The 59,920-nt window shown below is 32.0% G+C and overlaps 5 protein-coding genes and 1 non-coding gene across 13 annotated transcripts; 4 read left to right on the forward strand and 2 right to left on the reverse strand.

Moving 5' to 3' along the window:
- The first annotated feature begins 8,006 nt into the window (after window positions 1–8,006).
- On the forward strand, window positions 8,007–10,964 carry LOC130967517 (putative hydrolase C777.06c). 7 transcript variants are annotated; one of them, XR_009081363.1, is made up of 10 exons: window positions 8,007–8,302; window positions 8,389–8,524; window positions 8,626–8,753; window positions 8,938–9,085; window positions 9,176–9,281; window positions 9,497–9,555; window positions 9,894–9,929; window positions 10,009–10,144; window positions 10,310–10,366; window positions 10,508–10,964. XR_009081363.1 is itself a non-coding variant. In XM_057892410.1 (10 exons), the coding sequence occupies exons 1-9, from the start codon at window positions 8,124–8,126 to the stop codon at window positions 10,365–10,367; spliced, it is 960 nt and encodes a 319-aa protein (XP_057748393.1). In that variant the 5' UTR covers window positions 8,008–8,123; the 3' UTR covers window positions 10,368–10,371; window positions 10,508–10,953. The 7 variants fall into 7 exon arrangements, 2 of the variants coding, with proteins under 2 accessions (XP_057748393.1, XP_057748394.1); XR_009081361.1 differs by having other exon boundaries at window positions 9,830–9,929; window positions 10,035–10,144; window positions 10,508–10,963; XM_057892410.1 differs by having other exon boundaries at window positions 8,008–8,302; window positions 10,035–10,144; window positions 10,310–10,371; window positions 10,508–10,953.
- A 570-nt stretch (window positions 10,965–11,534) lies between these two features.
- LOC130966459 (uncharacterized) lies at window positions 11,535–13,674 on the forward strand. Of its 2 annotated transcripts, XM_057891270.1 has the most exons (4): window positions 11,535–11,642; window positions 12,122–12,340; window positions 12,714–12,779; window positions 13,075–13,674. In XM_057891270.1, exons 2-4 carry the CDS (start codon window positions 12,164–12,166, stop codon window positions 13,570–13,572), a joined length of 741 nt encoding a protein of 246 aa, XP_057747253.1. In that variant the 5' UTR covers window positions 11,535–11,642; window positions 12,122–12,163; the 3' UTR covers window positions 13,573–13,674. The 2 variants fall into 2 exon arrangements, with proteins under 2 accessions (XP_057747253.1, XP_057747252.1); XM_057891269.1 differs by lacking the exon at window positions 11,535–11,642 and having other exon boundaries at window positions 11,836–12,340.
- Window positions 13,675–14,662: 988 nt separating this feature from the next.
- On the forward strand, window positions 14,663–15,908 carry LOC130966460 (protein TRANSPARENT TESTA 1-like). Its single transcript, XM_057891273.1, has 2 exons — window positions 14,663–15,325; window positions 15,396–15,908. The coding sequence occupies exons 1-2, from the start codon at window positions 15,050–15,052 to the stop codon at window positions 15,789–15,791; spliced, it is 672 nt and encodes a 223-aa protein (XP_057747256.1). The 5' UTR covers window positions 14,663–15,049; the 3' UTR covers window positions 15,792–15,908.
- A 6,479-nt stretch (window positions 15,909–22,387) lies between these two features.
- On the forward strand, window positions 22,388–25,415 carry LOC130968729 (uncharacterized). The gene is made up of 6 exons (XM_057894157.1): window positions 22,388–22,866; window positions 22,950–23,112; window positions 23,197–23,733; window positions 23,912–24,359; window positions 24,441–24,522; window positions 24,936–25,415. The coding sequence occupies exons 1-6, from the start codon at window positions 22,837–22,839 to the stop codon at window positions 25,137–25,139; spliced, it is 1,464 nt and encodes a 487-aa protein (XP_057750140.1). The 5' UTR covers window positions 22,388–22,836; the 3' UTR covers window positions 25,140–25,415.
- Window positions 25,416–29,100: 3,685 nt separating this feature from the next.
- Window positions 29,101–34,964, reverse strand: LOC130968394 (auxin response factor 6-like). The gene is made up of 14 exons (XM_057893636.1): window positions 33,850–34,964; window positions 33,399–33,511; window positions 33,107–33,205; window positions 32,923–32,979; window positions 32,682–32,837; window positions 32,516–32,600; window positions 32,324–32,414; window positions 31,971–32,135; window positions 31,758–31,880; window positions 31,492–31,567; window positions 31,188–31,335; window positions 29,849–31,011; window positions 29,575–29,765; window positions 29,101–29,493 (listed from the first exon to the last, which is right to left on the reverse strand). The coding sequence occupies exons 1-14, from the start codon at window positions 33,890–33,892 to the stop codon at window positions 29,370–29,372; spliced, it is 2,634 nt and encodes an 877-aa protein (XP_057749619.1). The 5' UTR covers window positions 33,893–34,964; the 3' UTR covers window positions 29,101–29,369.
- A 9,795-nt stretch (window positions 34,965–44,759) lies between these two features.
- Window positions 44,760–44,841, reverse strand: TRNAS-AGA (transfer RNA serine (anticodon AGA)). Its single transcript has one exon. It is a non-coding gene; the product is annotated as a tRNA-Ser (tRNA).
- Window positions 44,842–59,920: the final 15,079 nt, after the last annotated feature.

A 59,920-nucleotide genomic window follows, 5' to 3' on the forward strand; every position in this document is an offset into this window, starting at 1 on the left:
ATAGACTGTTTGTTATGGCGCTTGCATGTGAAAAGTACATGTATACTTGCTAATGTAATTACTTTATAAAACGACTAATTACCAACCAAATGACCGTGTAAACAAATATTTTAAAATTGTGATAGTCAAATAAATCATAACCAGCAATCATCGTCTATAACTAAGCATCTAAGAATAACTATCCACGTTCACATAGAAAGTGAACATCTGGCGACGGAAAGAAGGGACAAATTGGCTGCGACGGAGACGCTAGACGTCCAGGTTGCTGCGGTGCCGCGAACTCGACTCACACAATATGCGCGTCCTCCATACGTACGGTGGCCTGTGCAGATGACGGCGCCAGCTGAAAGAGTGTCGCCGCGATGTTCGATGGCAGCTGGTAACTATGACGGCATTGTACCGGCTTTTGCTTCGAAAAAAGAGTGAAAGAAGTTCACACCGTATTGAAAGAGGGAGGAGGTAATCCTAATTTGATTCCATAACTGACGAAAATCATAATTTAATTCAAATTTTAAATTGAAAATTACTCAAAATTAATTAATTGTCTCTAATTTAATTCTAATTTCAATTTAACCACATTATATATATTGTATAAAATATACATTAGTTTCTCATACTTTTTCATATAAAATATATATTGAAATATATATACAGATTAAAAATAAATTAAACAACATATATTTATACAAAAATATATTAATGATTAATTTTAATGATTAATTTTTGGTGTACCAATGACATTTTTTAAAAAGTGAAAAACCCTTTCTGATTCATGTCCTCCCTCGTTCGGTTCAAGTCAAACTAAGATTTCGATTCTTTGACTTGCGTGTATGTCTTTTCTTTTCTCTTAAATGATGGTTAAACTTTCAGCATGGTGCGTGGTTGCAACAAATTAAAAAAGCAATAAAAGTAGCAGCTAAACAAAACATTTTCTGATGAATATATAAATATATATCTACATTCAAATTGATCCCTACCACCACCTCCATATGTAGCTCATGATGATAATGCATCAAGGGCCAAAAGCTAGCTTTTTTCTCATCATATGTCATACTTTAAAGAGAATGCCATGCCATGCCAGCATATTTGTCCCACTATGCTTCCACCATATATAAATCATTATATGATAGTGGTGTACACCATATCATGATTGATCAGGCATGCATTGATTTACCCCTTTCATCCTCACCTTACTTTTATTTCCTTTTTGACTCACCTTATTATTGGTTTATTTAATTCCTATGCTCGGAAAAAAACACAATGCTTTCCTTCACCTTTGTTCCCCAAAAACTGGAAAATATATATAAGGAGTTATTTAATTATTAAAATATTATTTGTATACAAAAATCAACTTCTAATATATTTGTGTATAAATATATATTATTTAATTTATTTTTAATATATATTTATATTCTAAATTTTTAATATATATTTTATATCAATAATTAGTGGCTGATTTTAATATATATGATATATCTAGTATAATTATTTAATTATATGCTTAAAAGTATAGTATTTATTGACGCTTAATCTTCAATTTAAAAAATAAAAAAGAAAAGTTTAAATGTTAGAGCATTACAATAATAACCGATCACAACAAAACTAAAAAATTAATGAGATATATATGAATATGCAGAAGATATAAGATTGTTTTGAGTGTTTAGAGTAATATTTTCATGTTTTATCTAGTCTCTGCAAGTTATGATAATTAATCTCACACATAAAATAAATATGTAAAAAGTAATTAGTGACTTAAGGAAGAACTAATAATTGAACGGTGATTATTCTCACATTTGAAGTCACATTATAGAAAAATATATAGAGAGGCTAGTAGTTAGGTCAGTTACCTTATTTTTAGTTTTTTACAATTATAACCCCAATGGCCAAAACATATATATATAGGAGGCTACAACCTACAAGAGTGAGAGTCATGATCAAGTTAAAGTATACATTAATGACATCACTCAGATAATTAGCTTTAATACATAGGCTGTCTAAGTCTATTTACAGATATGGGACACTAATAATAAGATATAAATATTTAAATAAAAAAATTGTATTTAAAATATTAAATTAATATATTTTATATTTATTTTAACAAAAAAAATATAAAAATATTATTAAAAGATATAATTTATTGTTTATTTTTTTATTATTTTTATAACTTTTTATAATTATATTTTTATTATTTTTTTAAAAAATTTTTGAATGAAAAAAAATTAAATTTGTATAATTTATTTTAATTTATTATTAAATAAAATATAAAAATATTAATTTTTAAATTTCTGTTTTTTATGTCTTATTCTTAGTATATTGTTTTGTCCTATTTTTAAACTAAATAGAACCATATAGAACTAATCATAGAGATAAACTCATGATAGAAAAAAGACTGCGTCTAGAGGCATTGGCCATAGATCCATTATCCATATATCTTAAACTATATTCATCATATTCACCTGTCTTATTTCTTTCGACATATTCACCACTTGAAACTCCAAATTATGAATCCATCTTCAAATTCACTTATCATTTAGCAAGACAAGTCAACACCAAAAAATCTATCTCTCTCCAAAGATAATATTATTCATTCCAAACCCAGCAACAACCAACTCTCCAACCCATGCCTTATCCTCTCTGAAGGCTAAAAAATTTTTTCAGAGAAAATACATCCACTTATCCTCCTTCAAAAGACAAAGGCGTTAAAGAAAGATCACTTGTCTCAGATAGGACAATTAATTCTCTCACTCTAAATGTTCAATCAGTTGTTGGAGAAATTACTGATGAATCTACAGAAGAATTTACTGAAGATTCAGTTAAGTCTACTAAATGGTCCGAAGAAGACTATTTGGCAGGCCTTTCAGTAATAGCCATGGTCAATCCAGAAGTAGAAAAAATCTCTAAAAAAGATGAACCAACAACTTCAGTTAATCTTCTATAAATATGATCTTTTGAAGTAAAAAGTTCTAACAAATGGTTCATCTTTGATAATATTCCACCTTCAAGATACAGAGAAAGGCTGAATGAATTTGGTGTTTGGATTGAAACCAACATGACTAATCCAAATCTTTCAAGTAGACAAGTCCTTGTAAAATTCATAAATTGAATGACTGACAATCTTTGTGAATAGGTTAATAACCTTTCTGAGCATGAAAGACTTCAATTCATCAATAGTACTTTTTCTCAGTTTTTGGGAGTACTACACCAAAAGTTCCTAGGAGATATCACAACCATCCAGAAAAGAAACTCCTAAGAGTATTTTGAAATGAAATGCCGTTCACTCAACAGGAAAGACTTAGAAAAACATTACAAGAGGATGGCTACTAAATATTATCCTCTTGAAAGAAATAGTAATCCACCCCTCAAACAAGTCTTCATAGCTTCCTTGCCAGATGAACTCAAGCCAGAACTACAGCGGATAATGATGACTCTTCGTAAAGAAGTAGCTACTACCACCATGGGAGAAATATACCAATTGGCTCTAGCTGCCTTGGATAAGCTATGTGAACAACAATAAATGTTCAAAAGGCTCACTCAAAATTCAAACAAACTCAAAAGAACATACAGTAAATCCTATCTGAAGATCAAATGTAAAGAACACAGCATTTGTGAGTGCAAGCCAAAACAAAAACACATTGGCAGCAGCAATCTAAGATGTTTCAACAAAAGACATTCAGAAAAGTAGAAGAAAGCAAAAACTTTTTTGCTATTTCAAAAGAAAAAACATCCATAGCAAGAAGCCAAACAAATACTTTATTTACGAAAAAACAAGGTCATTTTGCTAAATCATGTCCCAGCAAGACAAAGAAGAAAATAAAAATGCTTCAGTTTTTAATGGATGCAACCTCCATAAAAGATGAAGAAGATCTTGAATCAGTACTTGAAGAGTAGGAGGACAAAGATGGTGATACCCAGTATATTTTTTAAGACTCTGGTCCGAAAAAAAGTAGTTCAGAAGATGATTTTTCACCAGAAAGATCAGTCTTTACAATATCTTCCATTACTACAAGGATTTTTAAAGGACCGAAAATTTTGAAAGAAGAACTTGGATATCTTAGATCCTTAGGAATGAAGCAGGTTAATGGTACCCCTCGATCCCATTTCTATTTAAAGATCAAGACTTCTAAATATGACAAACTATGGAAAGCTGTTACACTTATAGATACTGGATCCTGTGCCACCGTTCTAAAATCACATGTCTTACCCGTAGAGATGTGGACACTTTTTCATAAAAAAGTTTTTAGCAGCTAATAAAGAAGTCATCACCATTGATCTAATTTCTAGAAAATTCATAGGATTTGAAATATTTGCAGGCCAGACTAGCTACTTGGCTCAGGGTATTGGAAAGTTATCTCCCATAGACTATAAATCAAGCCTACTGGATTGAGTTACAAAAGACAGTTCTTAGCTTACACAGTGATACAAAGCATACTTGAGATCCAGAAATCTCCAGAAGAATATAAGGAGATCTAGCAACAACTCCTCAATACTTTTTGCAACAGTCATGATCAATTCAACCACTTTGCACATTTGTGAAAAATTCAAATTTCTACGTTCATCTTCCTTTCAAAAGGAATGAGAACATTAACCCAACTAAGGCCACCCACTTCGGGATTCATCCCGAAGATCTCAAATTAGCAAGAGCTGAATGTGCAGCTCTTCTTATCTAAGGACTTATTGAACCAACCAATTCTAATTGGGCATGTCAAGCTTTTTATGTGGAGAAAAGAGTTGAGCAAAACAGAGAAAAAAAGAGGCTCATTATTGATTACAAGCCGCTTAATGTCTTTTTGCAAGACGATAAATTCTCTCTACTAAGAATTTCAGTTATCACACAAAGGCTAAGTGAGGTAAAAATATTCAGCAAGTTTGATCTAAAAGTTGGATTTTAGAAAATTGGACTCCATCCGAAAGATAGATATAAGACAACTTTCTGTATTCCTGAAGCCCAATATTTGGACTCAAAGTGTCCCCATCTCTCTTCCAAAAAATAATGATCAATATCTTTGAGCTCATTTTATATTTCACACTCATTTACATGATGACATCTTACTGTTCTAAAAAAACAATAAGGCTCATAAGACACTCCTAGCCCAATTCACTCAAATCATAGAAGATCAGGGAATCATGCTATCATAAAAAAAAATTTTATTGCCCAAACAAAAATTGAGTTCTTTGGGATGATTTTTCAAGACGATTTTTTTCAACTAGAGAATCATATTGCTAAAAAATTTGTCCATTTCCCTTATGAAAATATGACCGTCAAACAGGTTTAATAATTCTTAAGAATTGTAAATTATATTAGAGACTTTATTCTAGATGTGACCAGACACACCAGCCAACTGTCAAAATTCGTAAAAAAGAAACTCCCCACTATAGGGACTTGAACAGATTACATTTGTCAAAAATCTGTAGAAAATAACACAAGACCCCCCTCCTTTAAAGATTCCTAGTACAGAAAAAAGGATACTATAAACAGATGCTAGTGACAAATTCTGGGGAGCTATGTTACTTGAAGAAATTGATGGGACATGACATTACTGTGCGCATGCTTGCGGACAGTTTAAAGAATCAAAAAAATACTACCATGCCCCTTATAAAGAAATCCTTGTTGTCAAGCGTGGGATAGAAAAATTCAATTTCCACCTCAGTTCCTATCATTTTACCGTGAAAATGGATAACACCTCTTTTCCATCAATGCTGAAGATCAAGAAAAAGATTATGCCAGACTTTCAGCTCTTGCGATAGAAAGACTGGTTCTCCCATTATAAATTTGAGGTAAAACACATAATGGGACATGAAAACACTTTTGCTAATTTTCTTTCCAGACCTACTAAAGAACTAATCCCAAAACCAGTCCTTTACATTTGCACAATGAATATCCACTTATTAGCCCCTACTCCTTCTATCAAAGACAAAAAAAATCAACCCTCACCACCATCCGCCATCTTATCACCAGAAACCATTTTTCTCCACAAAATAAAACATCTAATATTCTCATTTACAACAGTATGGTTTGAAAGCCACTACTGCTGAACAGTATATAACCCTAAAAATTTCGCAAAAACTCATCCAAAATGATCAAATCCAAGGCTACACCCATTTACATCTAGGAACAGTTAGGCTTATTGTAACTCTTCATGGAAGAAGATCTCTTCCTGTAATAGCCAAGGTTGCTCTTTTGGATAGTACTTTCAAGGATTACCAACATGCCTTGATTGGAGCGTTGAGCACTACACTTTCAAACGGAAGTGTTATCCTTACTATAACTCCTAATTTCACCATGAGGTTATCAGACCCGACGATATCTCATAGATTGAAGATTCAAATACAGCTAGTTGGAGTAATCCAAGACTCTAATGCTGAACAGGCTACTTTGCACCACCAAGTCCTCTACAGAGTCCAAGACCATGCTCTTGATCTAAATCTTCCAAATACCACAGGAGAAGCATTATTCATGTTCACTGATAATACTAGAGGACCAGCAATTATAAATATTTCAAGGATGATCACCACTGAAAAACTTTCTTCTATTATTCTATTGGAATGGATTACTAGTTATGAGAAAGCCTTCCCCAAAGAACAGGTTGATGTTCATACTACAGCTCCACCAACTATTACCCACAATAGTGATGGAACAGTGACTACTATTTTTCAGAATTCAGGAGTAGTCAAACAAGCTCCCCTGCGAGGATCATCTTTCAGAAGGATTAATATGATCTCTCCAGTTCGAGTACAAACTACTCACAATCAATATGATTCGCCGGTACATTTCTATGGAAACGGAAGACCTGTCTATGTTTCTCATATTAATGGTTATTTCATTTGGGATGTTGATCGCTCTATGTGTGACTCTGATTGTGACTGTGCTGAGCAATGGAGTGACACAGATAATGATGAAATGTCCATGTTTAGTGAGTTCTCTCTTACTTGCTTTGGCTAGCACTACCTTCTTCCTCCTATTAAACCTGAGGCTTTGATACCACAGGAATGGATCTCCAGTACTTCAGGAGATTGATGCTACAACACCATCATGCTTATCCTTATCCATCACCATATCAGTTGAGATTTAAAGGGTCCGAGCAAAACTTGATGTTATAAGATAGAGCCCTTTTTTCACTATGAAAAATTTCTGTGGATCCTATCTATGCCATATTTGGATGAGTAGGATCCTCTGAAACAAGAAGCAAGCCCAGAGCCTACTTAATGACACTAAATAAAGAGGAAGAAAGTAATACTAGTTAAGCTTTCAGAGAAAGAACAAATATTTAGAACATTTTGTGAGATAGAAAAAGATGAATATATTACAATGTTCGATACTATATGTTACAACTGAGATGAGCTCCTCTTTTTATAGAGGTCTTTGATAGACAATCATATCTTACAATGCTAGCGGAAAGATAATGATAAGCATTATCTCTTCCTGACTTAGTTAGATAAGTGACAGTAATTCGTGTCCGAGAGTCTTCTGGGATAAAGATGAATACTACTAATTGATCAATTTTATTAGCAATGGTTTTTTTTATATTAAAGGGTAAACGATTTACGCTTAGTGAAGTAGAATAATGTATGAACTCAAATGAGTTTAAAGATGATGAAATGTCCATGTTTAGTGAGTTTTTTCTTATTTATTTTAACTAGTATTACTATCTTCTTTCTCCTATTAAACTTGAGGTTTTGATACCATAAGGGTGAATCTCTTGATTTTTAAAAAGAAGTACAAATATAAATTTTAACCTTTATTTTTTATTGTTTGAGAATATGATTCACCATATTTCAAATAAAAAAAAAACGAAACTAGAATCTTTAGAGTACGTTTGGTTTTTATTTTCTATTTTTATTTTTAATATTTTTTTTAATTTTATAAAAAAATATAAAATAAAAATAAAAATAAAATTTTATTATTTTCACTTTTTTATATAAAATTTAAAAATAAAAAAACACTTAAAAAAAAAAAAGCAAAAGCGCATCCGTAGTTTACTATCAATTGAACTCTACAAATCAAAGTCAATATTTTTCCCATACAATAGCTACTTGGATTGAACACAGAACACCTAATCAAGTGTTTAAAGATCGAACTCGAAAGTCCAATGAAACTCAACTGTTTCATCTTTCTTCATTGAAGCATGGCGACAACTGTGTCCGTGAGTGGTGGCTCCTCCTCGGAATCGGCATTGATATTCATGGGGACAGGCTGCTCCAGCGCCATCCCCTATCCGAGGTGCCTCATCTCTCCCTCCCATCCTCCCTGTCACGTTTGCTTCCAATCGCTCTCTCTCCCTCCCAAGCGAAACCCTAATTACAGGTCACCTCTTTCATTTTCTTCCATCTTACGTCACTCTTCGACGCTTGCAATCTTTATGCTCATTCAGGATGCTATTGACTGATCAGGTGTAATGCGTCCCTCTTAATCGATTATTGCGAAAGCGACGGCAATCACCGCTATATTCTCATTGATGCTGGCAAGACTTTCAGGGAAACGGTGCTTAGGTGGTTTCTTCATCATCACATTCCAAGAATTGATTCTGTCAGTTACTCTAATCACCCTGCTCTCACCATCCTTTCATGCTTGCAATTTATGTTGGTCGTTTTTTGAAAGCAATTCATTCATTGTTGATTGCATTACAGATTGTTTTGACTCATGAGCATGCTGATGCTGTCCTTGGATTGGATGATGTTCGTAGTATTCAACCAGTTAGTCCCACAAATGATATTGATCCTACTCCCGTATACTTGACTCAGCATTCAATGACTAGGTTCTACATCCTGCTTTTGCTCACGTTAAATTTACCCTGCTCTTTTTCACTCTAGGCCTACAGGTTCTATATGTGATTCAGTGATTGTGAATGTTACTATTTCAGTACTATTTACTTTCATTTGATATTATGACTGCCTTTTGCTTTATGGTAGTTGATTCCATGCTTTAAATGTTTGCAACAGCTTGGAAACCAAATTACCTTATTTGGTAAAGAAAAAACTTAAAGAAGGGCAAGAAATACGAAGGGTAGCTCAATTTTCCTGGAACATAATTGCTGAAGACTGCAATCAACCATTTTTTGCATCAGGCTTAAAATTGACTCCTTTACCAGTTAATCATCACAACCTTTGTCATTAATGGTGAGAATGCAATAACCCCTTTTTTATTACAAGGACTCCAGCTCTTCATTTCTGGATGTAGGTAATGCACGGAGAGGATTACATCTGTTTGGGCTTTCTCTTTGGTGACAAAAGTAAGGTAGCTTATTTATCTGATGTCTCACGGATTCCAGCTACCACAGATTATGGTGCGCTCCTAATTACTTTATTCTTGCTTTGATACATGAATTCGTTGCTTCACCAGTGTTTTCTATTTTCACTATAACTGTGCTAGCTAGGGTTTCATTTATCTCTGTTTTAATCAATTGGTTTTACACGTGTTTTTAAACTTTGTTGTTGTATACCTAAGAAGAATCTATGCTGAGGTTGCATTTTTACATCTGAGTTAATATTCATTTTACAGTCATTTCAAAAAGTGGGGCTGGACAGTTGGATCTTCTGATATTGGATTCATTGTATAAGGTCAGTAGTGCTGAAGGAACACAAAGTGATGAATCTGTGTAAACTGTATCTATTCTCCAGTCATGAGTTTTTCTTTTCTTTTTTTTTTTTTCTAATGCAGAGTTCCTTGTTTTTTTTCAATCATAATTTTCACAAAGGAACTTCTTGGCCCTCACATCATTTTGGCATACCTTATGTTCATATTTCAATATAGACAATATTGTAGAGCTCCAACTTATTTTATTGGATATTCCTACTCTTGCCATTTCTGAAACATGTTAATTCCATATTTTAGTTTTCTTTCTTTACATTCCCAGTGATAGCCGTTCTTCTTGATATTCCTCTTTGCATTATGGCAGACTGGATCAAATAAGTTTCACCTTTGTCTTCCACAGGTTAGTTTTGCATTTTACAAATGATGTGTTCTCATTATCTATAATTATACAGTTTAGACTTTATATCTTCCTGAGGCAGAGTTCACATCATTTGTGATTTTACAGACGCTTGAAACTGTGAAGATGTTATGTCCAAAACAAGCCCTACTGATTGGAATGAATCACGAGTTTGATCACCATCAGGACAATGAATTATTAATGGAGTGGTCTAGAAGGTACATTGCTTGTCCATCTTGACATAGTAAAAGCTTAGCTGTTAAAAATAAATCAGTGCACCCATGGTAACAAGATCATGTGACTTTTGTTTAAGTCTCAACTAGTTATCTTTTGTCCTTTTGACGTGTTGGCAAATGATGAGGTTGCTTCTAAATTGTGCTTAGGGAAGGAATCCTAGTGCAGCTGGCTCATGATGGTTTGAGAGTCCCCATAAACTTATAGTAAGGCAATTCACTATGATCAGGCACATCTTTATAGTCATACATAATTATCTTAGGAGCCATATTACATTATATTATATTATATATTTTTTACATGCAATATTTTCTGGTAACAGTAATTACTATTCTTTCACGTTGCAGGGTAATGCATGTGGGGATGTGCTTAGTTCACCGTTTACTCGTGCTTTACAGTGAGTTCGAGTTCAATGATGCATGCTTTCTTTGCTGGATTATATGCAAGCAATTGTTCGGGAACAATCCTAATGCGAATCTTTCTTCTCCCTTAAATTTTTTATTAAAAGAAATTACTTTTCATATCATATAATTATATTGGAGAACACTGAAATACTTTGTGACATTGTCTTCTGTTTAATCTGTATACTGCAGCCAGAGGAATCTAAAATCCTTAGTGTAAAAACTGCTTTGTTAATTCGAATAAAATGGGATCCTACCAAGGGATTCGAGGATAGAAGTTCTTCAAACTAGCTTTTTGTTCCCCTCGAAATATGAGATTATGATTTTTGTATGGATGGTAACAATTTTGCGTTCATTTTGAAAATTGTTTTTAGTATACTTAGGATGTGTTAGTTGAGGGTTAAAAATAGGCTGAAAATTTTTATAGGTGAATTGACACGGAAGTTTACACATGAAATTGATCAATCAAACTTTCTATCCTCTTTAAATGTGTAAGCGGATATATTTTTATCAATCATTAGTAAAAATCAAATCAATTATTCGTGTAAAATACATATTAAAATATAAAATTGTATATTATAAATATGTGAAATAATACATATATATATATATATATATATTAAAATATATAATGACTAATTTTTATACTTTAATAGTTAAAATAGTGAGAATAAAAGATATTTTTATTGGTAATGTAAAGTTTTTTACAGTAGGTGCATAGAGATTAATTTCTAAAATAGTTACTTAAAAGATATTTTTATAAAAATAATCACAAAAATATTTTGCCTAAAAAATTAAAAGTATTTTATAGCAAGTGTTTCTGAAACAATTTCAAGTTGAATTTGTTGACTAGGTAAAACCTTTCAAAGTCAAGATTGCGTAAGTCAAACCATGCGTTGATGATTTCCTAAATCATTGGTAATGCTTTCTCTTTAAATATTGTATAAATATAATAGGCAGCGTTCACCGCAGGGTCATAATTTATTTCAATTATTAGAGCCAATTACATATTTTTGGAGAAATTTTGTGTGTTTATAATTTTCTTTTTGTCTGAATTACTTAAAAGTAGAAACAGAAAAAGGTAGAATTTTTTTTATTTTTAAATTCTATATCTAAAATTTAAGCATCATAAAAATCACTTTTTTAAATCTCTTTGTGAGTACTGAGTAATAAGGTTAGTTTATGTGCATAATATAATTGAAATAAATATACCGGGCTAGCCCACTTGTATGGTGATTTGCATGGGATATGTTTATGCAACTTTATTATATTACAATAAAGAAAAGTATATGTATGTATTAATTCTTAAAAACAAGTAAAGGTTTGTTTGGTTTTTGTGGTACAATGAATGCAAGCATCCTGAATCAGTCAATACACGTGAATGCCTTATTCCATTTTATTAATTCTGGTCGTCAACTAAGAACAATAGAAGGAGAATGAAATGCCAATTCAATTGAATTCAAAGCACCCTTTGCATTGACGATGAAAGTCTGCGTGCCTTGTGGTTCATGACTCTTAAATTTATTTATTTCTAATTAATATTATTATTATTATTTGTAGCGCACAAGAGGAGAGGAACTTGAAGAAGGAAGACAGAAGAGAATGATGACATGCTCTGTGGCTTTCAGCAACAAGGATTTTGACCTAAGCTTCTTTGTTTTCAAGCCTACTGTAGTTATCATCGACCATCTTGTTCATGCGCTCGTGCACTTTTCCTCGTACACTCACAACCTTGGTTCTGTCCAAAGCTCTATTTTTAGGAGCATCCATGGAAATATGGTCATGCTTTTTCTAATTTCTCTTCTTTTTTATATACTTGTCTTTATTCTTATGTGTGTGTTCTTTCACAGTTTCGAAATTTGAGTATTAATTTGTACAACTCATTTTGTACTCTGTGATGCACCCCAGATAGTTATAATTTTCATTTTCTGATATGACTTTGTTCAAAATACAATATAATTGGATGAGAATTTCTATCTATCAAATGTCATAGCTCCATGTTTTTTAGTGTAGCATCTAGTAATGGCTGAATGAACTTTGAATTTGTCAGTGTTAAACTCAATTCCTCTGTTCCACAATTACACATGTTTCTCTGCTCCGTTATTATTCTCAATTTTACACGTTATGCTAAATATTTATGTGCTGTAATCAGATCATATGGTGCAGTGCATGGAAGAAAATGTCCAGTGACGAAAAAGATAGGTTGATGGAAATCCTTGTAAGTTTGACCCTTCACTTCTGCACTAGATGAAAAAAAAGGAAAAGAGGCATGAAATTCTGATGAAACTTTTATCATTTATGTGAACTAAAACCAATGAGGCACGTGAATCACAATAATAGTTGTCTGTTCTGTTACAGAATTAGTAAAAGAGGAAATAGCAAAGATTTACAACAGATAATTAGTACTAATTATTTAATTCCTTAGATTATTATGTGGTTACAAGTGCATATTCAAGAAGGAAAGGATTCCTGAATAAAAATTAGACAAATGATTTTATCCTTATTCCTTGCAGAAATCAATGTTAACAAACGTAACAAGAATGGCTGTGTTAGTTGAACACAGCTTCCTTGATGCATATGCTGGAGAATCAAGGGATGGTTCTTCAACAGCAAAGATTTGTAGCGGCGACATAGTTTCCATCAACACTGGAGTCACAACTGCTAAAGACCTTAATGATCTCTGCTATGCCGTGCTAGCAATTTTCAGGTGTCGCTTCGCGAAAGTAGAAGGCTTAACTGCAGGCCTTTGCTTGAAAGGACAAAGCACTCCCAATGTGGTTTGCATTCATGTCTGGAAATCTCTACAATATTGTTACTCATGGGTCCTCAATAACAGAAAATGGATGATACCATATCTTGAACGCTTCTCTATTTTCGACATGAAATATGATATTTTCCGAGTAGTGTATGTTAGTGATGAAAATGTAGTCATTCCTCCTTATGTTTCTCCTCATAATATGTTAGCAAATGATGAGGAAGATAGTAGACAAGGACATGTTATGCAGCACTGAGAACACAGCATTCAATTCAATCATGCTGCAAAAGTTTCTATATTGTTTAATTTCTTTAAAATATCAACATATGAATGATAGATTTAAATTAGTTCTGTTCTCTTTTCTGCCTTATGTTCTTTTCAATTGTTTAACATGCATCTTGATTTCATTCTTTTCAACCTTGAAATGCTATTGGACACAATCCGAAGGTTGTTGCTGTTAGTTGGAGTAATTTATTCACTTATTTAAGGTACTTGAGAGTTAAAATATCACAACTCAAAACTTGCTGGTAGTAATAATAAGGCTAGTTAACTTAGGTATGACTGAACAATATTTATTAGATTTTTTGAAAACTAAAAGGATGATTTAATTTAGTAAGTGGTTATGCTCAGGGAGGGAATTAAATACAATCTTTAAGAAGAAATTAAAGTGGGGTTGGGAACTTGTACTAGTGTCCCCTGCAATCTTTCAGAATCTTGTAGCAATACTACTATATATCTATATCTATATGTAGTTTTCTCTATTATTGCTCTACTATTTTTGTTAGTTTTGGCCTTTAACAACATTTAATACCCAAGACTTGCAGTTGATAAAACTGTAAAACTTCCGAAAAGAAGAAAAACAATTATACCTTTGCTATATACTTTTAATAGCAGGACACAACATCATTGTAGTTGTTTCAGTCCCATAATATGATTTAACTTTTCGTTATAATATAGATTTTGCTTCTGAGAACCAAAATTCTTATGGCACCACCGTTTGTGAAAATGTAATGGGATCATTTTGCATAGGAAAATTACTGAGTTATGTTTCATCTATTAACATTTATTAGGATAATTTAAAAGTGACATCATTCTATTAATGAATAAAATATAATCTACTTAAGAAAAGAAAAAGAAATCTCCAGTAGTAATAACTTAAATTTTCCTGGTACATGTGAATTACAAGTGCAGTTAACAAGAATTCTACCTAGCTGCTGTATTTAATAGTGGTCCCATCACATATAATTTTGACAGTTTATGCCAAAAGAAAACCAGCTTCATTAAGAGTATCTATAATTAGCATGTTGAGTGTGAAGCAAGAGATAAGGTAGGCTCTGAAGATTTTCTTATGTGAACGTTCTGACAATACAAAATGTTCCTTTTTTTGCCCTCCAATTTAAATTCACTGCTATACAATTCTTGCTATGATTGTTAGGCCATGGTCCACAGAATTTAAGTTACTATGTTATCCAATACTAGAATAGACAAATAGGACACATACCCTCAACATCAACTGTAATATTCTCCGGCCACCTATCACACCATTTCTTTCACTCCTCTTCCTTTCCAAACTTCACTATCTTCCAATTTACATGTCCTTGTTACTGACCCATATAATCTAATAAAATCTAACGTGCATTCCTCTGATAAATTCATTCATTTTTTCTTTAATACAATGACCCCTCGGATATATAATATATGTAGCTGTTACATTATACCCTGCACAGCTAAACATGAATCAAAAGCAGCTTGAGCCACTACCTTTGCTAAGCAGCTTCCTTGGTTCTTCAACATGTTCATCATCAGAACTAAATCAAAATCTGAAAGAAGATGTGACAGTGGCCTTGCACATTGGGCTCCCTGACAATTCCCATGATAATCAAAATGTAGAACCTCTCCAAGCTCCAAATAATTACTGGATACCAACTGAAGAGCAGATTATAATTGGTTTCAGCCACTTCTCTTGTCCTGTTTGCCCAAAAACCTTCAACCGCTACAACAATCTTCAGGTGAAGTTCAAAGCTTGTTTTGTTCCATTCATGTTATAGAATAATAATGCATGGAATGAATGTTGTGCAGATGCATATGTGGGGACATGGGTCAGAATACAGAAGAGGGCCAGAGTCACTGAAAAGAACACATCCAAGGCCATTGTTGGAGATAGCATGCTACTGCTGCAAAGGAGGGTGCAAGAACAACATAGAGCACCCAAGAGCAAAGCCTCTGAAAGATTTCAGAACACTGCAAACACACTATAAGAGGAAGCATGGACCCAAACCCTTCTCATGCCGCAAGTGTGCAAAGAATCTGGCTGTGAAAGGTGACTGGAGAACTCATGAGAAGAACTGTGGCAAACGCTGGCTTTGTCTTTGTGGCTCTGACTTCAAACACAAGAGGTCTCTTAAGGATCATATCAAGGCTTTTGGCTTTGGTCATACTCCCTTCTCTTCTTCTTCTACTTCTTCTTCTCATTAATCTTATTATTTATCTTCAAAATCTTCACTCTTAAACATTACTGCAATTTCTTCTTCCCAATTCATGCATACGCTTTTCTCATTTTATGACCCTTCCCACGTATATAATGGTAATGCATAGAGTTTTTTTTGGTTCGATGGGCTTTCTACTTTTTGGTCAAACTTCTGATGTAGTTATTTTATTGTCTCTAAATCCGTAATAGTTTTTGGTCATAAAACCCATGATATTTAGATGGGCCGTATTATGGGCTAGCTTAAACAGTATAACGTTGCCTTTCAATTGAATATAGAAAAAAAAAACTAGTAGTAAACAGAGAGAGAGAGGCCAATGAGTCGCAACTCACATGGCATATCTTCCCCTTCCACCTCAAAATTTCGGGTTCAAATCCTACCAATTGTAATCGAGGAGAAAAATTTGGTAAGTGTGTAAGGAGCGTGTGAAAATTTCGGGTTCAAATCCTACCAATTATAATCGAGGAAAAAATATTGGTAAGTATGTAAAGAGCGTGTGGATATGTTATGTAGTACTAAAAGAAAAAGAGAAAGAAAACAGAGAAAGAGCATAAAGTAATCTATAAACCATTCTTAACCAAATTTCAGGTTCAATAATAATTTGGAGATAGAAAAATTTTAAAACTTTTAAGTAAAATATTGCTTCTATCAAGATAATTACAAGTCAAACAAAAATTAATTACTGTACTCAATAGAAAACACTTCAGTTTTATATATATGGCAAAAAATGTCATAATTTCTTTTAAATCATTTTCATATACGGTAAATCTATGTTGTTATTATTATGAAGTCTTATCTTATTAGACTGGAAGCGAAAAGAATAAGCTATGATTTTAGACTTTTAGTACACATCATATTTAGATTGAAAGCTAGTTATTGATTTATAGTTGAAGCTTAAAAATTAAACCGCCCTTGGTTAAAGCAATGAATGTTGAATGATGTTCTCATTGTTATTAATTAACACATGGTTGCTTAAGTTGATCACTTGAAGAATTATAATCAAATGCCACACTTTTACGGGCACCTTTGAAAGTTGGTAGCGTTGGTATTCATTGTATATATAAAGTCACATTCATTTAATTAAATAATTGGGTCCAACTTGATCAAGTCATGATGATTCTGATCTTAAGATTTTGGAGGCAATAGAGTTTAGATTTGGCATATTCATTGATCATTTCATATGCTTGCAAAAGTTTATAAGCCATCATTGACTTCAAAGGCAACCCAAATTCCTTATTTAATTTCTTCGCAAAAAGGGAATTATAGCAAGAGCATGATAGGGAAGCTTTTATTTTCCATATATTAGAAAAGAAAAATGAACGACAATGGTCCCCAAAATCTGAAAGCTACTACTCTCTTGTTTTTCACCCAGTCAAAGCTCTCAATTGATTTTTAAGCATAAGGTGTCCCAACAACCTTAGTATTCTGATCTGTAGTGTAAAATGAATTGCCACAAAGGTCCCCACATAATTTTCTTCTGGATATGTACGTACCTTACAAGCAAATGGGATATTTTCTCTTTTATTCCAGAGGGAATAGAGTTTTTTAATTTAGATTTTTTAAATTTAAATTATCTAATTAATAATATTACATAATCAGTAAATATTATTATATTTTTTTGTCAGTATTTAGTCAATAATAATTTATATTTATATTTATATAAATTTTGTATATAAAAAATTATATAATTTATACTTATATTTATTAGAATTTATACACATAAATTAATATAATTTATATTCATATTTTTTAAAATTTATATATATAAATTAATACAATTTATTTGTTAAAAGACAATTCATATTTATGTTGGTCAAATAATAATAAAAATACTAAAAATTATGGATCTAAAAAATTTATCTTATCTAATAATTATAGTTTAACTCATAGTCTTATTAACAAGAGTGTTCTTTCTAAGAGTATTCTTTAAAGATATCAAAAGTATAATGTTTGAATAAAAAATCTTAATTATTGTTTCAGTTTTTATGTATTAAAAAAATAAAAATATTATTTGTATGTTAAAATTGGTCATCAAAATTAATCATTATATATTTGTATATAAATATATATATTATTTAACTCATTTATAATATTTACATTCTAATATATATTTTATACTACTAATTAATTTTAGTATATACTTAATATAATTGTTGTAAAAAATTAAAATTTTTTATTTTATTTTCTTAGCCAATGTTTTTAGAGTATTCTTTAATTAAACATGTATGTCAGATTAGAGTTAATTCCAGCTTTAGATATAATATCACACCCTTAAATAATTACTATTAGCCAGTTACTGTGTATTATCTTAATAAATAAATAAAAATACATACGGTAATATCTATTAATAAACTACTTATCTTAACACTAATAAAGTGAATTATAGAATTATTTCGTTTAATTTTATTTTTAAAGTTAGAAAATAGAGAGAAGGGAGTGAATATGCAAGCGTCAAAAAGTTGAGAAAGGAACAAAGATTCTGTACCAAACATAAAAATGAAAAGGTTATGGAAGCCCCAACATTGCACGGTTCCATTAGATTTTGATTATTTATGCTGCCATTTCAACACATACATACAAGAGTGTAGGGTACTACTGTAGTACAAGCTCTCATCTCACCTCTCTAGATTCTGTACCAAATAAAATCTCGTTGGATCCGACGTATATACCCATCACACTAAACCATTCCATTATTTACATGAACTAATGTGATAATAAATCACATTATTATATTGAATTATTATTTTGTGAAAGACTTTGCAAAATTGTTGTTTACCTTTTGGGGAGAAACGTTAAGAGATATTAGAATTTATTGTTTTTAGTTATTATTTAATTATAAATTTAATTTTTATAATTTATTTTTTTAATTTAATAATTTAATAACATATTTTATTTCATATTTTTAAATATTAATAACTAAAAATAATAATTTTTGATGTTTTTTAGTATATTTTTTGATATATATATATACATTATTTTATTGAATTATGAATTTAATTTTAATGCACTTACAGTGTAAAGCGTTTTATACAATGTATCACATCTGTTTTTTTTTTATAATCATTCATGTAGTTAAATGTAAAAAATAATTATTTTTATTGATATAGTGTTATGTAATTAAATATACATATAAAATTATTTTGTATTGATAGTACATCAAAATTAAATTCTTAAATTATTTTATTAAATTAAAAAAAAATCATTTTATAGGGAATAAATTCCCTAGTGGCTAGGTATAGTAGGTACTGTAAAAGAGACATAATTGCCAAAGAGGTGCATCGATGGAGCTTAAAAATAAAATAATAATATTATTATTATTATGTAGAAGATACAAGATAGCCATTAGCAAGAGTTTTTTTTTTTTTTTTTTTTTTTTCAGAGCAACCACAATCAACGCAATGCCCAGACCATGTGCCTCTCAATGTATTGTGTGAAAACGACTTGCCATGACTTTATTTATTTTTTCTGCTGACATGTTTTGTGCATTCCTTCCTTCACCATAAGATGAATTTTCGGACACTATTTATATATATTCATATGGAGAAATGCAAGAATAATCATAAATTTGTTAATGGGCACTCAATATCCACAAATAATAAGAATTGCCTCGTATAATTAAGGTGAAAACTTAAGTGCAGTCAAACTCTCAAATAATCTCAGATATTAATTTTATGTGAAGTCGATTGCATTTAAATTTTTATCTATAATTAATAACTAATTTATTTATATGTATGCATAATTGCATATTCATGTGGTAGGGTAGTGCGCAGTGCCACCCTAGTTTGTTATTTTGTTTTGGGAAATAGCTACAATGCCTACAACTAACAACGCATGCTTCATACACCTTTCTTACAATCTGCCACACGCCAACTCCAAATAATTCACCTCACTTGTTTATAAATTATGAACACTTCACTTGACTTATAAAAAAAAAACAATATAGTGGTAAAATTTTATTTTGGGAATGAAGAATTTATTTATTTATTTTTCCTTTCTCTTGGTACGTCAACTTTGATCACAATTTTATTTTTGAAAAGGTGAAAGAGATGGTTTGCCTGCGTATATGATATAAGAATTCAAACTAAATACCTAATCTGTTTGAACCAAAAAGAAAGGGCATAAAAAAGCACGACCTTAATATGGTGGCGTCTTGTATGAGAAATGGGTCAACTAATTAGGCGAAGTAAATCAATACGTTCACATACAGTGTTTGAATAATCGGTCAAAGGTCCAAACCCTAATCAAAGGGCAAACATTATACACGTCATGATCAGTGGGCCCCACTTACTGCAAACATCCCATGTGAACCACACTAGGGGCCCCCTTTATGGTTATCTAATCTAATCTAACATCAACTTTAGGTTAATAAAATTGATGTAATTAACAATACTCGAGAATGTTTCTTGGGCTACTAAAACTAGCAAATAACACAAAAATTTAAACAGTACTAAAGATAAATTGAATAGTGAATCACCTTATTAAAAGCAAACAAAAAGTATGTGACCTCCCTACTCTTACTAATTACTATGGGGCTTTGTGCTTTAAAAGTTTGATTAGATGATGGATAATGATAATTAAGTTTTCTTGAGGCAAGGGGCGGATTTAACTATACTATGCTGTGGTAAATTATTTGAAGATTCTAAAAAGCATGCATTGGCTATATCTTAATTTTACTGTTACTCATAATATTAATTTGTATAAAAGTTCTCTTTATTAACAATGTATCATATATATAATTTTTTTTACCTAAACTTTTTATATCTACCACTAAGATTGTTTGAACTTTGAAAATAATAGATCAAGATGAGCTGAAAACTCCAATTAATTATTTGTCATTATCTCGGTCCACTGTGTTCTGATGTTGCAACTCAATTTATTGAATGACAATTAATTTTTTCTGATCTCTCCCTTCAAATCATAAAGCTGTACTCAGTTGCACTTTTGAAAATTATGAAAGAAAATTACAGATTAGAGGCAAAATAACAAGAAGATAATAATAATAATAATAATAATAATAATAATAATAATAATAATAATAATAATGGATAATGAAAGGACATGTTTATATCATATATAGAGAGAGCAATTTTTTTTGAGTGAATATCGATCCGATCCTGACAATTATTTCAAAAGGATAACGAGGTTCCAAAAAAAACATCTAATCCGGTATCTTATATTTTTTTTAGGATTGATTAATTCCTGTGTAAAAAAAATAACATTAACTTTTTTTGGCACAGAAACTAATCCGTTCTATACAAGTAAAGTTTAGGAGCCGAATTGGTATTTTTTTGTCAAAGACCTCGTTGTCTTTTGAGGTAATTATTAGGAGCTATTTTGGGTTTTTCTCTTTTTTTTTATTGAAAAGATTCGAATGCGTAACTTTTTAAGTAAGTATAAGAAGATTATGTTATTTGAGTTATTATTTGTCGGGCGAGAGGAAATTTATTTTTTAAATGCATAATTTAACATAATTGTATAAAAAAAATTAAAAGTAAAAAGTAAAAACGATGGATGGATGATTGAGAATTTCAGAGGGAATAGGCAAAGGGTAAATTGGTCCCTAAAAACGTAAGTGGATTAGGTGATGACCCTGGTCAAGGAAGGAAGGATTAGTCAGTCACATTATAGAATTCCTAAACTTTCAGATTCAGAGCAGAGTCCCAACCCATTTGGCTTCTGAATTCTGACACCCTCTGCTAATTTAATTCTCAAATTTGGTCCTTATATTTATTATCAATTATATTATGTTACATGTACATATATAAAAAATTATTTGCTAAATTAATTATTTATCTAAAATATATATTAAAATAAATTAAATAATATATATACATAATTTTTTTATTTTTTTATTTTTTCCTGTTTTCCATCTAAAATTAATAGAATATATATTCTTTATTATACGAAATATAAACTTTACATAGAATAAATTAGTATCAGAAGTTTTTAATAAAAAATAAATAAATAACATGTTATGACGTACGGATACTAATATTGATATAAAATACATAAATACATAAATTTAAATTTTTTATAAGACATAAAAATATAATATGTATATATATAAAATATAAAATATTTTTAGATAAATTATAATAATATTTTAATATTTTATTAATATTAAAATATAAATTAATTTTTAATTATTTTTTATATTTTTAATTATATAAAAAATTTAAAATATTATTTATTTTAATAATTAATAATATATATTATTTAAATATATTAAATTTTTTTTATTAAAATATAATTAAACATAAAAAATATATATTAAATAAATATTAATAAATACTTTATTTAAAATATATTTAATACACGGATATAATAAATAAGAAAAATATCTATACTTCATAAATTTTACCTATTCAATAAAAAATAAACAAGGGAAAACGAAAATGATGAGTCTGCCTTGGTGGATGTGTTTTCCCCAGAAGTATCTTTGACTGGCCAAGGGAATATATTCATACGTATATTATACTATATCCTCTACCTTCCTTTTTTTGACGGGATCTACCTTTCGCTTTACTACATGTATTAATGAGTACATTATATTATTATCAATTTAAACAAATGATAAAGCTTTGCTTATTCCTACCAATTTGTGTTTAATTATTAATGAGTTTATCTTTGTGGGTTCGTGTTACAATTATAATAATAATGAAAGCTATTTTTGCCGAGATTACCGGAAAAATTCAGTGAGCCACACACGGGCGCACCAACATAACAACATTGGCTTTACGCCTTTACTTCACGTGCTTTCACTTTTATATAAAAATTGTATTAGACTAGGAATTAGGATTGATTAATATAATTTTGGTTGGGGGTAAAATCGGAAAATGGCGTGCATACATAGATACAGATAAGTGCATCCACCCGTACTGTACTGTATACAGTATACAGCGACCGAAACTTGACGCAACAAATTCATTGATTGATTCATTGTTTCTTGTGTGCTATGCTTCATTCCTTCATTGTGCAAACTGCACTGCTGCTGCTGCATTTGTTAAGCATACACAGATCTCTCATCTCTTTTCATGGACTACGAGAGGATTCACAAACCTCAGGTCTTTTAATTCCATTTCAATTTACGTTTTGCGTCCTCTTCTTCTAATAATTTGTTAATTAAGTTGTTTTGTTTGTTATGCAGACTGGAATAATTTCCCCAAGTAAACTGAGGATGAAGCTGATAGGTCACAGAAAGAAGGATGGATCCAACAGTAACTCATCCAGAACTTCCCCTTCCAGAATTGATGATGCTGAATTTGTCAACAGCTTACTACCTTCTAACAATGGCAACCCTGACGATGAAGGTCTGCATTTCATTTCTTTCTCTTTCTCTTTCTCTTGTGTGTATATGATGAATGCCAATGACTTCATTAATTCCTTAATTCCAGTTACATCTCCCAGCTTAGAACCAAAGGGAAACGGTGCCACCGGCCTTACCAAGATTCAGCATCTTCAAAAGGCTGATGGTGGAAGTTCAAGCTCTATTCACCCGGTGAGAATAATAGAAGAGGAAAATCTTGATTATGACAGTAATGCTAGCTCATCCAGCTTCGAGTTTGATAAAGGAGAGAGATCGGTGAACAATCCGGCAACAAGATCACTATTGAGGCCTATTCCTTCTAAGTGGAATGATGCTGAGAAATGGATAATGAGGCAAAACACACAAGCTACTATTTCAAAAAAGAATAATACTCTGCATAATAGTCAACCTAATCGCATGGTGAGGGTTGCTCCGGAGTCTGGTGTTTATGATCATAAGTTATCAACAGCTAAGGTGACAGAAACAAAGCGGGTTGACAAATTCTCTTTTGTTCCTTCCGATGGAAGAAATCCAGTACTAGAAGAGTCTTATCCCCAAAGCAAAGATTTAAAGGAAGTAAATGACTTGGACTTATCTTGCTCAACAAGTACACATGATCATTCAGGTATGTTCAATATCACACCTCAGTTATGTTGTAAGTTGTGTTCATTTTAGGGAAAATGGACAAAGCATTAGTGTAACCATTATATGCATACTAGATGTTTATATGGAATTTTGATTTGATTGAATGTAGAGGTGTGTGTTATGCTCTACAGCAAGATGAATTTGTTCATATTTTGCAGCATTTCCTGGAATTCGATCAGTGGCAATGAGAGATATGGGAACAGAAATGACCCCTGTGCCAAGTCAAGAGCCTTCACGAACTGCTACTCCTGGTGGCTCAGCAACTCCACTACGTAGTCCAGCATCTTCAATGCCTTCAACTCCAAGGAGAGGTGAGCCTGCTCCAACACCTTTGGACAACACAACTGATGATGATTTGCAGTTTCCAACTGAAAATGGAAGAAAACACTTGTCTGAAGAAGAAATGAAGCTCAAGACAAGGAGAGAGATTGCAGCCCTTGGCATGCAGCTTGGTAAGATGAATATTGCTGCTTGGGCAAGCAACGACGACGAGGAAGAGAAAAAGTCTGCTACGAGGGATGCAAATGTGGAACAACAGGAGAGAATTGAATTTGAAAAGCGTGCTGCCCAGTGGGAGGAAGCTCAAAAGTCTAAACATACTGCAAGGTTTTATTTTGTGTTCAACCAAGGTTTAAAATCATGGAAAATTTTCATCCTAATGTGATTAGTCCGTGTTAATATTTTCAGATTTAAACGTGAGGAAATCAAAATTCAAGCATGGGAAAGTCAGCAAAAGGCAAAGTTAGAAGCAGAAATGAGAAGAATTGAGGTAGTTATTATTTTGCATAGTCCATATACATCAGAAAAGCAAAAGTCTTCCATATTTTAGAACCTGAATGTTGTTTAGTGAGATATGGAGCATTTTTAACTTTTCTATGGAGACAGGCATCATAATTATGCTATGGTTATTTTTTATTTCTACTTGAACATTGCTTGAAACTTGATCTGTATCTGAAATTATAAATTAACTATATGTCTCTCCAATTATTTATGTATAATAGAAGCTTGATAACTGAACAGATTTGATGAAATATTAATATTATACATTGAACATAGGTTAAATCCATATGATTCTCCGGCCATTATTTAATTGCAGTATGTCCTAATGTTTACTTGAGTAGATAATCTTTACTTCATAACAATGTTTACATTGCCATTGATTGAAACTGTTCACAATTTAAGGCCAAAGTTGAGCAAATGAAAGCTCAGACACATGCAAAGATGGTGAAAAAGATTGCTCTGGCAAGACAAAGATCAGAAGAGAAACGTGCGGCGGCCGCAGCTAGAAAAAGTCGGGAAGCCGAAAGAACCGCAGCTCAAGCAGAGTACATACGCCAAACAGGGCGAATGCCCCCTTCCAGTTACATCTGTTGTGGTTGGGTCTGATGTATAGACATTGCAATTAAAACAAAATGCAAATCACATAACTGTGTAAGGTATGAGCCATAAACAATGGCAAATGATAGATCTTGTATGTTACTGAAACCCTGTAGTTTTCAGGCACCTGTGTGCAACTTGCTATGTAAAAGTAAAAGGGATTGCTGAATGATGATTTTTACAAGTCACAGAACTGTGTCTGTTTCATTTTTTTATTATTATAAAAAAAATTGGAGGAGGAAAAAAAATAGAGAGAAGAAAATGAAAGAGATGTCTGCTTTCACCTATTGGCCATTGTTTTCACTTCCTTCTTCCTAGTTTCTACTTTCTACTATGCAAAGTTACAAGTTTCCTCTAGTGAAAAGTAAACCATATTTTATGGAAAAGTTTAAGGGGCAAGCAACTTTTGTGTTTTCTGGCCAGTATTTAACCATCAAAACAAAAGTGAGTGATCTCCCACAGTTAGACTTAGATGTAATCAAACACCAAAATTACTGCCCTTTAGCATTCCTCATATTTTATTTTAAGAAAAACAATGTAAAGATATGTTATTTATATTTACTCTTAAACCTTTGTGATCATACCACATGTTGAGTCATAGTGGAGAGCTTTTCACCACTAGAAAAAATTTGGAAAGGAATCAAGTCAAAATCTTAAAATAATAAGTTAATGGATTTCTTATCTTATAAATTCCTCATTTTTTCTTGCTTTTTTCAATGTGGGACTAATTTTATACACTATTCGTCACACTTACAACATTAACAACATCATAGAGGATAAGTAATGGATAATTATTGCCTGAGCAACAATTTTTTACAATATTTAGTTATCACCGTAAGTCGAAATTAATTTGCAAAGGGATTACTTAAACATTAATTCCATGAATCTATATCACAACCTTAAGGGAGATAAAATCTATTGAAACATTAGTTCTATCAATTTTTTTTTATCCTGGCACGGATTGAAAAAAGATGTGCACAAAATTATGTGTACCTAATGAACGGAGTGCTCCCTGCCTTGGTAAGAATGCACAATCCCTTTTATCCAAAGCAATAGGCCAATAGCCCGAAAATACAAATTCTGAACTTTGGGCTACACTAGTTTCCACAAGGCTGCAAAAGTGCCTAATTTTATGATTCCCAAAGTATGAATCTGGTTCTTTATATACAAGCCAATAGTGAATTACTTGGACCACCATCATTGACTTAGTTAGATCAGAACCTCATGTAATATATCAAGGGACGAGCATATAGCAACACCTACGATATTTATTTAGCAGTAACCCCTAAACAAGTTTTGTTATCCTAAATCCACTCGTTCAAATTGTCTTAACCCAAAGCTCCACCACTTACACAGTAATATTCTTTCTCTTTTGACCTTTTTGGTATGATAAGCCTTTTTCACAATAATTTCATTACTTCCATCTATCCCTCAATTGGTTGGGCTGAACGCTAATTTCATTTTTCAATCTTTACTCTTTACTACACCAACAAAGGCTCTTGTGATCCAAGAAAAAAAAAAGAAACACTTTTTTTTTTCTTTTTCCCTATAAATATATCTCTTCAAAGATTTTTCACCAATTTCGTCAATAATATGTACGATCTCTATTAACCCTCGTTAAGATGTGTAATTTATTAATTTAGTGTGCCATAGTATATAGAAATACGTTTACAAGTCTAATATAGAACTAAGAAAAAATCAGCCAAATAAATTCTTTCACTCGCTATTTTTTTTTAATTACCTTTTTAAACTTGTTCATTTTTTTTTCTCCTTCCTCTCAACACCAGAGTTTCACCCATTATCACCTGTTTTTATTTTTTTAATTTCGAATATTTTTATAATATTCATTTTTTAAATTGTTGACTAATTTACGAATTAATTGTTAAATTGATATTGATTCCTGTAAATTTTGATATGTTTATTATTATGAGATAGATTGAAATTCAGTACCTATGATCATAAGAAGTAGCAATTACATATCATATACATTCTATTTCAATGTGAGCATTGCAGTGTACGAGGATCACCCCACGATCTTCATTTCCTGACTCAATTAAATAATTCCAAATAAACAATAAAAAATGAAGATATAGAGGAGGCATATATGCCTAATCTTTTCATGACAAATGAGTGCATGCAAATGGCATCAATTTCTACAGATTAGAGGAAAGGGGAAACATCAAAGGACGCACCTCAAGCACACGTGTTTAACAAGGTTGCTTCTTTGCTACAACCTTTTTGGTCATGTTGTGGACTTGTGGGTGGCACAAAAGCCACATATATTTGCTGGTACACTTGAAAATTCAAAACATCAATTATGAAAGATAAGAAATTAAAGCGAGTCTTTAGATTTAGATCAGGGATTTTTTCACGTGAAAATTCACATGACTTTGTCATGATGAGATTTTTATTATTGACAAAAGAATATGAGACTCATACGATGGTTTGATTTGGTAAAATTTTTACATTTTAAAAGTTATAGCATATATTTAGTAAATTAAATTAAAAATGATTTTCAATAAACATAAGCATTAACAAGTGTACCTGGTAAAATAATTTTTAAAATTTAAAAATATTGTAATAGATATTAATATAAATTGAATTTAGATATTAATTAATATATAAAATTATATTAAATTTTTTAATTTTGATAAGTAAAAGCTATTTTTGAAATATTCTATCTTAAATGCTTTTAAAAACACACATATTTTTTAAAAGCAACAAACATAGACACAGTCTTCTTGAAGAGTTTGTACTTTTCAAAAAGCACACACACCTCTTCAAAAAGTTTTATCAAACCAAGCCGTAATCAATAATAAAATCATGTGGAATTTTGAAGTCAAAGAATTAATAGATATAAATGGAAAAATTGCAAGTTGGAACTGAAGAAGCTAAGCAAGAAACGTAGGCAAGTGGTTGGGGGGTGCCAACCCTAGCTAGTATTGCTACTTATGGTGGATAGTGGCCTACCATGTCACCATTCCATACCCAGAAAAGGGTCTCATCTAATAAGGCAATCCACACAACATGCATCCAAGCAACCTTCAACTTTGAATGCTTGTTTAGGTACACTAACTAATGAAGTAATTCGATTCTTACCAATGAAATGAACAGTAAAGGATACACGTTACGGTATGTGAGACATGGTAACAAACAAACTCCACTGCCAAATCTGCCGACAACTACAAGTACGAAGCTCTTATAGATATTGTTAAGCAGTGTTAATAGATTTTCTATCACAAAAAGTATTCAAAGTTTCAACTTTTTGTCGTTGTTCAGTGCATTTATTAAAGCTTGCCAAGGTACAGCCGTATTAATAGAACAAAGTAGTAACATACTACTAACTCCAACAAGAATTAAATTCTCATTTCTCAAAGTCTCCAACAACCTCTGCAAGCTCCAACTTCTCAGATTAAATTATACAACTACAACAAATTGTTAAAAGTAAATAAATAGCAAAGGGTGCATGGCCAAATCCAAGAACAGAACAAACTAGGCCATTTTCACATCAATGGAAGTTCATGCTCAATGTCAATTTAAGACACATCACATGGGGTTTTTTGTGTTCAAATTGTCACCATCCACCTTCCCCCGAAAAATGTTTAGCTACAACTCAAGAATGGCCAAAGATGTCGATCAACGTGGGTTAGTTTAGTAGTTAGCTCATTAGTCCGTTTAAACAAGTGTCGAGAGTTAAAATCCCGCCCTGTGCTTGACCCAAAAAAAAAAATCCCGCCCTGTATATGCAACAATCCATTGGCAAGTGTCACACCTTAAATGAAGCTCCGATTCGCGACAAACTAGTCATTAGCCTGTCGGGTTGAAAGATATCATGGGAAACAAAAAAAATGTCCATCATCATCCGCAATGTCCTTTTGTTCTATCATCAAACACTGGGCTTATATGCACGAAAAAAGTTTAAACTCATGACACATGCGACGCCAAATTAAATGAAAAGTAAACATGGTAGTCGAAGATAATGTTGTGATAATATATGCCATATAGAATATAGTATCTTAAATCCAGATTCCTAACAGGGTAGCACAATGAGGATATGTCATATATATAGTTACAGTGTTCCCTAAGCAGCAACAAACACCAAAATAAAAACAAAAGCAAAAGGCTTGGAATTAAGCTAGACTACAACAACTAAGAGTACCTCTCACCATTGTTAAAAGGTTGAGAAGGAATGGTAATAATACAAGAGAGAGAAGTTGTTCGTGGTGACTATCACATCATTCAGAAGTCTAAATTTCTTGGGTCATCATGTCCTGGTAAGTCATCACAGATGCCATTGTTGGCCATTTGCTGCACCTCCCGAGGGGAAAGTATCTTGATGCACCATACACTATTTACAAATTCCCTGTCATGTCAAAGATCATATGTAAGAAATCAGGGTAATAATCATCATTACAAAGAAAAGAATAAAGCATGAGCTACTTACGGCCATGGATCATCACCGAGGAGAAGAACGTCGTTCTCTCGGTCCACAACTACAAGCTGCCAGCCTGATCTCAAAGGGTCCTCCAACTCACCTTCAAGGCCGAACATACGAGCAAGCTCGCTGCGCAGCTCATGGTAGTTGGTAAATCTAGTTATATCCAATGATCTTCCAAAGGTCCCTGATTTATAAACCTGTTAATCTCAAAACAAAAATGCAACATTCAGTCAACTTTATCATGCACTGTAACAAAGTAGTAGTGGGAACAGATGCTCACCTTCACAAAGGTCTTCTTATTTGGCGGGTTTCCTCGGCCCCCATCTTCTGGAGTCTGAAGGAAGCCCGATTCACCATTGCTGTGTGTCATTCCTTGATTCAGTGAAGAATCAGTGCCTACTGTATTCAGGTAATTAGAAGATTGAATAGGTACGGTTGATGAATGAGTGTTGCTGCCAACCCCCTTAAGGCTTGACATTCCATGATGCATTAGTAGCGAAGAAGAGTTTTCTATATTCACACCAAACAAAATATGGTTTTGTGGATCAGTGCTCCCTTCTACACTGTATTCCCTACCAGGAACTGGTGGCAACGAAATAGCATTCTGAGACATGGTGCTATGTGCCTGCCCCAACTGATCCACCTGAGGCAAAACACATTGAGAAGCTTCAGAAGAAACAAGAGGATCCACTGCAACACGCTTTGAGGGCCATGCAGATGATGATTGAACAGGAACCCAAGAGGAAGTTCTAGCAAGGTTGACAAGGTGGGATGTTTCATCCTGGGGAAATGACCCCAAGATACTGTGTAGCGGAGAAACAGCAGCAGTACCATTTGAATCAGTAAAACTTTGCTGATGGCACAGTGAAGAGATAGCCTGCATGGGTAACGACTGAGACTGCGGAGTCGAAACGAACTGAGACATTGTAGAGACCACATTTGGAATCTGCTGATGATCTACCATTTGTTGTTGTTGCTGCTGCTGCTGCTGTTGTTGATGTAGTTGCTGCTGCTGATGACTCTGATTGTTGAATAAGTGCTGATTCTGTAGATGCTGCTGAAGATGATTTTGAATCTGAACCTGAGATTGTGATGGATGCTGAATTTCTTGATTATTTGGGAAGGCCTGCTGATGTTGAGAGGGCTGCATCATTGGTGTCTGCATTAAAGCACCCGTCCGGTTAGGGAAGTTCTGGGGTTGCTGAAACTGAATTAAGGAAGTGGGATGCTGTTTGGTAGGGTCTAAAGTCCTCATATCCTGAAGCGCAGCAGCAGCCATAGCTTGGTACAGATCTGTTTGCAAATTCAACATGGAGGGATCAAGCCTTGGCTGCATCCAAGGACTAACACCGGTACCCTGAAAGTTAAGAGACTGGAGCCCTCTATCAGTATCTCTAAGCCACATTAGTGAAGAATTTATGCCGAAATCATCCTCCTTCATGCCTGCAAGCATTCAATGCAAGTGAAATTGGAGAGGGTCAATGAGATTGAGTTTCTGTTGACACACAAACGAAATGAACTTTGAAAATTGAAATAATCACTTTTTAAGGGTTAAACAACATTAGGTAATCAGAAATTTTCGCTTATTCTTTTGGATCTAAATGTCACATGAAGCATACCATAGAAAGAAGGAAGTCCTGAAGGCCATGGTCTTTTAAGCCTAAGAGGAAACGGAGATGGATACATAGGAAATGTTGTTAAGGGCTCAATTTCCCATAGAGACACTCGAGGTTGCTTCTCTCCAGCAGTGGACTCATCCCAGCCAACCTGCAACCAAGTCAAAGCCATGATCATCCATAGCACTTAGAAAGATGGAAAGTGTTCACAAAGCAAGATATTATCAATGTTACATCTGCAGATGCATGCAGCACTCAATTCAATCACATAACCTCAATTAAATAACATGAATGTATGCATACAGACCTTGACCGAACACCAATGTGAATTTTGCCATCGAACAGGATCCAAGTCACTAATACCAGTTATGGTGCCCATGTATCTGCATGAGTATATATTAGTATCACAAATATGTATAATCAATTCTATTAAATGACTAACCCATTTATCCCATGAGAGAGGAATTATATCACACAAACATTTGAATAGAGGATTAGAATAACAAGTATAGCTTCAAATGATCTCTAATTCATATGCAACATGGTCTTAAACAAAGGTAAGTCTCAACCTACCGCCGCACACTAGATTCCTCTGTTTCAAACAGCATTCTGAAGCGCATGCCAACTGAGACTCGAGTATGATACACAGCTTTAACATACTTTGCCAAGGGTATGACAAAGTCTGATGGGCAAGCACTGAAATTAAAAGTAGCAAAAGAAAAATCGTCGGTCAAAAAGGAAACAATATCATGACCTGAAGGTTTTGCACAAGAGTCTAAGTGGTACCGTGGGTTATAGAAAATGGTGAATCGACTATTGGTTGCAGCTGCATGAGCTGCAGCAGCAAGAAGCCCCAAGTGCATGCTATCACTAGACAAAACTGAGGAAGGCATCACAGGTTGTGGCCGATTAGCACGGCGAATGCCAAGAAGCAATTGATTCTTTTCATTCCTGTAGAAGAATTTTACTTCAGTTAGACCAATTATAAGATATGTTTATAACAGAATTACTATTGAAAGCAGCTATGCTCAACATCACAACAATAAATTGTGAATATAGAATGTTATTAATTCGGTGGAGAGCAGTGTGCCACTTCAATTAAACAAAAAGGGGAAAAGCAGAAATAAAAATTTTCTAACCAGATAAACAGCACAGCATCACCAGCAACAAGTCTTTTAGCACTCACAAAGACGCTCCATCCCGTTGTCAATAGATGCCTTTTGGGTTGGCCTGCAGAAGAAGACAGCAAGTTACTTTCAGGGGATAAAAATAAATAGCCTGCGCTTGCTGCCGAAAGAAGGGTAAACAATCTCAGTTTTATTATAACTCACCACGAAAGATATGTCTGAATTTCCATTCATTACCATGCAAATCCCTTGCAATTAACTCTTGAGCAGGAGGCTGTTGGGTGAAGTCCTGTAGGTCACAATCAATCAGTTAATAAACCAACAGATCTAGTGAGCAAGTTTTCATGCACGATTCTGCATAAATGTTTACCAAAGGAGGAAACACTTTTTCAGCTGCACGGCGAGGAACAGAGAACCCTCCATGCGTGCTTGTGTCACTGGCTGTCAAAGTTTTGCAAAAGTAGTTTGTAGGCTGTTTACTTGGAGTGCCCAACTCTGCTGGAAGGTATGCCTCCTTTTGCTCTTGCTGCAACGAGGTCATAGTACAATGTCAAAGTAAGAATTATAACTATAAACTCTACAAAATCAGTTATCAAGGGAATCAATCATACAGGATTCAGAGGTTGCAAGGTCATTTGTGCATATACTTCATCTGTCTCAATATCAGCCTGAATTCATAAAATAAAGAAAAATTAGAAAAGCAGAATTTTAAAAGATGAATCAGAAGCAAACAAGCCTTACGTGACTTTCATATTGAAATGAAAAATAAACTAAGTAAATAAACAAGAGCTTTACATGCATAGTCACATTATGAAGTTGACAGATGAGTTGGGGAGGCAAGCTTGGATAGTTAGGAATTTGGGCATCCACTTCCCTGTTGGTTGATACAGCAACCTAAAGCAAAGGGAAAAGAAAAATGCTTAATTAGAAGTTAGAATACATGCATGCATGTAACTCATCAAGTGCAAGTAATCAAACAAACTAGCATCTAAAACTTAGGATTCTTATTATTACTTTATAGTTTAGAATTTAGACATAAACTAAAAGAACTTAGGCATATAACTTCCAACATCACAATCTTTCTCACCTGTTCACTGTGACCTTGTGGAAAGTACACAACTCGGCTTCCAACAATTGGTAAAGAAACAAGGGGACCAGCACATGCATGCCAAAGTTCTGAATCCAAAACGCGCTTTTCTCCTGCAAAGAACAACCATCACAATGCCATGAATATCCAACAGAATGTTCATAACTGCCACCTAAATTCGTCAAGAGCACTAACTGATTTTGGTATATTCATTAGCAAAACCATGATCTTAATAAACAACAAAAGGCTTGGCGCTGAGCAAATCAAACCAAATCACGTTAGAGAAACAAGATTCTCAGCAACCAAAGTCCATCAAGATCTAAAAGAGAATAGCATTTTCACCCCTTAACACTGGGATGCAACAATAACTAGCTCCAAAACAGAGTGGAGAATAGAAAGGGAGATGAACAAGGAAGAAGAATATGCAAACAAGAGTGTATACATAACATACCTTCCTGGGGTGGAGGACAAAAATCAGCTGAAGAAAGCTTCATTTTCAGCAAAATTTCAAAACTAGAAAAAACCAAGCCAATCCCTCACAGTCGATAAACTAAAAACAAAAGCTCTTTAAGTAGACCAATTAAGTAGGAGCAAAATCCTCACAAGAAGAACCTCAGACCACAGAAAAATCCTTTTCTTCTCTCCCTTCCCGCTGCAAAATCTCATTCTTCTTACCTTAATCTCCCCTTTCACCAACCAAAACTCATTCCAAATCTGAACAAAAACTGAACAACCAGACAATGAATTGCCTCAGCCATTAACGAGAAATGCTAAGTAGACCCAAAAGATTCCCACACTTCCAACCCTTCAACCAAAACCAGTTTCACTGCAAAAGATAACTTTTTTACTTTCACTCTTCATTCCCTTCCAATCCTACTCAATCCCCACCACCCAAAGTTCCAATCTTGAACCAAACACTTCATCATACAAACGTATTTTTCCAGCTCCAAAAGCAACTAACCAGCACCACTAGTATCTTCCACGGCTCCAAATTCGGCAACAAGCTCAAAAACCAAACAACCTCAGGAACTCCGAAACCAAACAGATCTCAGCTACAAGAGAGAACGAATCCAAGAAGGCACCGGATCTCAGCAAGAACCAAACTCAGAAGAAAAAGGAGCAAATGGACTTGAGAAACTAAAACAACCTTGTAACTGAAAAACGGCTACTGCTACAAAGGTAGGCACTTGGTTCCTTTTTTTTCTCATGGAGGAGACAAGATAACAGTGTGCTCGCGTCTCCTTCTTTGAAAAAAAAGAAGCTCGGGTCGGTTCTTATTTGTTCTTTTTCTTTTCCAGTGTAGAAAAAATGAGCAGCAGTTAGAGGTGGTGGCGTTGTTGCTCCAAATGGAAAAATGGTGTTTTCAGTGTGCAGCTTCTTGGGTGAATGAAGACAGAACCGCCACTATTTTTCTTGGGAGTGTTCCTTTTTTCGGTCTTTGAAGTTTGAAGCAGCAGAACAGAGAAAGAAAGAGAGAGAAGGGGGTGTGTATTCTGAGTCAGATTATTTTTGTTTCCTTTTTTTTTGAGATTATTGAGAGAATGAAGAAGGCTTGGCTTCACAGTTTTGCATTTTTGCTTTATCATTATTTATATCACCTTTCAGACACTCAAGGAGGGAAACAAAAATAAAAAGAGTGAATACCAATTCGCTTCTTGATCATTTTTTTTCAAGAGATTACGAAATTTTTAAATAAAAAAATATTTTTTAAATTTTTAATTTTTTTATGAGACTGATAGTTTCTGTGTTAATAATAAAAAATATTAATAAAAAATTAATTAGTCTCGTAAAAATAAAAATTAATAATCGAAAAAAAAATTTTATTAAGATTAAGGTCTAATTTGAGTAAACAATTTAATTAAGTTACTTTTGAAGAAATAGCTTAAATAATAAATGCTTATATTAAAAGTAACTTATAAATAAGTTATTTGTGTTTTGTTTTTTAATTTTAAAAGTATTTATTTTAAGAAAAAAATGATAAAAAAATTTTATTATGAGAGAAGTCATTTTTTTAACTTCTCTTTAAGTACCAAAATAACTTTTTAAAAAATTATAATTTTATTTTAAAAATTATACCAAATATTAATACTATATATTTTTATAAATTAAAAATTAAAAAAAATTATTTATGAACCTATCCAAATCCAAATGCGCCTTAATGCTTTTAACTAAAGCTGCCCTCGGATCCTTCTTTCAAATATAAATAATAATAAATAATATAGTACTTTAGATTTTTAGTCAATTAACTCTTTAAAGAAAATTCTATTTTATAATACACACTTCCATTTTGGAACTAAAATGAAACGACTAGTTTCTAAATATTATTTTGCAACCGTTCAAATAAATTTGATATCTTTATCAGAGATAGCAAATAACTCAAAAATATAAATATGAGATTTGATTAAGATGATGGATGTTTTTTTTTTTCATTTTTCAGTTAGATGTGAGGTTTGATCTCATTCTCATCCCCATTTAAGTCTAACACTTGTAAATGTGATCAATTAATGTGTTGATCTCTTAATAAAAGTTCTTAAACATGGATCAACAGAGATCCAATCAGATTAATTGGGCTTAGTAATAAAGCCCAGAAATTTGTGATTTTATTAAGAAAAAAAACTATTATTGTATAACTTTATTGTAGTGTAAGATATATTTATCAGAATATTGTTTAATATTGTTTGTAACTATTATGGTTATATTATTTTTCATGGAAAAATTTTATGCGATATTTTCACGAACTTAATTTAAGGCAGTAATGAATAAGAGGAGTGAAAGAGAAAAGTAAAATATAATTATGATTAGAATTTGTGAGAAGTATGAAATATTGTTGTGTAAATATAATTGTTTGAAATTTCATTTACTATTATTACTGTCGAGATATAATTACGAAGGGACAATTAAGTGGGAAATTAGGTAGCCACTAATAAAGGGTTTGATTTTAGAGAAATTATTATGGCTCATTTCGTTTATAAAATTATTTTCATTTCAAAAATTAACTATACATACAACTTTCACATTGCTATTTTTTTCTAAAGAAAGTAATAACAATACACTTTCAATTTTATTATCTTATTCAGAAATTTTAAATATAAATAAAAATATTAAACATAACTAACAAAATGTTAACCCAACTAGAATTTCATTTTAATTTCACCTTATTTATATATACTTAGATAATCAATAATTAATTGCTATATCCAATTATTAAAAGATTACAGTGTAAAACAGCATTCAACTATTTATTTTTGGCGTGTGGAAGTATACGAAAGAACTTACAAAAGATGGAAAAAACGTACTTTAAGAAGCAAACAAATAATAATTAATTGATAGCTAAAGAAGAATATATTGCATATAGAATTATTGCATATGGCAGGTTGAATTATAAACATATTAAATATACACTAAAAATCAATTATTACATTAATTACTTGTATGAAATATTTATTAAAATACAAAATAGATGATATAAAATAATATATAATTAATTTAATTATTAATTTTTATATAAATTTAATTTTAATTTATTGACAATATTTTATATAATTATATAATTATATTTATTCTTTTAAATAATTATTTACATAATTAATATAAAAAATAATTATTTTTATTAATATATTATTATATAATTAAATATACATATAAAATTATTTTATATTAACAGTACATTAAAATTAAATTCATCCTTATATACAGAATATTTGATGGAACTATTCTTAGTAAATAGATTTTTTTATGGTCTTTCTTTCGATCCTTATTGTTAGGTACACCCAATCCATGACTACTGCTTAGGATGATGACTAATTGTAGTAACCTAGGAATATGATCATATGATCATATTAAAGTTCCTCATAATTCAAGAACAACATTAGACCATATATAATTTTAAAGAACTTTAATTTAACCTAACCGTTCAAATTATTAACTGTCCACAGCAATTTATGTGATTTTAAGTGATTAAACTCATATGTGAGGGCGTCAAAGTCAAACTAATGATTAGCGTGTCGCAATAATTGTTACATCTAGTACTTGGGTTTCTAATAATGATTAACGTGCTAATATAATCATCACTATTACTATGTTTAAGTGTATGGGTTGGGTTTGATTTTGAATGAGAAGTAGTAGAGTGACGTAAGCAGGGGTGGAATCTGGGCAATCCATGGGAGAGAATGAATCCGAACCGTTGGATGAAGGAAAAGTGGGACCCATGAATGAAAAGAAAATAGCTGAAGGTTGATGCCTTGATGGGACTTGACAGCACTTTTTGCTCGCATTGTCGTACGATCAGCAAAACGACACGCGTTTTATTGCTCAACACTTGGCTCATTGGGTGGCATGCATTGTAAATTACCACAACTTCACACCGACCATCCACATAATAAAAAAATAAAAATAAAAACTTGGAAACCACCATCTCCCCATCAATATTCATCGTTTAGATTTTAGAATAAAAAATTAAAAAAATCTAAAACTAAAACAAAACATTTTTAAAATTCAAATAAAATAAAATTAATTTAAAATAAGTTAGAATAAAAAATTTAATTAAAATTTATAATTTAATTTTTAGAATATAGAGCGACAATAATTATTGGTAGTCGTCGAAAACTAGAAAAAAGACTAATAATAATTATAGTGATAGAAGGAAAGAAAAAAATAGATAAATAAATAATTTTTAAAAAATGTAAATGAAAAAATTGTTTTTTTACATTGCTAAAATTGACTAATTATTTATTAGTTTTTTAATTATCACTACTTCAAATAAAAAACAAATCCTCACTCACTAAAACAAACACACTCGAACATATGCTAGCTGTTATCCAAAATAATAATAAAAAAACATTTTCTTAATATTGAATAAAAATATATTTTAACATTATAAATTAAAAAATGTAATATTTTTTTTGTTAAATTATTACGAAGATATTTAAATTTCTCTCTCAAAAGAATTAATCATCATTTTTCATCTACTAGTTACTTATTCTTTTTTTTTCCCCTGCAAATCAAATATCAAATTAATTATCCATCTCTGTTCATTATTTTGACTTTTTTCATCTGTTAAATATTATTGTACAATTATATATCTATTTTTAATAGAATAAATATATACCTTACTACCCAACATTGAATTAACTATAGTTGGTTGAGTCGGCTTCATCATATATATATGTGTGGTAAAGGCCACAAGAAATAGAATGTAGGCTTGAATAATATCTTAGTAAATCTATGAAAAAATCTATGAAATCACGAAGTATAGATTTTTGCACATTCACTAGAACCCTACAATAGAATATATATATGGCTAGTGATGAACAAGTGAACATGAATGCAATGATTATTAGGTAGAACATCAATGTCCAATGCAAGATAGCCCATCATCTGCTACATACCATAGAGTTTGGCCTAAAGGGCACATCACATGCATGCATGTATGTCAATGTGATCATCAAAGAGTTTTGATTTCTTCGCAAATATTGAACGATAAGATACACCAATTTTGAGTTTTATATATATAATGCGCAACGCAACAAAAACATATACCATGTTAGCTATTTGTCTAATTCATCTATTATGGGATAACCCCTTACGATATTCGCAAAATTAATGTCCTCCATATATAATTTTTTTTTTTTTTAATTCCATGGTTAGATCCTTGAGTACACGTAACTTGTTCAACAGCAATGTGATTACAACGGGTGATTTATTATAATGGTCCCGTTATTATTCATTTGGACCTAATTTATTTATTTATTATAAAGAAAAAGAAGAAATGCGGAAATAGGAGTGAGGATGAATCTTTTTTATTTTTCCTGAATAATAAATGATGGGACAAAAATTCGAGACAACACACCTGGTGATGATAGAAGAATTTTATCCGAATGTCAAAAAAAAAAAAAAAAGGTTACAAGTGTGTGGCTGGGATATTTGCCGTCAACTTAATTTTGCAATGTAATATTGTGTTTTATCCAAAATTGTTAGAAGCTTAGCTTGGACCACCCTTAATTACCGTTGATAACAACTATGATAAGTGCAGAGATGGTGTTGTATGTTGATGCCTACTGGAATGCATATATAATATAGCCAACTTGCTCATTATCCCAAAATATATACAACAGTACCTACAAGTATTTTAATTATTATTTCCTTATTAAATTTGCTCATATATATATATATATATATATATATATATATATATATATATATATATATATATATTATATATAAATTGTACAAGATAGATTTACCATGACATTCTGCAAAAGCAATTATATCCAGAGTTTTTTTTTTTTTTGGTCGTATTATATGACACTTAGAACCCTACATTAATATTGATAGTAAGGATACATGTACAAAAGTCACCCAGTTTTAGGATTTTTTATTTAAATGATTTAAATATAATATTAACGAAAATGTGTAATATGAAGTATATTTAGGTATATGCAAAAGACTTCATATTTTAAGTACAGTGTCTTAAATCAATGTAACGGTTGTATATTTAATTCCCCAAAAAACATTTTGTTTCGTTGGAAAGTATTGCTTTTGGTAAAAGGTATCACTTTTTTTTTTATTATAGGCAACGGATTTTAAGGATCGTCTCAACTCGAATTTATTGTAGTGAGTTAAACACACATTTTAGGTATACTGTACTCTAGATATGAAACAACGTAATGAAACACAATCTGAATGCTATTGCGATACACTTAAAATACGGTAACTAGATACTGTGTACTCGATATACGTGCGTAATAAAAAAGTGGACACATAGTATCTGTCTACCGTGCACATCAAACATTATACTGACGTGTTTATTGGCCGAAACCGTCCTATTAGTAAAACCTCTACTAGGGATCATTGATAGAAATATGTATGCTACTCGACCAACTTCTTTCGAACCGATTCCTCCCATGTTGTAACACCCTACCACATCAAGTCTTACGTTATAGCCGTAAATCAGAGACGGCGAGGCATTATAACCTCTAAAACTCAAAAGGTACATAATATATGAAGAATAATAATATATCTAGGAGTTTGTGAAGAAAATATGACAGAACAAAAGTTGTATAGCACTCGAAAACGTCGAAGATAACAAACATCGACATGCCGAACAAAAGATATATATATAAAATCCATAAGTAACATACATAAAGTACTAGTCTCAACCTGCGAAGAAAGGCCAGCTAGAACATAATACAACTCAAAGATCATACAATACATCTTGCTTCTCCATGATTCAAATCTCTAAGAGGGATATTTAACTACATATACAAAAGTGGAAAAAAAGTACTACATAGAGCAGATATAAATAAACCCAAAAGTAAAGTCTTCGCTTTCTAAAGAGTTCGACATGCTCAACGAGGTGTGTCATATTCTGTATTTGAAAACAAAAATCTGATAACGGGTGAGAACCAAAAGGTTCCCAGTAGGATAATAATTCCGAATAGAGATAATGTAAAAAGATATGAACCTGCTAGGTAATCCTATACTCAAATCGTTCCAAAGTTCAAGCCTAGGGTTCTTTCTAATCCAAACAGGATTAAGTTACTAAGTCTCAGCCATTGTTAACTATCTCAAATCTCAATTCTTTCTAATACTAAGTTATTTCTCTCAATATCATTATTGTTCATTTTTCAGCATTAAGCCATTCCGATTTTATTAGCCTCTAACAATGATTATTAACAACATTCAGTGTCAGTAGTGTCAATTATCATCATTAGTCTCAACAATGTTAGCAAATATCAACAACTTAATACAAGTCATCAGTTATACTAATATTCTCAATTTCTCAACCTAAAGCAAATGGAACGAATCATAACCCTTGCATCTACCTAAGGAGTTCAAATTCTCAATCGATACTCATTTTCATCATCCAATCATTAAATCATTAACATCTCATCAAGAACAATTCTTGGCGTTACTATCGGCAGCATAAGCGACATCTCAGTTGTTCAAACACATACAAATCAATAAAAAGAATACACAAGTAGAGAGAACAGATAAAGCAATTAGATCAATTAGCATATAGATACAATTAATCAAGAAGGAAGGTCAAATACAATATGTACACCCAATCAATACACACAAATAGAAATGATGCATGCCTACCCTACTGGCCATGAGCTCATGCGTCGGTTATATTGTCAGACCTGACTCGAGTAAGTGGGATTCACCAACCGTCCTGCCTGAAATACGCAAGCGGGATTAAATACCATCCTTGCCTATCACATTAGACCACGAGTAAGCGGAATTAACTAACCATCCTTATTGGGTACCTTGAATAAGTAGGATTAACCACCGTACTTACCCTGATATAACTCATCTTAGTGTGCAAAGAGGATTCACCACTGTCCTTGCCACGAGTAAACATCAGTTCACAGTAAAGTCTTTGATCTTTTAAAAATCATTAAGTCTTTAAACCCCATTCTCATTTAATTTACTAATTCCTTCATCTCGTGAGCGGGACAATACTACCGTTCTCACTGCGGGAGGGATAAAACCTCCGTTACCACAACTACACTGCAACCACGGAACAAGCAGGATTAACCTCCGTCCTTATCCGGTGTAGGTGCCAATGTAATAACCAATCAATACGCAAGTAGGATATCACCCTGACCTTGCCATGAACATCCCTTCAGGACCTAATCGATCATTACCAGTGTTCTTAAGTAATTTCATGAGTTATTAGATTCATAAATCTCCCTTTCTTTATCACTTTTTTAATTTATTTATCTCGTGAGCAGGACAATGTCACCTTTCTCACCAATCTGGTCATTCAGACCATAATTCATCATTATCATCTTCTTAAGTTGTTTCATAAGTTAATATGTTCGTTAACCCTAATTCGTTATAAATTTATCACAATTAAACTCATTAACCCTAATTCTTTTATCAATTGCCAAATTTATTAACTCGTGAGCATGATAATACCACCATCCTCACTGTGGGTAGGACGAATGACCATCTCTGCAACCATGTCATTTAGTTTAACCAAGCGTTTATTCGGGAACAATTCACTTTAATTCATTCCGTATATACTCACACTCATTCTAGAGCCCAAAAACTAGGTATCGGACCTTAATCGGAGTTTATAGAAGGTTACAAGCTTGACAAAAAAATCCAAACAGTCAAAAATAGAATTTTATTGAGAAAACAGGGCTTGTGCGTACGCATCACCCTTGTGTGTACACACAAATTAGAAAGGCTTTCCCAGCTCGTGCGTACGCATGCCTTCTATGTGTACGCACGAACATTTATAGGCTCCCTGACTAGTGCGTGCACACCATTGTCTCCGTGGGCACACATACCAGAAATTCTGGTTTTCTGCATAATTTCATAATTCAATTCATATTACTGATTTTTAATTGTTCATAACTTTCTCTCTAAAATTTCGATTTCTTCCGTTCTTAAACCATTTTTAAGTTCTTTTTATTAGCTTCAATTTAAGATAAGTTTCATACGAATCCAAGCTTCAAGCACCAAGTTATGGCGCATCGAAGTTGGTCAAAAACTGGTTTTTACCAAATTTATACCAAAGCTCATTTTCACCAATTTCCCATCAATTCAATTCCAAATCATACCAAAATCTTTACTAGGCATTCTTAACACTCATTCACCATTTTCTCACCATTCAACACCTGATAAACAATTTCAATCCACCAATCATTTCTAAAGTTTTTCATCAATAATCAACCAACAATCCATTCATATGACCAATTTCTCATTAATCCAAACAACAATACACTCATAACAAATACACCACTTACTAGGAATTACCATATAGGGGATATCTCACCCTATTTCGGTCTCTAGCCTAATTTTTCATACCAATTAACATCATAATCAAACATATCACAACTCATATTCAATTAACTCATTCATAGATACATGTATACCACTCAATAACCACTCAATTCATAAATTACAACCAATTAACACAACATCAACCAATTTTGTTCAATCCTACTTAAGGATAATTACCCTAAATTTTTTCACATAACTTTACACAATGTCTATCCGAATCAAGACCCGTACCTTCGTTGACAGCAGTGTCAACCTCGAAAACTCTTCTCCGGAAGTTTCCAAAGTCCACCAGTTCAAGCTCTACCAACTTCATACCAAAACGATCTTTGAGTCAATTCCACACTAAAATCTCACTGGGCTAGCTCAGCTTCACTCCAAAATGATCCAAACAAGCTCTATTCCATCTAATCACAAGATTTCACATAATTCATACTAAGTTTATAACTCAAACTTGGACAAACAATGGAAAAAAGTTCTCTTACCTTATTCCTCATAGCCTTGGGTTAAAACCCCACTAGAACTCATGATTGAGCCTCCCCTAAATATCAAAATTTTGAGATTTTCTCACTACTCAAACCAAAAACACAAAATTGAAAAAGATAAAAAATTGGGAAAGAAATTTAAAGTTTCTAACCACTTTGTTTAAATAGAACTGAAGAGGATTTCAAGATGAACGCGTAGCCACAAACGGCTCGTCAATCAGAACTCTGAATCAAAAGTTATGAACAAATGAAGGTGGTAATGAATATTACGGTTTCTTCCCCTTAGTGAGGCCCGATTCAATCATTTTAGTCCGTTAATTTAACTTTGGGCTAAAATATTTGAGATTAGTGTTTTAATTTGTATTCTAAATATTTTTACTTCTCCAAATTATGAATTCTAATTTCTTAATCTTTTTTGTTCATATTAATTTATTAATTAATTCTTTATCATTTTTTTAGGTTTTACACATTGCTCAAGATGACATTCTTAAGCGAATCTAGAGAATCAATATGAAAAATGCACAGCATCACAGGTGAATTGCACTCAAATATTACTCTCTCGTCACCATTTCTAATGATTCTATTGGGATAAACTACTAAAAAAATTTATTACTAGCCTTTTTTGGGGGGAAATGAAAAGGAAGAATAGATAGAATTTAAGATGGATGTAGTGTGATGAATATGGTGAAGTCAAGAAGTTACTTATATAGGTATTTTTTGTTATTATATAGAGTGCAGAGATCTCTATTGATTTAAGCATTTATTCCGGATATAATGCTTTCATATTGATTATAGTTGTATCTCGAATATAGTGTTAAAAAATTGCTTGCGACTATATCTCGAATATAGTACACCCAGTTTATGCATGAACTTTTAAATTTTTTGTATTTTGAATATAGAGTGTTCAAATTGTGCTTTTGTTGATTTTGTCACAGAGAGAAATGTATAGTAAGCTACTAGAGAAACTACTTAACAGAGCAATTCATATCATACAACATAAGCAACGCAAAACTCATTATGCCATGTGCAGTTCTTCATCAGTTTAAGAATCAAACTTTTCGAAATAGCAAAACTCATTAAAAAACGTGGTCGGCAGGATTCGAATCTGCGCGGGCAAAGCCCACATGATTTCTAGTCATGCCCGATAACCACTCCGGCACGACCACAACATATGCCTTTATATTGATTATAGTTGTATCTTCAATACAATGCTAAAAATTTGCTTGTTTGTTAAAAAATTACTTGTGACTCTATCTCAAGTACAGAATATTCAAATTGTGCTTTTGTTGGTTTTGATTATTCTGTACCCAAAATGTGTAAGATACACACAAATATATAAATATATTACAGATTACATTTTTGTATAAATATTATATTTAAATAATTTAAATAAAAAAATCTCCTAGTTTCAAATGAATAAATACAGGGAAGTAATTTTTAATTAGTTGTCATATATTAGTTATTTTTTATAAAATTATTTTTTTAATTTTTATTTATTTAAAGATTTAAAATTTAGAGTTTAAAATTTTAAATTTAAAGTTTAAAATTTAAGATTAAAAATTTATGATAAAAAAATAATTTTCAAATAACTAATGGCAATTAATTAAAAATAATTAATTCTTTAATTACACTCATTTGAAGCCTATATAAAAAAAAAAAGAAAAAAAACCTCTAAAATAAGGAGGTTATAAAATGGTAAAGTATTGTTTTAATTATCTTTAAATTTAAAATTTTTATCACTTACAAGCCCCACTAAATTATTAAAGTATTATATTATTTTACTGATCTTTTTACCTTAAAAAAGCTTTATCCATACAAAACATATATGCAGTTCTACTACACGTGTGTGTGTGGGAGGGGGTTAAATCATCATCATCAGTTCTTGACTCGATGCCTAAATGATTATATTCAATTTTCTTTATTATTAGTAATAAATAATAAATAATAAATATGAAGTTGAAGGGTGAAGGAATTTCAGATCTGTAAATAAATGGATCCGATCTATGTGGGCTACCCTGTGATCAATGATAACATCAAACTACAGGGTACTATATATATGACTAATCTTACATCCAAGGTTTTCAACCAAGTTACTGAAATAACCGTTTTTCACATCACATTTGTTTATGTCCAATCTCCTCTTTAGTAATCTCCAAATGCAGGGTTTATCGTAGAATCCAGTCACCAATAATATTTCGTACTTTTTAAGTTTTAGTTTCGTTTTATCACTTTAATTAGAGAGTTGTTTGATGCATATATAAGCATGAGATTTAGAAAGACATTAGCGGATTGGCCACCTTGTTATTTATTCTAATGAGATTATACTTCGAGGATTACCACTAAGAAATCCAGAAATAGAATATTAACACTTTAGACCAAATCATTAAGACATGTAAAATAGTAAAAGTATAGATTAAGATAGAATAGAAACTCAGATAAAGTGTATACATTATGCTAGTAGCTCTATCATAAAAGCATGCATGTTATGTGACATTTAATATATTCAATAAAACCGTGAAATCAATATCCAAGAATATTTACTTTATATCTTTTAAAGAATCAAAAGTGCAATAATGTTAGAAATATCTTTTTGGTGCAAGATACGACATGGTTTAATTATAGGTAGTTTTATATATATATATATATATATATATATATATATATGTGTGTGTGTGTGTGTGTGTGTGTGTGTGTGTGTGTGTGTGTGTGTGTGTGTGTGTGTGTGTGTGTGTGTGTGTGTGTGTGTGTGTGTGTGTGTGTGTGTGTGTGTGTGTGTGTGTGTGTGTGTGTGTGTTAAATTATCAAAATAGTACTCAAAATTCATGTTACAGAAAAAAAAAAGACATACATGAATGATAATAAACTCACAAAAAATTTAAAAATATGACAATAAATAAAATATTAAATATATTCTAAAAAAATTAAAATAAATTTTGATACAAATTTTTATAAATATAATTAAAAAAATTATCTTTAAAATTTGATAATTTTATAACAAGTGAATTCTTTAATTTTTTTTTGTGAATGAACATGTTTAAAAGAAATAAAAAAAATTAGTAATTGAATTTTGTTCTAATTTTTTTTGCACATTATAAATAATTATTCAATTTTTTTTGCGAAATTTCGAATAAGATACACAAATTGATTGTCAAATATAAAACTATAAAAGAGTTTTTCACTTTACAGACATATAATTTTTTAGTATTTTTATCATATTTTAAAATTATTTAAAATTTTATTTATTATATATTTTTTGGAATTATTTTTATCAGTAATATACATAATCTTTTAAATATCATTTTTATAATTTACTGTGTGTGTGTGATGACTTGTTAGGGGATCTTCAATAAATTTTGAGAGTAAATTAGAGTATCAGTTGTCATTTATACCTTGGTCTGTTTATAACTATTTTAATTATAAAATGAGCATATTTTTATATAAATTGTTATTTATGAATTCATTTTCGTTTCATCTTTCTAATTTTGTAAATTTTGCACATAATTTGCAATCTCCATGCCCTCACGGACGGAAGCCTATCTTCTCCAACGACCGCACCCTCGAAGATGAAAGAATGGCATGGACAAGTATTCCCCCAAAGCGCAAATGCTTTCATAAACTGAATTCAATGCCAACACAATAGAAATAAATAATGGAAAGAGTTGGTTCGATCACTTGCACTTATAAAAGAATGGGGGCATAAGAAGTGGAAAGGGTTTTGAATGGCATTGGGAAGGACCTGGATGATTGCCATGGTGACAATGTTAGTGGATAGTGCATCAAATTAATTTTATAGTCTTTTGATAACATCTTTGTTAGAAAATATGAACTAGCTAGCTAGAGCATCAAATTAACTATATTAAGAAGTGTTTGGAGGAGAAGAAAGACTCTCTCATGCATCAAAAGGAATAACAGATAATTAAGCATTATAATAACACTCTTGTGTAAGGAAATTTTTTTTTTTATTTTAAAAATTCAAAGAATAGTAGGTAAAATTCGCAGACAGAAATACTAACTTCTTCTATGTTTAGACCCTTGTGAGATGGAAGATAAATAAAATTCGTGGTATTTTTCTTAAAGATGGCATGTGGGAGACGGACCCAGAGGCTTTTAGCAGAAAAGCTGAATCTTTCTACAAGAACTTATTTTGTCAGTCAAAAGATGTTGATTTTGGGTGTCTGGATGAAATTTCACTTTCTTCTTCGAATGAGGAAGTCTGTTGTAGTCTTACTGCGCCTGTTACTATAGAGGATGTTACGGCAGCTGTTTTTGACATGAACTCTTTTAAGGCTCCGGGTTCGGATGGATTCCAAGCTTACTTCTTCAAGGAATACCAAAAAATTATTAGTTCTAATGTTTGGAATATGGTTAGGAAAGCTTTTTCTGGGGGTGCTATTGATCCAAAGATGATGGAGACTCTTCTGGTTCTAATTTTCAAGGTGGATTCGCTGGTACCGATGAAGGAATTTAGACCGATCAGTCTCTGTAATGTAGTCTATTAGGTCATTACTAAAGTTCTGGTCAACAGACTCTGCCCTCGTCTGACAGATATTGTTGTCCATCTCTAAAGAAGGTTTATTTCAGGAAGTAGAGCATTGGACAATATTATTATAGTGCAAGAGGTTCTTCATTTCATGAAAAAGACTAAATTGAAGAAAGGAACTCTAGTGTTTAAGATTGAATTGGAGAAAACTTATGATAGAGTTGATTGCAGGTTTCTAAATCAAACCCTCATGAAATTTGATTTCCCTATTCCTACGGTCAACCTGATTATGAGCTGTGTCACTTCATCTTCATTATCTATTTTTTGGAATAATGATAAATTAGATAGTTTTACTCCTAGCAAGGGTCTTCGGCAAGGAGATCCTATGTCACTATATCTTTTTGTGTTATGCATGGAGAGATTTTTATGCTTGATTAATCATCAAGTTGATTTGGTGCGATTAAAGCCGGTTGTTATTTCTAGAGGGGGTCCCAGAATTTTTCATTTGATATTCGTCGATGATTTGCTTCTTTTCTATAAAGCAGAGAAATGATAAGTTCAAAATGTGATGGCAGCTTTGGAGAGTTTTTATAAAGCTTCTGGAATAAAGATTAATATAGATAAATCTAAGGTGTTGTGTTCCCATAATATTTTCACGACAAAAAAGAAATCTTTACTAGGTGTCCTCTATTAGATTTGTCCAGAACTTGAAAAAATATCTCGAAGTTACTCTTAGCCTATCTAGGGTTACCCGAGCATCTTTCAATGAGGTTTTGGATAAGATCAGAGGAAGGTTGGTTAGCTGGAAATGGCGATTACTCAACAGGACAGAAATGCTCTGAAAGGGATAACAAATTCTGCTATTCCTATTTACCGTATGCAAGTCTCTCTCTTTTTCAAAGGGATAACAAATTCTATAGCAACTGCGACGAGAAATTTTCTTTGAAAAGGTCAAGTTGATGGTTGGGGGCTAAATCTTATTAGTTGGAAGGTGTTGGTCATCCCAAAAAAGTTTAGTGGTCTGGGAATTAAGGACCCGTTTTGTGCTAATATTGCTCTTCTTAGGAAGCTAGTTTGACAATTCTTTCATCATTCTCATAAGCTTTAGATTCAACTGTTGGCTGATAAATATCGATCTTCTTTGGGTGACGATTTTAGCCGTTCTAGAGATATCAGATCTTATGTTTGGAGGAGTCTGTATAGAACTTGGGATATTCTAAAAAATGGTTTTAATTGGTGCATTGGAGATTTGAATAAGAATTTTTGCTTTTCTAAATGAAAGAAAGATGGGCCGCTTATTAATGAGTTGGATTAATTCACATTTCTAATTTGGATCTTCGAATTTAAGATCTTTGATCGACTGGAGGATGGCACCTTGAGAATGTTTATTCTCCTCAAAATTCTCTTCTACAACCCGGATGTTCAAGCAGATTCTATGATTGGCTGGACTTGGACCTGGAGGGGGACTAAGGTTTATAATGTTCGCACTGGCTACTTATAGCTTTGCATGAAAGATGTTTAGCTAGAAAGAGAGAGGGAATTGGCTTTAGCTTTGGCATCAGATTGTTCCAGAAAAGATTAAATTCTTGTCTTGGCTTTGTCTGTGAGCAGCATTGTCCACTGCTGTTTTTCATTTCAGGAAAGGTATGTCACCTTCAGATAGTTGCCTCAATTGCCTAACTTGCCAGGAAACTGTTTTTCATTGTATTCAGGATTGTCCAAAGCTCAGCTTGTTTGACAGATTTTAGAAATTTTTTGTCATCCTCTGAATTTGAAGAATGATTTCTTGTCCCATGGCAAAGAGCATTTCTTTAGATTCTTTTCTAGTCTTTAATGAATTTGGAGAGTTAGGAATAATGAGATATTTAATAACCATGAGCCTTGGCCTCCTTTTAAAGTGGCTAGTATGACTTTAGCCTTGAAAAATGAGCTTTTTAGCGAGTATCTATTCCTTCTACGATGAGTTGCTCTTGGATTCCTCTTTCGATGAGTACTTTTAAAATCAATTGTGATACTAGTTATTTAGGTTCTGATGATTGGATTGGTTTTGCCTGTGTTAGCAGAGACTGAAAGGAATTTTGGCAAAGAGGTTGTTTGAGAACTATTGAGAGCAAGTATATTTTTTAAGGAGAGTTGTTTGCTATTTGGAGAAATATTCTGTTAGCCTAGAACTTGAGGCAAAGAGATGTGATTTGTAAAACGGATTGTCTAGAGATTTTCAATCTTATTACCAATTTCTATGATAATGTTGTTTGTGTAGATCTTTTGGTGTTTAAAGTCAGAGACATTATGATTTAGAAGTGACACATTAATTTATGTTTGATATTGAGAGATACAAATACAGTGACAGACAGAATAACAAAAATGACGATAAAATTATATTTACAGCATGTAAAATTTTTAATATTTAAAAAAAAATTGAAAGAAGTATCTAAAGAAAATGTCGTGCACCTTCTTAACCCTTTAGAAATTTTTTTTTTGTTTAATTATTTTTTTTTTATTTTCTAATTATTTAAAAAAAAAACTTGTAGCGACTTTATCAAAATATCAATTCTTACCTACCTCACGATCCCAATAAAGTACGCTAAGAGTCAAATTAACATTCCTATCCTTCGCTATAGGACACAGGTTTTAAGCATGAAATTTGGGGAAAGTTCAAGCTAAGATTATTTAGTATAAAGCATAAAACAACAATATAAGGACTTCAGTAGATCTATTATATTATTATTATAAAAGCATATAACAAAACTGCTAACATTAATAACTACAAAACTGTTAATTATACCGGTAATATTTTAATGGAGTTATTTTTATGTAAAGTTAATAATTGAAAAATATTAAATAATAATATAATAAACTTATCAAATAATTTAAAAATTTTAAATATTAATTTTATATAAAAATAATTATACATAAATTTCATTTAATTATATAATATAATTCTTTTAATATTATATTATTAGAAGTCTGCCTCGATAAAGGCATTGGCACAATTGGAATTAAATTTTTGGGTTAGTTTGTTTGCGCTTTAGAATAAAACAAGTATTTTTTTAAATAATCACTTGTTTTATTTTTTAGTCATTATTTGTTCTAAAAATGAGCAGAAGGAGGTTGACACCTGCTTCTGTTTTGAAGAGAGAATTTTTTTTATAGTTGGTTCAAAATTCACGAGTCTGAGGGAAAACAAGCAACAAGTATTAATAAAAACCTACAGGAATTTATCCTCTAATCAGAGTGAAATGTAAATCTGAATTACTCCAAAAACTAAAACTTAAACCTGGAATATAGTGCCCAAAATCAAATCGTCTATTCAATTTAGTCAAGAAGATAACCATATAGTATCAAACACAAAATCTTAAGTTAATTTGATAAAAAGCATGTGGTTCCAGAGTGATTATGCATAAAAGATGTTTGAATCAAATGGTGGAATTGGCAGAAGACTATGTTTCCGGGACATGAGTTATCTTAGAGAGATTGGTAGAAAAAATTTATTTTAAGGACACAAATTTGTCATTTTAATTTTTTCATCGAATTTTTTTATTTTATACTAATAAATATATATAATAAGATAACTATATCTTCTAATTTTTCAAAAACGCCATGTTACAGAAGATAGCCTTTTAAGAACCATAATTGTAATTTTAAATGAAAAAGTATTTATTTGTCATATTTAAATAACTGATTATTTTTGTTTTCAATAAAAAATACTTCCATAAATATATATTCAATATAAATTAATTTTCTACTTCAAGAAGTATTTTTTGTCAAGTGCACAAACAAACTAGTCCTATAGTTTTGCATATATAATTGCAAAATAAAATCAACAAGAAGAATTTCGACAGAAATTTAATTATGTAAGAAGTTATAATTATGTAAGAAGTTATGTTTGGAGACATGGTACAACTTCCAAAATTACAAGAAGACAATAAATCTTTATTTCGACCAATTACAAACTAAGTCGAGAGGGTAACTTATAAAGATATTCCAATAAGGAACGGATGCACTTATAATAGTGTGGGGGCATCCATTGAATTTTAGAAAATTCTCAAATAATACTTAGTAATAAATTTTATTTGTCCTTAATATACAAATAAATTTGACTCCATAATCACAAGGACACAATGCTATTGAACTCTCTACAACCATAAGCTCACAATGTTATTGAATTAGCTTGTTATATTTGATTTTAGTCATTTATAAATATATAAAATTTTATTTTAATTATTTAATAGAAAATAATTAAATAATATTATATTTATTAATAAATTAATTTAGGTTTATACATTTTTTTAATATTAGAGATATATTTCAAAAAAATCTCACCATCGCATGTCATAAAATTATTTTTTTAGCAATGATATAAATTGAAAGAACTTTTTCAATTATATATGAATATAATAAATAATCGACTTCTAATTTGTATGGAAGATGAATTTTTAAATAGCTTTTTAGTGACATATCTTTCATTGTATTGACAAAAAAAATATTCAATCTTTTTAAAATATAAAATCTAAAAGAATAAAATTTTAAGTTATATATTATTATTATTTAAATTATTATTTTAGTATTTTAATTTATTAGTTAGATAATTCTAAAATTAATTATGGTTTATAATAACAAATTTTAATTATAAAAATTATTGTTATGTTATTGTTCGTACGAGAAGTGAGTTTACAAATCGAAAGGGTGAAGACTGGAGATCCTGACCCGGCGTGTATAGAATCAGGCCGGGTGGGTGACTTGCAAGATACTCCGATGCTAACGTCAATAGTGTATTAGGTAGTGTGAAATTTCGTCTCTTTACCTGTTGGTTGCTTTTTCCTTTTAACTCTATCCTGTGGGACTGGCGTTTTTCCGGCATCTAATGCTTTTACGTCGTGTCATTATTGTCGAGATTCGACAGTTATAGGCTTTGGTGGTGCAGTCATTATGGTAGTCTCAGCGTTATGTCGTAACGTCGATTCTGACCTAATTGTTTATCCGTTATGTTCTCATTTGTCTAGAACAATGTTCCCAACTCGAATTCCTGGACCTGGACTTTTTGGTCAGGGGCATATGAGTTCAGGAAGTTGAACTCGCCTCTAGCTTGGGATTTTGAAGGGTTTATCAAAAGTCTTTTAATTTTAAGGTGGTTATAATTTTTTCGTTCTACGAACCGTCAGTCCCACTCTCAAATTTTTCTCTCATATGCAACATTAGTTTGAAATTAAATAACTTTTTATTTTCACCTGTCCATTTTCATTTTTCAAAGTTTTTCCTTAACGCAAACAGTTTCTCCTTCTTCCCAGTGAACTTCTTTTGTTTGGTCTCCCTCTCCGTTGCCTTCTTTGCTGACGTCGCTTCTTCTACTAGCGCCCGTAATACCTTCGTTTAAGGTTAGTAGAAATTTTTTGTCTTTTTTTGTCCTACATGTTTGCTTTGCAGTTTCTTCTTCTTTGTAAGCTTTTGTACATTATTCATCTTTATTGGTGCTGTTTGAAGTTTTTCTCGCATCTTTCCTTTGTTTATTTCTTTTGATTAGACTTAATGTAGCTGGGGCACCACTGTTTTGAGTTTTCCCAAATAATCAATGATTTTTGTTTGCCCCCATTTTTCAGAACTTCTGTGCTTTTCAGGCTTGTTTTGTATCCTACTTAAGTGAGTCATAGGATTTATAGCTCTAGGACTTTTTGTTCTTTGAAAACGTAATGATGGTGATGTAGTGGTGGTGTCCCTGTATATAGGTCTTCTCGTGATGGCTAAGAAAAAGATTATCGCGACCTGAGGACATGGCAGTGTTGCGAATCTGCCGAGACCCCGACCTGCTCCCATCCAAAGGATGAATAGTGAGCTCAAGGTGGACATCTATTCGTGGGTGTCCGAGGAGGTTAAGATTACTCCCACCATGATTACGCAAGAAAAATTTGACAATCTACGAGAGGCCCAAGTTATTGTTTATTCGGATCTTAGCAACTTGTATGTTTTCACTGTGCTTAGGTACGAGGAACGTTTGTGCCGCATTAATGAACACGTTGGCACTGCCCCGGACTGGTTGTGGATGTATGAGACCTTGTTTTCCAGGATTGGGGTCCGTTTACCATTTTTCGACTTCCAAGTGAGCGTGCTAACTCATATCGGATGTGCTCCCTCGCAACTCCATCCTAACTCCTGGCTATTATTCGAGGTTTCGAGCTTCTGTGCTCATTCCTGAATATTGAACCTACCCTTATGGTATTTTTTTATTTTTTCACTTTGATAGTTTCTTTTAGGTCTTATGGTTGTGGATTCATCTCTTTCCGAGGTATCCTAAATAGAAATTTTTTTACTTTGTTTAAGGAGTCCTATCACGAATTCAAAGAAAAATTCTTTAAGAGTGAAGGGGTAGAGGGCACCACTCCCTTCTTTCTAACTTTGGAAGACCAAAAGATTTAATCTTTATTGGAACTATAATGTCTTTTTACCAAAAATCTGAATCCTTAGTATCAATTTATTAATGATGCTGTGGAATGAGCGTCATCTAGTTTTGAGAGACATCCTCATAAACGAGCAAGCTACTCGGAATGCTATTAGTAAGACTCATATCTTTCATATCCTTATTTCTTGCTTTGGTGAATCTTTAGTTTCTCTATCTTATGGGTTGCCTTATGCTTTGTTTTCTAGTTGATATGGTCGGGAGACTTGCTGCCATTGTCGAAATGAAGAAGAGATTGACAACCCAACCTCCAATTACGGCTGGTGATGATCGAGTTTCCTCTTCTGCCATTGTTAGCTGTCAACTACAACCTCGAATGGTTGAAGTGACTTGGTGGGAAAGGCAAAGTCTCGAGGTCCATATCTTAGAAGGGGACTCTCCCACCAACTCCCCAGCCAGGAAAAAGCTAAAGAATGTTGGACAAGATGATGCTGCTGCTTCAGCCCCTACCTCCTTCATGCATGTATTAGATAAGGGATTTCGAGCTCCCGAATTTGTGGATCAGCATTTTATGGACGAGGACACCAGGGCAATTCTTGCCAAGATGCCTCTGGAGGATTCTCTTCCCCAAGTTCAGAGGATGCTCCTGTGCTTTGCAACTTATGTTCGAGATGCAGAGGTAGAAATCTCGAGTCTTCACTCTGAGATCCTCTCGAAGGACAAATTGATTGCTGAGGCAAATACTTAAATTCAAAAGATGAACAGCTCAGTTACCGACCTTCAAGGTAAGCAAACTTCCCTTGAGAACAAGCTAAAAAGTTTGAAGTAAGCCAAAACTACTTTCGACTCAAGGGCAAGGGCTTTGAAGAACCAAGTTTTCGAGCTGATGAAGAAAATTGAAGAACTAGACATTTCGGTTAGGAAGGCTGAATAGTCAGCTGTTGTCGGTGTGTTTGATGCCGAGAAAAACATCCTTGACTAGATTAAGTTCAAGGCTCCCAACTTGAACATCTTCAAAGTTAATGCCTTTAAGAAGGTGGTGGATGGAAAATTTATTTCAACATTATGATTTGTAATTTATTACTCATTTTGCTAAGTATTTTAAACTTGGTAGTTCAGAACTGTGATACTTTTTGCAATACCTTCTCCTGTTGTTTCTTTGGAATTTAACTTTATGTGTTCCCGTTATAATTGGGATTAACTTATCTGCTTGCTATATATCCTTCTTCCTTAGATCGTTTTATTTTAAACTTTAATTTCAGTTCGATTTTGACTTTATATGACTGAAGGGATATTTAGTGCATTCCGAACATAACATGAGTTTGTAAGATAAATAAAACATATTTATTTGAAGTGTAAGTTCAAAAGGAAAGTTCCTTTTATTGAATACAAGGCAGGACTTATTAAAAACCTAGTCGCATAGAAAAAGAGTTCCCTTACTCTACTTAACAAAAATAATAAAGGAAATTTTCCAAAAACTTCCAACATTTCCTAAGAATAATACATTTTCAAATGGGTTGCGTTCCAACTTCTCGGAATTTCGGAGCCTCCACAGTTTCTAACTTGTATGCACCTTTTTCCAGTGCTTCTTTCACTCTAAATGGTTCTTTTCAAGTTGGAGCTAGCTTACCTCGTGTTCCTAGTACCTCGGCATCGGCTTGCCTTAGAACAAGATCCCCTGCTTGAAAAATTCTAGGTTGGACTTTTGTATTGTACCTCTTGGCCACCCTTTACTTCAAAGCTTGCTCTGCTAAATTAGCTATTCTCTTGACTTTGTCAATTAGGTCCAACCTCTCATGAGTTACTGAGGTTTCCAAAAGCATTCTTGGGCTTGGATCCTCGAATTTTTCCGGAATTACCGCCTCTTCATCGTAGATAAGTCTGAAAGGCATCTCGTTGGTAGTGGAGTGCACTGTAGTTCGGTATGACCACAGTACTGACCATACCCCATCAACCCAAGAGTCCAGGTGTTCATTCAATCTTTTCTTTAACCCATTCAGAATCACCTTATTGGCAGCTTCAACTTGTCCATTTTCCTATTGGTGTTCCACCAAGGTAAATATTTCTCGGATCCCTAAGCCGGACAATAATTTTCGAATCCTAGAGTCTGTAATTAGGTCCCGTTATCTCTGACAATGGACTCGGGGTTCCCAAATCTTGCAATAATTTCTTTCCAAATGAATTTTTGACATTGAGCGAAACTGATACCAGACATGGGCGTGGCCACAATTCACTTGGTAAAATAGTCTATAGCAATTATAAGATATTTTACCTGGCCAGGTTCTTGTGAAAAAGGTCCCAATAGGTCCAAGTCCCACTTGCCAAATGGCCTTGTCGGGATGATGGATACGAGCTCATGAGGAGGTGCTTGGTGGAAGTTGCTATGCTGTTGACATTTGTCACATTTTTTCACATACTCCATGGTATCTTTGATGAAAGTGAGCCAGTAGAATCCAGCTCGGATGATCTTCCGAGCTAATGACTTTCCTCCTAAATGTTGTCTACAGTAACCCTCATGAACCTTCTGCAACATGTACATCGTTTGTTGATCATTTAAACACTTCAACAATGGTTGAGATACACCTCTTTTCTACAGCTGTCCATTTATCATGGTATATTTGGCCACTTTAAGTCGTAACTTTTTTACTTCCTTTGGATTACTGGACAAGGTCCTGTGTTATGAGTATGTGCAAAACGGGTCCATCCAAGTGTAAGTGGGATGAACAGAAAATCAAAACATCAGGTTTTGTTACAGTGGGCTCTATAAGCTCCTCCTGTATGAGAATATGATTCCTGTTCTGGGTTTAGTGTTTGCTAGTTTGGACAATACATCAGTCTGTGTATTATGTTCCCTAGGTACATGCTTAATTAAAAAAATGGATTGTACATCTTGTTGTCCTTTTTTCAAGTACTGTTGTAGTAGTGGATCCCGTGTCTGATATTCCCCATTAACTTGGGAGGTCACTAACGCCAGTCTCGTGTCCGTCCTCCCCGTGTTGGCCCTTCAATGGAATTTCTAAATTGATTGCGGAGTGAATTCGATGTTCGGCCATGATTCTTGGAAAAGTAGGATCCTCACAGACGGCGCCAAATGTTCATACCATAAGTGAGTTTACAAACTGAAGGGGTGAAGACTAGAGATCCTGATTTTAGCGCGTATAGAACCATGCCGATTGGACAACCTGCAAGACACTTCGATGCTAAAGTCAGTACTGTATTAGATAGTGTGAAATTTCATCTCTTTACCTGTTGGTTGTTTTTCCCTTTTAACTCTATCCTATAGGACTGTCGTTTTCCCGACATCTAATACTTTTACGTCGCGTTATTATTGTCAAGATTCCACGATTATAAGTTTTGGTAGTGCAACCGTTATGGTAGTCTCGTCATTATCTCGTAACATTGGTTTTGACGTAATTGTTTATTCGTTATCTTCTCATTTGTCTAGAATAATTATATATATTTTAACTCTATAAACATCATTTTTGAATCCGTTACTCCAGTGCTTAAGTTAAAAAATATTTACTGTGTTTAATACTTTAATGTAATTCACTATTTTCCGGTTTATTCCCTTTTACTTTTCTTATAAAGTCTGAACTCTAACCATAATTTTTATCAATTGTAGGTTATCATCTCAATTTATGAGTTTGGGAGTTAATTTTTTTTAATCAAAGTTGCATATTATGATTCTTGGATTAAGAGATATTTCCATTCTTTGAATGTCAAATTTTCTTTTCATTTTTTAGTTTTATGGACTTCTTGTGGTGGGTATTCCAACTCGAAGATTGTAAACTCGAGTGTTTGAATTTTTGAGATTTCGATAAAGACATATCAAAATAAATTCAAGTTGTCAGAATTAATAATTATTAAATTTTTTATGCTTGAAATAGTAACTCAATTATGAAAATATTGAATTTAAAATAAAAAAATAATATATAAATTTTTTTATTTAAGTACAATCTATCTAAATGAAATTTTTTTCGATCCAAAGCAATTATTTAGACAATTAAATGATGAATTTTTTTTAATTTAGAATAGTTGACTCATGAATTTTTTTAATAAATAATTATTCAGAGATTATTCATTTTTTTCTACCACAAATTTTTATATTATTATTTTTAAATAATAATATGCTCTAAAATATTTTATAAAAATTTAAATAAAATAAATCATACATTTATGTATCTAAGTATGAAAGTAGTTTGGTTTCAAAGAGCTTAATTAAGATTTTCAATCTTTTTCCTCATAATAAAGAACGAGTTTTTGTTTTCTGGCTTTGTAAACTTCGATTTCTAGATATCAAGTAATATTTTTTGTGGTAAATTTATAATATTTTTTTCAATTTCTTACTTCACAACTTTGACGATGTTAATAAGTCTCCAAATCATTAATCATTTAATTAGTTTAAGAATTTTGAACATTTGAAGCATATAGTGATATGGTCACAATTTGTAAACTTTTTCATCTCTTTAGTAGAATTTTTGTATTATATATTTTAATGCTTGTCTTTTGTGACCATACATTTTTTACTTTTTTTTTATATTATTTTTCTTGTGAGCATGTGTTGTGCTAAATTTAGAGTAGAACTTAGAATGAAGAGAATAATGTGACAAGTAACGTGTCTCCACATACGGCACTATTGTTTAGAAGTGTTTTTACTATTCTGAATTTAGGAGTTACTTGAACAAAATTATAGAGAGTAGATTAAAAACACAATGTTGCCGCCATCCTCCTATTATGAGTTCTTAATGTCCCGAGTTTGTCATTTTCAATGGTGGAGGTGTTCTTGCAAGGACTCCGACGCTCAAATTAGTATGAGTCATAAGAAAAATAATTAAATTAGAGATCATACTTGAGTGCAAGTATTTGAAATAATATTCTAGAACAAAATATATATCTCCAAAACTATCTTAATTTAGTGTATCTTTTTGCATAACGACTTACCAAGTTTGTAAATAGATAAAAAAAAAGATTAAAAAAATAAATAAAATATTTTTATTCTTAAAAGTTAGTTATATTTTGTTAAGTATATATTTGTTTAATAATTTTTTTGTCAACAATCAATAATATTTTTAAAAAATAAAATAAAAATATAAAAATTAAATTTTTATCTTATTTTTTGTATATATTTTTTAAATAATTATTTAAATATTTTTATAAAATTTTAGATCAAATACATAAATTCTAATAAATCTAAAAATTGTTTGTTACTTTAAAAAAATATTTTTTGAATATTTTTATTATAAATTTAAATTATTTAAAAAGATTTTTATTAATAATAAAATTTAAATATATTTTTATTAACAATAAAATTATTCAAATATATTTTTAGTAATTTATCAATAAATTAAAAAGGATTTGGTGTTCATGTCGACGA

The sequence above is a fragment of the Arachis stenosperma genome, chromosome 3 (genome assembly GCF_014773155.1).
Source record: "Arachis stenosperma cultivar V10309 chromosome 3, arast.V10309.gnm1.PFL2, whole genome shotgun sequence".
NCBI lineage: Eukaryota > Viridiplantae > Streptophyta > Magnoliopsida > Fabales > Fabaceae > Arachis > Arachis stenosperma.

Excerpts from the sequence above, each read along its gene's own strand:
- LOC130968394 (XM_057893636.1), bottom strand. The coding sequence starts at position 33,892 with ATGAAGCTTTCTTCAGCTGATTTTTGTCCTCCACCCCAGGAAG. Across the intron at positions 31,881-31,970 it reads ACCATTTTCTATAACCCACG|TGCTTGCCCATCAGACTTTG; the intron begins GTACCACTTAGA and ends TTTTAATTTCAG. Across the intron at positions 31,336-31,491 it reads CACATTGGTGTTCGGTCAAG|GTTGGCTGGGATGAGTCCAC; the intron begins GTCTGTATGCAT and ends ACTTGGTTGCAG.
- LOC130966459 (XM_057891270.1), top strand. The coding sequence starts at position 12,164 with ATGATGACATGCTCTGTGGCTTTCAGCAACAAGGATTTTGACCTAAGC. Across the intron at positions 12,341-12,713 it reads GGAGCATCCATGGAAATATG|ATCATATGGTGCAGTGCATG; the intron begins GTCATGCTTTTT and ends TGCTGTAATCAG. Across the intron at positions 12,780-13,074 it reads ATAGGTTGATGGAAATCCTT|AAATCAATGTTAACAAACGT; the intron begins GTAAGTTTGACC and ends TATTCCTTGCAG.
- LOC130967517 (XM_057892410.1), top strand. The coding sequence starts at position 8,124 with ATGGCGACAACTGTGTCCGTGAGTGGTGGCTCCTCCTCGGAATCGGCA. Across the intron at positions 8,525-8,625 it reads ACATTCCAAGAATTGATTCT|ATTGTTTTGACTCATGAGCA; the intron begins GTCAGTTACTCT and ends ATTGCATTACAG. Across the intron at positions 9,930-10,034 it reads TTCACCTTTGTCTTCCACAG|ACGCTTGAAACTGTGAAGAT; the intron begins GTTAGTTTTGCA and ends GTGATTTTACAG.
- LOC130968729 (XM_057894157.1), top strand. The coding sequence starts at position 22,837 with ATGGACTACGAGAGGATTCACAAACCTCAG. Across the intron at positions 23,113-23,196 it reads TGGCAACCCTGACGATGAAG|TTACATCTCCCAGCTTAGAA; the intron begins GTCTGCATTTCA and ends CCTTAATTCCAG. Across the intron at positions 24,360-24,440 it reads AAGTCTAAACATACTGCAAG|ATTTAAACGTGAGGAAATCA; the intron begins GTTTTATTTTGT and ends TAATATTTTCAG.
- LOC130966460 (XM_057891273.1), top strand. The coding sequence starts at position 15,050 with ATGAATCAAAAGCAGCTTGAGCCACTACCTTTGCTAAGCAGCTTCCTT. Across the intron at positions 15,326-15,395 it reads ACCGCTACAACAATCTTCAG|ATGCATATGTGGGGACATGG; the intron begins GTGAAGTTCAAA and ends AATGTTGTGCAG.